At 33.3% G+C, this 57,750-nt stretch overlaps 3 protein-coding genes across 6 annotated transcripts; 2 read left to right on the forward strand and 1 right to left on the reverse strand.

Moving 5' to 3' along the window:
• Nucleotides 1–14,336: 14,336 nt before the first annotated feature.
• On the forward strand, nt 14,337–21,843 carry LOC107875647 (protein SUPPRESSOR OF K(+) TRANSPORT GROWTH DEFECT 1). Its single transcript, XM_016722437.2, has 8 exons — nt 14,337–15,075; nt 17,668–17,773; nt 18,394–18,592; nt 18,726–18,794; nt 18,870–18,944; nt 19,056–19,154; nt 19,322–19,477; nt 21,479–21,843. Exons 1-8 carry the CDS (start codon nt 14,601–14,603, stop codon nt 21,602–21,604), a joined length of 1,305 nt encoding a protein of 434 aa, XP_016577923.1. The 5' UTR covers nt 14,337–14,600; the 3' UTR covers nt 21,605–21,843.
• Nucleotides 21,844–33,030: 11,187 nt separating this feature from the next.
• Nucleotides 33,031–39,957, forward strand: LOC107875646 (fatty acyl-CoA reductase 3). 3 transcript variants are annotated; one of them, XM_016722435.2, is made up of 10 exons: nt 33,031–33,449; nt 33,542–33,645; nt 36,921–37,123; nt 37,315–37,415; nt 37,754–37,946; nt 38,251–38,412; nt 38,543–38,624; nt 38,699–38,968; nt 39,358–39,485; nt 39,617–39,957. In XM_016722435.2, exons 1-10 carry the CDS (start codon nt 33,371–33,373, stop codon nt 39,768–39,770), a joined length of 1,476 nt encoding a protein of 491 aa, XP_016577921.1. In that variant the 5' UTR covers nt 33,031–33,370; the 3' UTR covers nt 39,771–39,957. The 3 variants fall into 3 exon arrangements, with proteins under 3 accessions (XP_016577921.1, XP_016577922.1, XP_047270012.1); XM_016722436.2 differs by having other exon boundaries at nt 39,358–39,509; nt 39,617–39,847; XM_047414056.1 differs by lacking the exons at nt 33,031–33,449; nt 33,542–33,645 and adding an exon at nt 34,040–34,225.
• On the reverse strand, nt 38,591–46,768 carry LOC107875645 (proteinaceous RNase P 2). 2 transcript variants are annotated; one of them, XR_001675851.2, is made up of 8 exons: nt 46,153–46,757; nt 44,802–45,194; nt 44,570–44,671; nt 44,289–44,461; nt 43,829–43,949; nt 41,410–41,478; nt 40,366–40,709; nt 38,591–39,034 (listed from the first exon to the last, which is right to left on the reverse strand). XR_001675851.2 is itself a non-coding variant. In XM_016722434.2 (7 exons), the coding sequence occupies exons 1-7, from the start codon at nt 46,648–46,650 to the stop codon at nt 40,419–40,421; spliced, it is 1,647 nt and encodes a 548-aa protein (XP_016577920.1). In that variant the 5' UTR covers nt 46,651–46,768; the 3' UTR covers nt 40,170–40,418. The 2 variants fall into 2 exon arrangements, 1 of the variants encoding a protein (XP_016577920.1); XM_016722434.2 differs by lacking the exon at nt 38,591–39,034 and having other exon boundaries at nt 40,170–40,709; nt 46,153–46,768.
• Between the last annotated feature and the right edge of the window lie 10,982 nt (nt 46,769–57,750).

The following is a 57,750-nucleotide window of genomic DNA, read 5'->3' on the forward strand; positions in this document are numbered from 1 at the left end:
AATTGGAACATAACTAATACAATTTAAGCAATGGTGTCCGATGGAGTTTATTACATCTTTCTATTACTGCTTTCTCTTCTTTCTCTTACTTTTGTGTGTATGTGCATCGTTATTGTGTGCATGAATAATACATTTTAACTTTTTTTTTTTTTTCTTTTTCATACATGCATGCATGAGTCTTAAGTTATAGTTTACAATACAATTACACACATAAAAATATTATGATAAATAAATGCATAATCATGTTCAAAGCCTCACGTTTAAATAATTGAATTTACATGCTAAATAATACATGAAGATATTTAAATAATTTCATTCATATTTTGATTCACGATAAAACTTATAAAATAATAGTACAAGATGGGATAAAAACCTGAATAATAATCAAGTATTGAAATAAGAATGTCGTCACCAGAAACTCGATCATGACCAAACTCTATCTTCAACCTTCAATCTTCAAGAATACTATCTTCTCTCTTTTTCTCCCTTTTTTTTTTCTTTTTTTTTCTTAGCTTTTCTTCTTCTTTTGTTTCTGTTTTCAACCCTTTTTTTTAAGTGTTTTTCTTTTCCATTTTTGTCTTCTATCCGTGTCTTTTTTTTTTTTCAAATCTTCTCTTGGTTTTTCCATGTGTGTCCCCCCTAAGTATAGTATTGTGTGTAATATATAGGGTGTAGGGGGGGTGAAAAGTTGAGGGAGTTGGAGGAAAATTAGGGGGTGGTTGGGGTAGGTTAGAATAGGATAAGATTTGTTTTTTAAATAATAATAATAACAAAAAATAATAAATAAATAAAATAATAATAATAATAACTAATTAATTTTTACATTTAATAAAATACAATAAAATTTTAAAAATAGCCAAAATAAATATAATTAAGATAGTACTAAAACTACTAACTTATTTATTTTAAAAGAAACATATTTTATTTTTAAATTTTTGTATTATTATTATTTTTTAAATTAGAATAAAATAAAATAATATCCTAAAATTAACTTCATTTAGATATTTACCTTTTAACGAAAAATTTATTAAAATAAAATAAGAATTAAATAATATTATATCAAATATAAATATTTAATATTGAAAAATATATATATTAAACTCGGGAGGGTCAAAATCACGTGTCTACATTTTGCCCCTCTTTGTTTGAAATCTCAAAGAGTTTTCATACAAAGAAGTAGACAAAGAGATTACTTTTGATCCTCCGAATATTCTAAAAGTAAAGATAAAATAAAATAAAAGATGTGACCGGGTCCTGGTTTTGGACCGCCTACATATCCCGTGTTTTAAGAGAATCAGGTCACATGTAGTTCAGAGGTAAGAAGTGAGAGAAAAATATAAAGGTCGAGTGAGATTCCGTTGAGTTTCCGATTAACGACTTTTTCTTTTTACATTCAAACAAAAATAGAAAAAGAAGATACAAATAAAAAATCCTATCTATACAACTTTCTAGAATCTTGGCTTGAATCTTCATGACTTCTCAAGTGACGAGATAGTCATCATATTCTTCAGACTTTCTTCTGCTTTAGACTTGAGAATCTTCACCCTATTCTTCAGGCGGGCTCCTGAGCTTGCAACTGATTATATTCACCCTGTTCTTTAGGCGGGCTCCTGAACTTCCTTTTCTTCACCTTGTTTTTCAGGCGGGTTCCTGGACTTTCTTTTCTTTATTTTTCAACTATTTTCCTGAACTCAAAATAAAAAGTGAAACAGAAAAAATAATATCCCGTTCTTCAGGAGAGTCCTGAGCAAAAAATAAATTTTCATTATTTAGGAGGGTCCTGTCCCATTCTTCAGGAGGGTCTTGAAGAAAAAGTAAATTTCCATTCTTCAGGAGGGTCCTGTCCTATTCTTCTGTAGGGCCCTGAACAAAAAATAAATTCCTAATAAACACGAACAAAATTTTTGCCCCAGTTAGTACTAGAAATTTTTGCGAGTGTCATCAGATCACAACTTTTAAAAAGTACAGTAAAAAGGGTGAATCAAGGCCCTGCTAAAGAAATGCATTTTTTCAAAGTAAAACTGATGACCGAAATTAGAAAATGCATCTCCTAACACATGAAAATTAAATTACCCAGACAAAAAAGTGCGTCTCGTAGGGGTTAAATGAAATGACTCAACTAGAAAGTGCGTCTTCTAGGAGTGAAGGTTCAAGTAAGGAAGTGCGTTACCTAATAAATGAAACTTGAATTATCCAGACTAGGAAGTGCGTCTCCTAGGGTTCAATGGAAGAACTCGACTAGACAGTGCGTCTTCTAGGAGTAATGGTTCAAGCTAGGAAGTACGTTGCCTAACACATGAAAACTGACATACCCTGACTAGTAAATGCGTCTTCTAGGAGTCAAATGAAATGACTTGACTAGAAAGTGCGTCTTCTAGGAGTGAATGTTTAAGTTAGGAAGTGTGTTACCTAACAAATGAAAACTAACTTATTCAAGCTAGGATGTGCGTCTCCTAGGGGTTGAATGAAATGACTCGACTAGAAAGTGCGTCTTCTAGGAGTAATGTTCAAGTTAGGAAGTGCGTTACCTAACAAATGAAAACTGACTTATTCAGACTAGGAAGTGCGTCTCCTAGGGGTTAAATAAAATGACTCGACTAGAAAGTGCGTCTTCTAGGAGTGAATTTTCAAGTTAGGAAGTACGCTACCTAACAAATGAAAACTGACTTATTCAGACTAGGAAATGTGTCTCCTAAGGATTAAATGAAATGACTCGACTAGAAAGTGTGTCTTCTAGGAATTATGGTTCAAGTTAGGAAGTGCATCACCTAACACATGAAAAATAACTTACCCAAACAAGGAAATGCATCTCCTAGGGGTATAGGATGATGAGTTTTCACTATGATTGTGATTACTAAATATGTGTAGCAATATTGCCTCTTGCATTTGTAAAATGAGGAATTGCATCTTTTGATATTTAGGCTTTGAAGCCCTTGATTTGAAGGTAACATGTTTTTGTTTCATATAAAAAAACTTTTTAATCTAAAAACACGATGGTTGATTTGTAGCATTTGGCCATTAAGGCAATCTCTTGCACTTGTCATACTCAGCTCCATTGCAAAACATTGATAGGTATTGTTGACTTGCTGTAGTATTGACCCCAAATTCTAACTACTAAAACCTTTTGACTCAAATCATATTTCTCTTGCATGATAACTCTAGGTAACTTCAAATTCACCTCTTATACTTTTGTGAGTCCAAAAATTGTCGGGTGATAAGCATTCTTGAATATCTTAGTTTATTTTGAAACATGTTAACTTGGTGCAGAAGCCCTTTGTCATGCTTTGCACAACTGAAGGAGTTGGTAGCAAGTTTAGAAGTTCTTTCTCACTTGAAAGATGACGATATTGATTTTTCATTTGACGACAGAGACACAAAATCAAAAAAGAAAAATAATAACAAAAAGAAAAGAAAAATATATAGATATCTTTTTTTTTTCAAAAAATAAAAGAAAGAAAAACTTCTCTGAGTGTGGCAGCAGATTCCAGTGATTTTGACATGCATTTTGAATTAAACAACCTGATCTACCCAAACTAATCATTTTCAAATTTTACCCACTTACTGAATATAAAATGAAGTCATTCTTGAACATGCTCCCTTTATATCACAATCCTCCTTCGGCTAGTGACACCTCGATGGGTTGTTGCCAACGAGCTGATCTCATTTTCATCATCATTTTTTTTCAGCTCGCTGTCGCCTTATGGTGCCCAAAGGATTTTCACCAATAAGATTCTTTTTTTTTAAAGAAAATAACACTCAATATGAAATATCATGCACCTATAACATGTTTAGCGTTGACATTCTCAAAGATTGATCTGAAGGTTTTTCTTTGGTTATAGCTTGGCTTTTAGAATGAGATAGAAAGAAAGGTCGGCATGGAGCTCAAAATTTACACAACATTAGATAAAATAAACAACTTTTGGAATCGACTCTTTTAAGGAAATAAACTTTTGCCCCAGTTTTATTTCATTCTGGGTAACTTGAATTTTCTTTTGGTTGGACTGAAGCCTAGACTAGGGCTGCCTACGTATCTTGTCATAGCAAGAATCAGGTCAAACGTAGTTCAGACAAGTCATTTTTTTTAAAATGAACCTGGGCTCTCATTTTTTCTTTTGTTTGATTCTTCTCTTTTTGGGATTTTTTTTTCAAGTCCATTTCTTTTCTTGTCATTTTTTTTATTGACTCCATTTTCTTTTTGACACGTTTTTGTTTTGACTTCATTTTTTCTTGATATTTTTCTGACTCCATTTTTCTTGATACTTTTCTGACTTTATTTTTCTTGACACCTTTTATTTTTTTCCAAACTCTATTTTAATTCCAAAAGAGGGGTATGAAATAAAATAAAACTAAAGCTCAAAAGGGGTAACAAAGGATGACACAACATTTGGATATCAAAATGAAATGTCTTCGTCATATCAATCCTTAAAAATGCAAGCACTTAACATGCAATCTGTGAGTGAACATAAAGATCATGTATATTTTTTCAATATTGACCTTGACTGAATACGTATGTCACTACTTCTCAAGCACTTGTCAAACAGAAAGGTCCAATTATATTCACATTCCTCCCATTAAAGGACTCATGCGTTTTTAAGCTAACTTTCGTTTGCTTCTCCTGACAATGGAGACTACATATCTTCTGATCGCTCTCATTTAAAGTGTTTGAGATTGACCTTCTCATTGATGACCAAGTCATTTTTTATTCACAAATTGATTGTTTCTATCCATTCAAGTAAGGCTTTAACTCAATCAACAAACATCTCAACATTTTACTTATTTTCTTACCTGATTTTTTCTTTCAACCCTATCTTCCTGGTCAAGTGTTTCAGGATTAAATTAGGTTTTAAGATCTGGTGAAAATTTATCATTCATATCGTATCATTAGAATCACCATAAAAGAATTGTATGAAGAAAAAGAAAGACAAATAAACAATATTTAAAAAAGTAAAAATAGAAATAAAGTGATGCATATTTTGTTGACAGAAAGACAAAAGAGTTTGAACAAAGATGATAAGAAATAAGACAAGATAAATCCCGAACTACAACCCTAAAATAATTCGGATAGCAAAAAAAAAAAAAACAGACTACCAAAAATCCCTCATCGTGAGGAGTGAAGATTGACTTCTAAATTGCCGAACTTAATATTTTAGCCACTAATTTGCACGTTGGCCTTAATGGAGTCTCCACCCTCATTGCGACACCATCTATTATTTTTTCCAACAATTCTAAAGCTATCGCCATTAAAGTCTCTCCAAAATAAATCTTCAACAGTTTCTCTTTTCCCTTACTCCTCATAATTGATTTCAAAACCCTTTTAGATGAGTCAAAGGATGACCATGACCCTCGTACAAGTCCAACTTTGGTGTTTTGGAGGTTAGAGGCAAGTGAACATTGAAACATGTAAAAATCCTTGTGAGAATTCTCTTTCTCTCTATCAACATTTGGATGTTTCTCATATTTTACTCCAAATTTCTCACTTTTCAGGTCAGTTCTTCTTACTCCTCATTTATGACAGTCCACACCACCTCATATCAGACCCTATACCATATTTGTGTGTCATCTTGCTTGTTTTTTGAACCTGGTGTTGTATTGGTGAGATGTCAATTTAGCCACAAGCCAACCACCTTAACACTATTTTGATTTTGGAGAAAATTAATGTGTCAGAGTTCAAAATTTTTCTTTTTAAGACCACCGAATCCATGAAGAACTGCCTATGTATCTCATTAAGATGAGAATCAGGTGTGCGTAGTTCTTGAAAATTATGTCGTACAAAACTCAGCCTCAAGACCCCTAAAGGTTCAGGGCTATTAAGATTCATATTTTTTTTTTTGCAAAAACTTAGCCTCATGATCCCTAAAGATTCAGGGATATTAAGATTTATATATATTTTTTATTTTGTAAAACTTAGCCTCATGATCCCTAAAGATTCTGGGCTATTAAGATATATATATATATATATATATATATATATATATAAATTGAACTTGAGAATAAAAAATAATAATAATTATGAAAGTAATCATATTTTTAAAATATTCCCCAATAAATCTATGAATAATTTTTCAAAAGATAGGGTCGTACCCCGAAAAAGGGCTTCCTACGTATCTCAATTAAGAGTGAGAATCAGCCCCTCGTAGTTCATGAAAATCGTAAAACTATTTTATTATAAATTTAAAATTTTTCTTTATTTTTAAAATAAAATTTTTGTTTTGAAAAATAATTCACTAGATTTGAGGATAATATAATCTCTTGCATTTTAAAGTTGCCTAAAGTTGGTCAATAAACAAACAGTCTTTCAAACAAATGTCAAAGAGCACGCAAGATGCACGTGTTGGTCTTTATAAAGTAGGTCACCTGTCCTAGACAGACCCGATCCCTGTGTCAAGTCCCGCTAAGTCATGCAGATGATGCAAATAAAGTGGTACCTAATAAGGATAACAAGATTCTGAGTTTTTAGTTTTTCTAAGTTTAAACCTAATAGGGATAGGTGTCTAGACTGACTTATTCGAGCGGACGCTCGATCCGGGGAGGGACAACTTAGTCGGTAGCAGGACAACACCGTCTTCGTTGTCGATCCGAACCCCGCCTAACATGTGTGACTATATCCTTCACCAGGTGCCTTGACACTCCGGCTATCTCAAAAAGAAGGTAGGATGCATATACTGCATTCCCTCTATCCTATTTCAGAGACTCAGAGAGGGTACACGAGAGAAGACAATATATAATACAGTTCAAATAATATCAAAGCGGTAAATAAGCGACAAGTAGCACATAAGACCAATAAACACAATATCAACAATAATTAAAGCAAGTATAAGTCAATATAAAAAGCTCGAATTCTTATTAATCCTCAGCAGAGTTGCCAGAGATGTAACACCCCTTTTTTCGCTCGAGGAGCCGAGTCGAAGGATTTTTCCAATTAAAGTGATGGTATTGAATAAGGATTATTTTATTAACAGAGTCGCCATTTGGAATTGAGTTATGGTATTCCAAGTTACCTTATTGAATCTCTAATCAAAAGGGAATGACTCTTTGTTATGGTCTACGAAAATAGAAGATTGGGTAAAGAATTCTGTTGATCGAGGGGAAGGTGTTAGGCACCTCTCGAGTCCCGTGGTTCTAGCACGGCCGTTTTCATTGACTATTACCTAACATAAACTATTTTGAATAAATTATGTTTTAAAGCCTTGATTCGCTCGTTTTTAATATATTAAAATTTATCTATTATCTTATATTAAATAAATCGTGAAAAATTAGATTTAGAAAAATATTTGTCAAAGTGCATTTATTGTATCCTTGAATTTTTAAAAAATCTCATAAAGATATGTATGCCGCATTCTTAATTGAGACGGATATATTAAACAATCCTAAAACTCATTTATCATTAAAGGCAATGGTTTATCTCTTCCAAACTCAAAACCAAATTTCTTATTCATTTTTATTCTTATTTGTTCTTTTTTTTTTTAAATCGCAACGAATTTGAATTAATCCGCAACTCTCCTCACTCCCTCACAAATGGATTTTTCCTCTTTTTTTATTGTCGGTTATTGCCTCACAATTTTTATCTACTTAAATTCTTTAAGTAATTCCTACTGTTGACAAATACTACGGTACAGTGGACTAGCAGAAAAAAAAAATACCCCATAAATTAACAAACTAAATAAATAAACTAGAACCTAACAAAATACAAGTAAAAACCTTCATTTCGTGAAATAATCAATGGATAAATGTAGCAATAAGCTATTATTATTTTTATTTCTTTCTTTAAAAAAAAAATATAGAAGAGTGAATAATAATAAAATTTAAACACTTGACAAATAAATTATCTTTAATTTACTCTTCAACAAGTTATCATAGCGATAAAACATAAGCTAATGTTTTTCCACGTTCCAAGTATTATATTTAAAAATCCTAAAAGCATTTAAAATAAAAAAAAATGGATTGGGTTATAAAGAATACTTTATTTACTAGCCTCTTTTGGCTGTACTATCATTATTATCTAATTTTTAGAAAGAAACTAGTCATAAAAGAACTTAAGTATTTTTTATACCTTAGTGATATTAATACCTTTCTATCTGACTTCGTGTAATAACTTTCTAATCAAAATGCTGGGCATATAAATTCAAGTACACAAATATTCAAAGAAGAATAAAATATAGGTATTACTAAACAAAGCAAACATTTAAAATATAAACTTTAAAACTGCAGTAGCAAAATGAAAAGAAAGAAAAAAAAATGAATTGGAACATAACTAATACAATTTAAGCAATGGTGTCCGATGGAGTCTATTACATCTTTCTATTACTGCTTTCTCTTCTTTCCCTTACTTTTGTGTGTGTATGTGTATCGTTATTGTGTCCATGAATAATACATTTTAACTCTTTTTTTTTCTTTTTCATACATGCATGCATGAGTCTTAAGTTATAGTTTATAATACAATTACACATAAAAATATTATGATAAATAAATGCATAATCATGTCCAAAACCTCACGTTTAAATAATTAAATTTACATGTTAAATAATACATGAAGACATTTAAATAATTTCATTCATGTTTTGATTCATGATAAAACTTATAAAACAATAGTACAAGATGGGATAAAAACCTGTATAATAATCAAGTATTGAAATAAGAACGTCGTCATCAGAAACTCAATGACCAAACTCGATCTTCAACCTTCAATATTCAAGAATACTATCTTCTCTCTTTTTCTCCCTTTTTTTTTTTTTTTTTTTTTTCCTTTTTTTACTTTCTTTTCTTAGTTTTTCTTCTTCTTTTGTTTCTGTTTTCAACCCTTTTTTTTTTAAAGTGTTTTTCTTTTCCATTTTTGTCTTCTATCCGTGTCCTCTTTTTTCAAATCTTCTCTTGGTTTTTCCGTGTGTGTCCCCCCTAAGTATAGTATTGTGTGTAATATATAGGGTGTAAGGGGTTGAGAAGTTGACGGAGTTGGAGGAAAATTAGGGGGTGGTTGGGGTAGGTTAGGATATGATAAGATTTTTTTTAAAATAATAATAATAACAAAAAATAATAAATAAATAAATAAAATAATAATAATAACAACAATAATAAAAAATAATAATAATAATATAATAATAACTAGTTAATTTTTATATTTAATAAAATACAATAAAAGTTTAAAAATAGCCAAAAATAAATATAATTAAGATAGTACTAAAACTACTAACTTATTTATTTTATACTAAACATATTTTATTTTTTAATTTTTCTATTATTATTATTTTTAAATTAGAATAAAATAAAATAATATCCTAAAATTATCTTCATTTATATATTTACCTTTTAACAAAAAATTTATTAAAATAAAATAAGAATTTAAATAATATTATATCAAATATAAATATTTAATATTGAAAAATATATATATTAAACTCGGGAGGGTCAAAATCACGTGTCTACAATTAGTGATCACAAAACTTCAGTTTTGATGAAAATAATTCTTGTCTGAGCGAAATTTTTTACCCTAAAGAATGACTTGAATGAATCAAAGAAGATATATATACACACACGTTGAATGACGTTATATTGACAAAAATAGTGAAGAAGTTGAAGGTTGGAAAATTAAGCATCCACCAATCTAGATATACAGTCGAATTAAATTAGATGAGCATCAATCATATTTTCCCAAGAAATAAACTGATTTTTCCAATAAGTAAACGATTTATTCGGTAGTTTAACATATACCTCAATATTTATAGAAGTATTTTTTTAATAGAGTCCTATTTTAGTAGTATTTTTCTATCCTATTTAGGAGTATTTTTCTAATTGATCACTACAAAGAAAAATATTAATTGACTCTTCTTCCATATATATTTTAGGAGTCCCATATATTTTAGGATTTTAGTTAATATAATAAAAATAATTAATTAATAAATTGAAGAAAATAGTGAAAAGACAGTTTTGTCAATTTATGTTGGCATGACAAGTAATATTGTGTTTAAATTAACAAAAGGGAGAGATGATATAACGACAAAAACTTGAAAATAAAATTGTTGAAACTATGCTGAGACGAAAAACAATGAAAGATTGCAACTGCTTATAACGATGAACTATGAAAAATCTCAAGAGTTTATATGGAAGGACAGAATGTACAAACTAAAGATGACACAAATTTGGATGTGTAGGATAAAAAATTGGTTTTTTGGTTGAAAGAAACCAAGTAGGAAGCAAAAAAAAAATTGATAAGAATTTAACTGTAGGAAAATTGAGAGTGTTTTTTGGTTGAAGAAAGCAAGTAGGAATTAAATGAGATTTTTAAAAATTGCATGTTTAACAAAGTAGGAAAAAAAAAGTGAATTTTAATTAAGTAGAGAAAAAAACAGCTAAATTTGGTTGTTTTAAAATATCGGATGTTTAACAAAGTAGGAAAAAAATGGATTTTAATTAAGTAGAGAAAAAAACTATTTTAAAAATTAGAATGTTTAACAAAGTAGGGAAAAAAAGTTTGTTTTAATTAAGTAGAGAAAAAACGAAATTTGGTAAAAGAAAAATTTGGTTGTTTTAACAATGTAGGGGGAAAAAACGTGGGTTTTAATTAAGTAGGGAAAAAAGCTAAATTTGATTAGAATTTAATTGTTGCAGAAATTTTGTATATTTATTTTGAAGAATTTAATTGTAGGGAAAAGGGTAAAAGACGATTTTATCTGAAGCAGGGCAAAAAACTCAATTCACTTTTCTAAAGGCCTTCACACTTTTAATATATTATATATTATATATAGATTATAGATATAAATATAGATTATCGATATAGATTATAGATATAGATATATTTTTTAAAATGTATTTCACAATTTTTATTATTATTTCAAGTGAAGTTGAAATTATGGAGTTTGAGGCCTCAAAATTTTTGGGTTTAAAGCAAACTTTACTAGCTTTACCATTAAGGCACCTTGGCTAAACCTAAACCTATTTGAATTAGGATTAAAATCAAGCTATAAATACGTAAGTGTCTAATTAGTTTTTCTTCCCATAATTATAACTCGTCATTCTTAGTGACTGCAAAATATAATGGCTCCACAATATGTTCATCCAATTTATTCTCAAATAGGATATTTTCCGGTTCCGAGATATGTGGATTACCCGGTTCAATTCACAAAAAGTCCTGCGATCATCAAAAAAAAACCAATTTTGATTAGCTGGAATTTTCCTCCCGAGGGATGTATTAAGATTAACACCGATGGTAGTTTCATGCCTAATTCGGGATTAGCAGGGTTTGGAGGAGTTGTACGAGATGATAAGGGGAATTGGCTTGGTGGGTTCTACGGAAGACTTAGCTTGAAAGCGAATTCAAGCCTTAACGCGGAGTTATGGGCTATTCATGGTGGTTTAACTGTAGCGAAGAATTACAGTCTGAAGAAAGTCATTATTGAAACAGACTCAAGTGCTGCTATAATGTTGCTAACAGCTGTTGGGGCTGAAGAAAGTCACCTTGACGACCGTGCCGTCATGGAAGAATGCAGGAGTCTCATATCCGAACTTGGCGTTACTCTAATTCATACTTTGAGAGAAGGAAACAGTTGTGCCGATCACCTGGCGAAATTGGGAAGGATGCAGATAGAAGACTTCGTCTTAATACATCGTCCATCCTATTATTTGCAACAATTGCTTCTTGCAGATATGAATCACGTAGCATATGCTAGGTATCCCAAACATGTAAACTAACAAGGAATAGAATACATATATATTGTGAAGTTTGTAAAGATAAAAAATAACAAATATTGCACTGAAAGTTTTTTAAAAGATTTCTGAAAATCGTGCTAGCTAGTGATCTTTAATTCTTTATCCCGATTTGCAATATTATAACTATTGTTTAAACGTTCAATAATAATTTAATGTCTATTGGACTAAGCTACTAGTTCAGTGTGTCAAAATTTACTCGAACTTTGTACTCATGAGAGGAGAAATTTGTTTTTCTATAAAATGTTCATAGTTCTTGTAGATAAGATTACTAAAATTTTATTAAGCATTGTTTTGACATCTCCATATTTTAGTTAAGGTTTAGATAATCGGAATTATGAACTTAATATTGGGTCTAACTTAACCTCAAAAGGTGGGGATTTTGAGGTTAGTATAGTCCAATAACATACAAAGAGACCAAATAATTATAAAGATGTAAATGATTCACTCAACAATAATGATTTGGTTACACATGTCCGAACCCTATATCAAGGAAACTAATTTTAATATTTAATTAGAAAAGAATAGAGAAACAGACTCATCGATTAAAGGTTTTATATATACATGATTTTTTGACATAGAACATGCCTAAAACGAATTGGATTTTACCAAAAAAAGAGAAAAAGTAAAAGAATCGGATAAGGTTATCCTGTGAACTTTGATTTCTAAAATCAATAACTTACATAAGTACTTTTAATAAAAATACTATCTGCCCACATGTATTAAACCAAGTAAACAGGTTGCGGATGTTGCAGCAAACATACAAGTTTGATTAAATTCAATAGCTTCTTCAAACAGCATATAAACTCATACCATTTAAAACTCCAGAACCCTAAAGCATTTCAAGATCCTTACGTGCATGATTTTTTGTGTCAAACACCTTTCATAACAAGAAGAAAACAGATTATTAATATCTAAGACATGATTACTTATTTCTACAAATCGTTATATTAACTTTTTGCAGTAAAAAAATTATCAATGGACTAATCGTTTTCCGAACACATGGGAAGACAGAGAGAATGGCGATCATCGGATTGAATTAATTGACAGCTTAGAATAATGCACTTAAAAAGGGCGAGCCACCAAACATGTTCTTCCTCAACGAGCTCCAAATCTCAATTCACTTTTCTTTTTTTGGCCCATGATGGGGCCTGTACATCGGATTTAGAGAATTACTATTTAAATGAAAATTGATATGAAAAATTGTTATCAGAAAATTATAGGGTTGAGATTGAGAGGTATGGGTCGATTGGATCCAAGAAAGCTCGAACAGTCTTTCCATATCAATCATTCATTAGAAATCGGTGATGAAAAAAATCAACTCTTGAAATCTCATTTGCACTTCTTGTTTTCAACATGTGAATCTATCAAATTTTATCAACTATTAACCTGTAATTTATTTTGACGATGAATTCCACGATAAAGTATTAGTCAAGATTATTGTTTCATTCCACCAACAGATGCATGCAATATATGTATAATTATGAGGAAATTTCTTAAATAGCAAACAAGAGCCCTAAGTTTTTCATAACAGCACGTTGCTGATTACATTATATCTCAGAACAATTAACCTCTTTCCTTTATCTTTTCCTAATTTTCTTTCTCTCTTTTCTATTTGTCTCTCTTTCTCCCTTTTATTCGTTTTTTCTGTGTGTTATATTTTTATATTTGAAAAAGGGTCTAAAATGATCTTCATCTATTGAAGGTAGTATAAAAATGTCATTCACCCATCTCTAGGCTCTATAATGCCCTTTGGGATCCAAAATATTTTTCACATCTACCTTTGGATTCCAAATGCCCTTGTATTTAACAACCCGAGTATTGAATAAAAAAAGGTTTCATTAGTGACGTGTCAATTTTTAATTTATTAAAAACAATTAAAAACCCCACCCAAAATTAGCTAATAGATCCATCCAGATTATCTTGAAGTTCTAGTAAGCTTCGGCAAACTTAATAACTCTTTTGAAATTGACCTATTTAGGTAATTTTTTCTCATTCTAATCCTACTAAGAGATTGGCACTCACTGGCGTCCACATACTTGGAGGAAAATTTCTAATTAATTTATTGATACTTGTATTATGAATCTTTTAACTTATGAGGTAAATTTTCAGTTAATTTATTAATACATTGACTAAAAAATATGCCAAACAACCTATTAATAATACACAAGACTAATGCATGCATTATTTTTGTAATACACTCTACCAAACGACCCCTAATATATTATTATGTGTTATCTGAGTCTAGAGTTTCTATCCTCTCTAAATAGAAATAATGTGTATATATACTCTACACTCTTCAAATCTTGTTTATAAGAATATACTAAATTTGTTATTTTCGTTGGAAAAAAGGAGCTTAATTACACTAATCTAAAATAGTAAAAGGTCTCAACAGTAAACATAAAAAAATTAGAGACGCTTTCTCACAATAATAGAACTTTGTAATTTCACGGAAATGCAACCCTACGTGTATATCATGCTGCTTCTTTTACTAACCTTTCCCAAATTCAACATTTCAAACTCCCACCTGTATGTACATTGTTTTGTTTTTGTAAGATGGGGGACTAATTATGCTATTCTAGAATAGTAAGTGGTCTCAACCGTATACATAGAAAACCACAAGAACTTCATCACAATAAAAAGAAGTTTGTAATATCGCTGAAACGCAGACCCTACGTGAATCTCACGCTGCTTCTTTCACTAACCCTTTCCCAAATTCAACATTTCAAAGTTCAAACTCACAATTTCCATCCCTTCAAATCCTCCAAATCCACCCTCTAAACTTCACAAATTTACACACACAACCTGCAAAAAAGAAGTTCAATCTTTCCAATGATCAATTAGTTTTTTTTTTTTTTTTTTTTTTTTGTATATTGAATTATTTTTCTACATGATCGAAGAAGATGTATAGCAATTTCAAGGAGCAAGCAATCGAATACGTGCGACAAGCAGTACAAGAAGATAACGCTGGTAATTATGCTAAAGCATTTCCCCTTTACATGAACGCTTTAGAGTACTTCAAAACTCATTTGAAGTACGAGAAAAACCCTAAGATTAAGGAGGCGATTACTCAGAAATTTACCGAGTATTTGCGTCGGGCCGAGGAGATCCGGGCTGTATTGGATGAGGGTGGAACCGGGCCGGGCCCAAATGGAGGTGATGCAGCTGTGGCCACCCGGCCCAAAACGAAGACGAAGCCCAAAGATGGGGAAGATGGGGAGGATCCTGAACAGTCCAAGTTGAGAGCTGGGCTTAATTCGGCGATTGTTAGGGAAAAGCCGAATATTAAGTGGAATGATGTTGCTGGGTTGGAAAGTGCTAAGCAAGCTTTGCAGGAAGCTGTGATTTTGCCTGTTAAGTTTCCTCAGTTCTTTACGGGTGCGTATTTGCTTTCGTTGCGTATATTTGTATGGTTAAATGATTGGTATAGGTGATTGTACTTTGTAAAAATTGATTATTTAAGGGGTCGTGCTTGATAGCTGATTTGGAGATGAGTTATGTAGGTATTAACTTCTGCGTAAGTAATAACACGTTTGGTAGCTGGTTATGAGGTCAGTTATTCATGTATAAATTAATATGGTGTTTGATTTGCAATTTAGAAACCTGCATAGCTAATATATGTATATGTTATGAGGGAATTTTATGTATTATGTTATGTAGGATAGAAGGTGGAATTAGTAATACATGAATAACTAAACCTTGCAGGATTAATCAATTTCTGGATAAAATAATACGTTGATTTCTTCATAACTAATACTTGCACAACTCTAACCAGCTACCCAACGCCCCCCACCCACCCCACCCCCACCCACCAAGTGCTCCTGATCAATGATCAATCAACTATACATCAATCCCAGACTAGTTGGGCTTAGGCTGTGGGAATATTTTATATGTGCCTAGCTCATTTCAAGATTTGATGTCTAGACTCTAGAGGATTTTACATATTATGATATTCTTATGCTAACTATGTACATACTGCCATGCCATATTTACATAGACGGAGCTAAGTAGATTTAATTTTAAGGGTCTTTTTTGTTCTTTGGATAAATAAGGTAAAATTCCATCAAGATGGTGAGTATATGTGAAAGCTGTAGTATTTACATCAAAAGCAAAGGCAAAGAAAAGGTATTATTCCATTTTCCTTGTAGCGTTTCAAAAAAGACGTCTTTTTCGCCTCGTTGACATGATGTTATCTGCACCATAAGGAAACATCCGTTTACAGTTAAGTTTGATCTTCAAGATTGAGTCTGTGCAATTTAGTCTTCCAATCAGCTAATCATTTTCACATCTTTCAAGGACACCTGCCATATTCCATCTTATTTTGTGTTTGGTTCCCAAAGGAAGAACTAAGTAAGTAGTGGATAAGGATCCAGTTCTATAGCTCAGAACACCAGAAAACCTGAATATTTGGTACCTCATTAATTTGGTCAATCATGCTTTCATCCAGTTCATATAGAAACTAGAAACAACTTCAATCACATTCAAAATCAGTTTTAACTGTCTAAGCTGTTCTATATTTGTATCACATAACATATCATCTGGATATAGCAAGTGTGAGGTGTCCATATTATCTTGCATAGTCATTGACAGCAGATATCCCTTCATCCATTTTTTCCTGCAATACTGATCATTATGCTTGGAATAAAGAGAAAAGGAGACATGAAATCTCTTTGCCTTCATCGTATTTGAGCAGTGAAACAATTCATTTATAAGGATCGAGTTATTACCAATTTTTCTGTTACCTGCTTTAGTCTCTCTAGGTAAAAGTTGTAAATCAAGCTTATGGGATACCCTAGAATCTTTATCTCCAAGGTTCCATTTTTTCTTTGGAATTGATTCTATACTGGTAGCATTGAAGTTCCCTTTAGATATGTCCTTGTTAGAGAAATGTTCAGGTCTTTCATTTTCTTCCTTTAAAATTTCCAAAGCCTTGATAGAACCCTATACAATATGCGTAGGAATTGCACTCAGTTTAATATCTAAACTACCTCCATGCTCCAGCTCCTTGAATGGTCTTTATAACCTGTTATTATCCTCTCCGTCAGTGATTTTAGGATTATTACCCATACTAAATGCAGGCCTCCGTTCCTGTATTTTGAGTTAGTTTTTTTTCCCCCTTTCAGTAATGTTTGTAATAAGTCCAGTTTTCCATCTCGATGTCCTTTGGGCCTTTCTTTAACAACCTTCTCAGAAAAAAAAAGGTGTGGGGGGGGGGAGGGGGGGTTCTCTTTTAATGCTATGAATGACCTCTTGCTAATCTATATGCTTATAGAGAATAATTTGTATTTCTTTCACTTTAATTTACCATGCATCTAGATTTTTGTCTCGAATTTCCTTAGTCTAACAGTGCCTGTCTGTTAAATTAGCAAATTGACCTTTTTTAATTAATCCCCTTCACTTTCTAGCATGATCTGACTGTTGGCTCTATAGTTTTAAGGCTATATAGAATTTTTCCAGAAGATTCAGAGCACAGGACATAGCAAGGTGGTTAGACACATTGAGTTAATGTGTTTGGACTCCCTATTCTCATGCTGAATTATAGGTTTTATAGTGGGTTCCCTAGTTCTTCTCTTATGAGATGAAAAGTTCCTTGTTATTCCTGAAGCTTGAGGAAGGAAACATATAAAGCTTTGGGGAACATTCTGACTTGCTTTGGGCATGGAAACCTGTACTAGGTATCATGTTTGTACATGTAGTAGTACTGCTGGTAAAGCTCAGTGAAATTTTTTGTTTGTAGTAACTCTCAGATTTTATGTTACTGTTCCCTCAAGAGCCCCTCGTCATCATACCAAAAAAGTAGAAAGTAGGAACAAAAAGGTCAAGAAATATTTTTGATTTATTTTTTTTCCTTCTAAGTAGACTAGAAGATGTTAAGTAGCTGCGCAAATTTTTCCATCATCACCTACCTTTACTACTTTCTTGAGCGCTTTTGCTCATCATCACCTAAGTGTTTTCTTGCCTTTCTTATAGGCAAGAGGAGACCATGGAGAGCTTTTCTTTTATATGGTCCTCCCGGGACAGGAAAATCTTACTTGGCCAAAGCTGTTGCTACTGAAGCGGAATCCACTTTTTTCAGGTATTATCCTCTGGTTTGCAATTATTCTTATTATTTATTCTCCTTTTCTCTGCACGCTTGAGCTTAATTATCCAGACATTGCTTTTCTCATATGCACAGGTTATAGTTATCCTTCAAGTTGTTAACATCATATTCCTCTGTCACATGGTCAAATTTAAGAAAAATTTCCTTCGCAGGCCTAAAAAAGTTGAGAAGATAGCAAAAGCAAAGAATCGGAGCTTTTAAACGATGCTTGTGGGTTTTTTTTTCTTTTTTGTGTGTGTTGTGGGTGTGGGGGGCGGGGGGCGGGGGGGGGATGGACTGGACCTGAACTTAAGCTGTTTTATTTCCTAAATAATTTAAGACATGTACATTGTCTTTAAATGTCGGCAGTATCGAATGCAAATAAGCCGCCTCTCTGCCTTCACAAGATAGGGAGTTAAGGTCTGGGTACGCAATAGCCTCCGCAAACCCCACTGTGGGATTTCACTGGATATGTGGGTGTTGATGAAATGACTATATACATGAACAACTTGCATGAATTGAGTTGCGTATCTGTTTTTGTCAGTTATTTTCTTATTTTTCTGTTTCAAGAACTTAGGCTGTAAAGTTGGCAAGTGCCAACTGCTGTTTTTATGCAGTGTTTCATCATCGGACCTCGTTTCCAAGTGGATGGGTGAAAGTGAAAAGCTAGTTTCGAACCTATTTCAGATGGCTCGCGAAAGTGCCCCATCCATTATATTCGTTGATGAAATTGATTCCTTGTGTGGACAGAGAGGGGAAGGAAATGAAAGTGAAGCTTCTAGACGTATTAAAACAGAACTGCTTGTGCAGATGCAGGTACTTGTTGCACTGTAGGAAAGTAGTGATTGCTTGATCTTTATTAACCCCTTCCGGCAACCAGTAGGAAACAAGAAATGACGGTCGGTTTTGTTAAATAAATATATTTGACCTTTCTAGTTTGTAACTTCAGGGCGTTGGACACAATGATGATAAAGTTCTTGTTCTTGCGGCAACAAATACACCCTACGCCCTAGATCAGGTAAAGATGAGCCGCGGTATAATGTAACAGATTGTATTGTAATGGTGTTTTGTTTACAGAAATCATCCTCTGCAGGCTATACGGCGAAGATTTGATAAGCGCATCTACATTCCTCTGCCAGATGCAAAGGCACGACAACACATGTTCAAAGTGAGTCCAATTGTTATTTTCGTGGATGAGTAAATTTAAGAAAATGTAATCTAATTCTAGTTTAATACCAGCGTGAATTTTTATTCTCTTTTGGCTTTTTAAACTTTGCAGGTGCATTTAGGGGATACCCCCCATAACTTAAGTGAGAGGGACTTTGAAGTCTTGGGCCATAAAACAGAAGGTTTTTCTGGTTCAGATGTTTCCGTCTGCGTAAGTCTAATTGGGTTTATTGACTTGTGCCTTACATGTAACTTAATGATTTGTTCCTTGCAAACAAATCCTTCCCACTACCACATCTCAGAGTCCCTCAACTACACAAGTAGAGCTATTCCTCTGGTTCTTCTTCTATAACAACTGCACTTTCTCTTCTCGAACAGGTCAAGGATGTGCTCTTTGAACCTGTACGCAAAACACAAGATGCTATGTTCTTCACCCACACATCAGATGATACATGGATGCCGTGCGGACCGAAACATCCGGGTGCTGTGCAGACAACTATGCAGGAGCTTGCTACTAAAGGACTTGCATCCAAGGTATTTAGATAAATTCGGTAGTTCACTGGTGTCAATAATATTTCATTAGTTGATTAATCTTTTTGCTTCTTTTCATTAAACTTTTAACTGGAATATGCCCGCAACTGATTGATAATCACTCTAAATTGTTTTTCATCAATTACTTTTGAGCCGAGGTTCTATCTGAAATAGCCTTTACTTTCACAAGGTATGTACACACTACTCTCCCCAAACCCCACTTGTGGGATTACACTAGCTATGTAGGTGTTTATTTACTTTTGGAAGATGCGAGCTATATAGTAATTATAACTTAATGTGATTGGACTTGTGAATCTGATGAAGAGCTATATAGTAATTATAACTTAATGTGATTGGATTCGTGCATCTGATGAAGCACTATGATCCCTCTGTATAAGAATAAGGGTGGCATTCAGAGTTGCAACAACTATCGGGGTATTAGGTTATTGAGTCATACGATGAAGATTTGGGAGAGAGTGGTCGAGTGGAGGTTGAGGAGGTTAGTGTCTATTTCGGAGAACCAATTTGGATTTATGCCCGGGCGCTCTACGATAGAGGCAATTCACCTACTGCGGAGACTGTTGGAATAGTACAGGGAAAGGAAGAAGGACTTGCACATGGTGTTTATCGACTTGGAGAAGGCATATGACAAAAAGTACCTAGGGAAGTCCTTTGGAGATGTTTGGAGGTGAGTAGGTCCCGGTGGCGTATATCAGAGCAATTAAGGACATGTATGTTGGAGCTAAGACCCAGGTGAGGACGGCGGGAGGAGATTCAGAGCATTTCCGGTCTTGACAGGATTGCATCAGGGACCTACTCTTAGCCTGTTTATGTTTGCTTTGGTTATGGAGGTGTTGACGCGGCGTATCCAAGGAGAGGTGCCCTGGTGTATGCTTTTTGCGGATGATGTGGTTTTGATTGACGAGACCCGGGGAGGTATGAATGATAAATTAGGGGTGTGGAGATAGACCCTTGAGTCTAAAGGGTTCAGATTGAGTAGGAGCAAGACCGAATATTTGGAATGTAAGTTTAATGACTCGAGGGAGCAAGACGAGGTGGTAGTAAGGTTGGATTCTCAGGTGGTGTGTAAGAGAGATAGTTTCAAGTACCTCGTGTCCATGATTCAGGGGAATGGTGAGATTGACGAGGATGTCTCTCACCGGATTGGGGCGGGATGGATGAAGTGAAAGCTCGCCTCGGAGTGTTGTGTGATAAGAAGGTGCCGCCCAAGCTTAAAGGCAAATTTTACAGGGTGGCAGTCCGCTCGGTCATGTTGTATGGAGTGGAGTGTTGGCCAGTCAAGAACTCTCGTATTCAAAAATTGAAGGTGGCGGAAATGCGGATATTATGTTGGATGTGTGGTCTTACTAGGGAGATAGGGTTCAGAATGAGACTATCCGGGAGAGGGTTGGAGTGGCTTCGATGGAGGACCAGATGCGGGAGGTCCGTTTGAGATGGTTCGGACACGTGATGAGGAGGGGCACAAATGCACCAGTTCGTAGGTGTGAGAGGCTTGCTTTGGATGATTTCAACCGGGCAGGGGTAGGCCAAAGAAATATTGGAGAGAGGTGATTAGGCGGGACATGGAGCAGTTACAACTTATTGAGGACATGACCCTAGATAGGAAGAGCTGGAGGACGCGTATTAGGATAGAAGGCTAGTGACTATTAGGGTAGGTAGGGTAGGGCATTACCTGTTTGGTGTATTACTCTTGTTAGGCTACCTTGTTGCATGCTGTATTACGAGTGCCTACTATTCTTTGTTTACTTTCCATTGTAGGGGCGTTTTTATGTCTTGCCATCTTGTTTCATGCATTTTGTACGGTTGTGATTACTTATCTTATCTTGAGCCGGGGGTCTATTAGAAACATCCTTGCTACTTCTCCGGAGGTAGTGGTATGGACTGCGTACATCTTACCCTCCCCAGACCTCACTATGTGGGAAGACATTGGGTTTGTTGTTGTTGTTGTTGTAATTAACTGCTTACTGATTAATGCCTTTGCAGATCATCCCCCCTCCCATTTCTAAAACAGACTTTGATAAAGTGCTTGCTCGTCAACGACCAACAGTAAGTAAGTCAGACCTTGATGTGCATGAAAGATTCACCAAGGAGTTTGGAGAAGAAGGTTGAAGAAAAACTGATGACCATGGTCACGGCCATTCATGCAGTTGCCATGAGTTGTATTTACTTGTGTTTTGCCAGAAAAACACGCTAATCTGTTCAAGTGTCATTTTTAAAATTGGAAAGTTGACGTTGTTTACCCTTTCGTTCTGGGTGTGTCAGTTTTACATTTCATCTAGTTATCATTTTCCGTTGTGCAAATCTTATCGCAATCAATTGAGTAACTACAAGAACCAATGTTTATGTGATTTCCTCTCATCTTTATGTTCATAGTTATTTTGCAAAATCTGAACCTGCCTTTTTCTTGATGAATGTCATTGGACTTGGGATCCAGCTTTTCATACGGTTGATTCATCAAAGGTGATCTTAGCTGGATGAGCTTTATATGCAAAAAAAATTCCAAGTACAACCTGCATTTACCTGCGTGCTTTTATGTTTGACTTATCGACGATCAATGAACATCGAAGAAAGTGATGGAGAAGTGCCTTTTTGCGTCTATCGATCCTAAATCTTTACATTAGATGGGAGTACAAGTACGTCTAAGAAAAAACCTAGTGTTTCTGTGTTGGGTGAACGTGTAGCAGTAAAAGCACACACGTTTTTTAGTACATTGTATAGTTGTTATTAAGCTCTTTTATGATTAAATGAATAGGTCACCATCAGACAGCCATGAGATGAAAGAAATCATTTTCTGAAATGAATTCAAACCCTTACATTTTATATAATAAATAAATGAAAAAGAGGCTTCGGTCGGCACACACTTAAATTCAAGTGAAACGATGGGTTTTTCCGTAAAAGTACTTGTTTTAGTTTCTTAACGACACATATTGTAACTTAGTCCGCTCCCCTCTCATATTTGCAGAATTTTAGGAGCTCGAGTCTAGGAGAGAAGGACCATACAAATTTAAGCCTTTAAAATCTTGTACCTGATTGATGTATATGCTTTGTATTTTCAACTGGTGTTGCTCTACTATAAACAACCAAAAAATTTACTAAATATTATTTGCACACAGACACATAAGAAACTCTTTTTCCCTTACTAAAGGGTCTATCTGCCATTATACCTACCTCTTTTTTTCTTTTTTGGTTTTTGTTGCTCAATGGAAAATCAAGTTGCAAGGCTTGTAATTCAAGTGGATTTTCAGCTGTTTTCATTTGAGATGCTCGGGTCAATTTTCAAGGTTAATTGTAGCCGTTGAAACTCAAGAATAATGGGCAACACCTATATTTTTCTCCACTTGAATACTAGGCTTTCTCCACTTGATGCTTGGTCTCGAATATGTGACTTCACTAATTCCTCAACCCTTGTTAGTTGAGCTAAACGAAAAATTTGAATTGAAAATTCTTAACCTCTTTTTTAAATTGAAGTGTCGTATTTTGGATCCCACATATATGATCGATGATGTTTTCAGTTATCCTCGAGCATGACTCAACCAATCAACATATTGATCGATGGTAAAAGTGCTAAAACTCTAAAGCAAGTCCCACTGGTCTTTAATTTAGATGTTGAATTGCACTCAATGCCATAAAAAGTCCTAATACAATACAATTAAGACAAAATAAATGGCAATCGACCTAATCAATAGACAACAAGTAACCTCGTTTTGTTGAAGATCCAATAATGTGCATGTGCGGATCTATTGCTTACTATACGGGTTCGGAAGAATTTAGTAGCTTTAATTAAAAACAAATAGTTTTTGTTTTAAATTTTTCTTTGGTTTAAATAGGCGAACTACCGAATCTTAAAAAGTTCATCTAATATATATAATATAAATATAAATTTATAAATTTTAAATCCTGAATTCACGCTCCGAATATAAATATTAATTAGCGTATTTAAGATACAGAGCAGCACAACAAATGTAGATTGACATATAATAATTTTGGTGGTTTATTTGGCAACTGTCCAACCCACCGAATTATCAACGAATACATCTTACCTAATACTTATAAATATTCTAAATGCCCACTACATACATTACATCAATCTTCTTCTTAACTTAATTGCTTGATTGAGTTTGACATCAATTTATTGATGACTAATTCTAAAACTAATTGTCCTTGTCAATTGAGCTTCCAAAAATCATATATTGTCGATATAAAACCTAGTGAACTATCTGATATTTTTTTATGTTGAAGCGCATTATTTTGAAATTTAAAAATTACTCATTAATAATATGTAATTAGCATCCAAACTCTGAAACTTTTAGTGTTAAACTATTGAAATTAAATTAGTTCTATCATTTTGAGTAGTAAATAACAAGGTATTCCAACAATCTTGAATAGTAAGTTGCAAGGTATTAGACAACTTTCCTAGCTCTCGTATTATTATTATTGATCGTACTTAATCCTTGTGTGTAGTTTTTGAGCCCCATTCCGATTAAATTGTTTCGCTCGTGTGATCTAAATCTTTTTACCTTTTGTTAACTTTGTTTTCCACTACTATAAAATAATGAAATACACCCCAATTCTTTTCTTCATTTTCTGAGCGTCCGGAATTTTTTTGTTAAAGTCCTATGAAATGTGCATGCCATGCATGAGATTATGTTCTAACTTCGACTTGTCACTCTTATATGACATTAGTACAACCATATTGATCTGATATCCAAGAGAGACCGGATAATGGAATGGTTATAAATTTTTTAAAAAGTAGTAACCAACTGAATTGTACTTATTGCCACTCTCCCAAAAAGCTGAGAGTTTTCTTTATTAGGAAAATTATCTAAAACTGTATGCAACTAGAGTCATTCAACTTGGTCCAAATTGAGTAATCAACTTTTTTTCTTTTTTTCTTTCATTTCTTTCTATGATCATGGCACGACACGAGAATCCCTTACAAAGGGTCATGGAGAATTAAATTCCATCTTTGGACTTATAACTAACCTAGGAACACAACGTCATTATACCTAGTCTAATTTAGTGTATAGAAAAGTAGTAGGCAGTAAGTATTGACAATGTATGTAGTACTCCTACACTGAACGTGGGGGCTTAATATTAATACTAGTCACGTTTTCCCCTTCATATGATGGACCAGCTTCACCAACTTGGTACTATACTAATTACTACGTCCAGAGGGGATGCAGCATGCATTGTGGTCAAGGGCAGAGATAGGAGACCCCGTGCGAGTTTGATCGAATTCAATAGTTTTAGTTCATATTTACGTAGAGTCAGGAGTTCAACTAAGCGGATTCAATAGTTGAAGAAAATCTAGTCGAAGGGGGTTCAACACCTACTATAGATTACATAAAAATAATTTTAATCATGTATAAATCATATATTTTTTTGTCGAAGAGGCCGGGGTTCGAATGAACTTCCTACCAAAGGGCTTGCTCCGTCCCTGAATTTTACATTAGTTTGTCTCAATTTATGTGATGTTCTTTGCTTTTGAGATTCAAACTTTTAAATCTGAGCATGTATTTACGTATGAAACTATGTAAAAGGTATATTAAGCCAAATTAATAGTTTAAAATGTTTAAAAAGGCATATGAAAGAATTATATTACCGTCAAATTGGGAAGAGGTGATGATATTGCATGTGTATTTAGAAATCACGTAACAGGTATAAGAATAAAATTTAGTACACAATTACTAACACATGATATCATTATTCTACGATTTAAAACTCATAAATTTAAATCTCATTTTGCTTCTACATGTGATACTGAATTTATCTGAATCTAGTAGTCTCGACACTACGCATAAACTCATATATAAAATATAAAATATTACTAAAATTAGAACAAAGAATTATTTGATCAGTAAAGCATACTTCAAGATTTAAATTTTGTAAATTTGCATTTTCAAACCTTTAAAGTTTATGAGCCATTAAATTTAAATCTTCGAGTCTATTCGGACTAATTCTTACTACCATCACTTATTTGTAATCTCCCTTTCGCCTTAAAGCTATGTACACATGGAGACATTTAATTTTGTAATTTCCCCGGATGTATACAGAGACACAAGTCTATAATATATATTTTTCCGTATTAATTTGTTTGTCTGATTTATTTAATTCATTTTTTTTAAAAAAGTCTTTTGTAATAATTTTTTAATTTTAATTTTTTCCATATGACATGTTTTAGATAATAAAATTAAAAGATATTTTAATATATTTAAGGTATTTTTAATTTAATATCACAAAATTTTAAAAATAAATTATTTTATTTCTTTAACTTGATGTCAAATCAAAATCATATGAAAAAGTTGTAATAAAGTTTTTCTTCTTTTGTTTTCCCCCCTTAGAAGCTGTTATTCCAATAATTCGTGAGTAACATGTAGTTTGGAATTCATTATATCCAGTTTGGAGTTCACACTGGTCTACATATGTATTTTCAGTATAAGGTTTAACATCAATAGCCCATTAAATTCGTCAATAAATTTTATTTAAATATTTTAATTTTAACTTATTTAATTTTAAAATCTGAACATATGATAAAATATTTTTATTATATACTTTTGATTTAAATTTTGTAAAAAAAAATTTATGCGTGTTTTCAAAAAGTATAATTTTGATATTCTCATGTCAAGATACTATCAATTAGTTTTTTTTTTTTTTCATTCGGTGTCCAGTTCCCGTATTGGAGCCTGACTAATTCGGATTCGCGCTGCGTAGGGTCCATTCGGGGGAAGCGCTCCCTACCAAGGATTTTTCCATACCCAGGGCTCGAACCTGAGACCTCTGATTAAGGGAGGAGCAACCCTATCCATTGCACCACATCCTTTGGTGGTTACTATCTGTTAGTTAAATTCATACGATTTATGTGGTGAACTTTTCTATTTTGGTTTTACACTCATTTTGTGGGACTACATTGAATATAACAATATGTTATTGTTGTTTTCCTTTTGAAAAAATCACATAAGTATACAATTTAAGAGTCAATATTACAAAAACTATCACTAATTTTTTTGTTTACAAAATATAATTTTTATTTACAAAATCTACCAACTATTTACTTTTCATTTTTTTTCTGTAAAAAATCCAATTAAAAACACTGCTATTTAAGTGATTTTTTTCATATAATCAACTCACAATCAAACTCACATATAAAACCCTAATTTATTTTTTTTCTGCTTTTATTTATCTCTAGACTCACATATGAAACTATTCCTCCACCAACAAAACCTCCACCTGGTCGACCAAAGATGAAAAAGGTGGACACTTTTGACATAGTCAAACGTCAAATGCAGTGTAGCAAGTGTAAGGGCCTAGTCCACAATAAGAAGACATACGGGTTAGATTAAATCTTTCGACGTACAGTTGCGATGAGTTTTGAGGATTGTCAATGACATCGACAGGAAAAGAATATTAATGATTTTATGGTGTATAAATTGTATAAAAATTGGTGTATCAATAGTTCTATGATATCTGAAATAGTTAAAAATTGATGTATCAATAATAACAATTTTATAGTGTTTGGGCTATCTATAAATTGATGTATCAATAATAATATATTTTTTTTCTTGTCCTTCAGGACTGGCTCACTGGTTTGGAGGGTGGTAACCCACCAAAGCTACCAGGGATCGATTCCCTCTCAATGCCTTTGAGCCATGATCCTGTCGCACGCACGGAGTTTACCTAGTGCGGTTTACATCTCCTGATGTAATGTATAGAAATAGGCATATCAACAATTTTATGGTGATATAAAAATTCTTTTTGCTTTGTCATACAAAAATTAAAATAAATAAAACCTACAGATGGCATAGGAGTGGAGCGAGCGTAAACGAGGAGGACTGCAAGTCCTCTAACAAAGGATGCTGTTGTTGCAGCAGAGCCATTAACAAAAGAAGACCTTGTAGGATACCTCGCTTCTGGATGCAAATTTCCGATGGATGTTTTGGATTTTTTCTGAATGTTTGGTACTAATGATTGTTTTTCTGTTCTTCTACTTCTACGTTGTTGGAAAGGAAGAGGTCAACTAGATTGAATCTTTCGATAATTTTGAGGAGTTTCGAGAATTTTGATGACACCGGTAATTGAAGGTTATCAATGATTTTATGGTGCATGAATTGTATAAAAATTGGTGTATCATGGTGTATGAATGTATATAAATTGGTGTATGAATTGTGTAGAAATTGGTGTATCACCAGCTTTATGGTATCTGAATTATATAGAAATTGGTGTATCAACAACTTTATGGTGTCTGAATTATATAAAAATTGGTGTATCAATAATTTTATGATTTTTAAAATAGTTAGAAATTGATATATTAATAATTTTATGGTGTCTGAATTATATAAAGATTGACATATCATCAATTTTATTTTAAGGTGTTTTAGAAATTTGTGTATCAATAATTTTAAAGTGTTTGAACTCTTTAGAAATAGGTGTATCAATAATAATAATTTTATAGTGCCTGAAATATATAAAAGTTGGTGTATCAATAATTTTATGGTGTCTAAAATGTATAAAAATTGATCTAGTGTTTGATTGATATAAAAATAAGTGTATTAGTAATTTTTTGGTGTATTAATAAATTTATGGTGTGTGAAATTTGTATAAGATAGTTTGAATCAATAGGAGAATTTACTATCATTAATGATATTTTTTCTTAGAAGTATTAAAAATTAATGTTCATTGAATTAAATAAATTAAATTTTAAAACATAAAAAATATCAAATAAATGTGTGGTTTTTTCGATTATCTTATTTACTATTTTTTTTTTATAAAAAACTTAATTGAAAATTAACGTAGGAGAATTTATAAGATGAAATATCAATCATTAAATTGTCTCCTTAAATCATGCTATTTTAATTTTTTTTTTTTTTTTTACCTTTGATAGATTTTGTTATGTTTTGTAAATTAAAAACTAATGGTAATTTTTTGTAATATTGATTATTACATTGTATAATTATGTTATTTGCCCCTTTTCTTTTTATATATCTCAAGAAGATTTTCTTCTTTTTATATTTAAAATTAATTTGTGTCTTATAGAAATCTCATTTTACTTTTAATGGGATAATTTATGCATAGCCTAACAAAATATCAGTCTGGTTTTAAATCATCAAAAATATTTTTTTACATTTCTTATTTAGTAAAACAATATTATCACATAAATAAAAACACATATATGGAGAACTACGTATTACTCTCCTGTTCTCATTTAGATTTCTTGACAAAGTATTAAACATCCGATCCGTTAAAAAAATATTAATAAGAGTAATTTGACTTATTTATTTCTTATTAATTATTTAATTTATATATATTAACGTGCCGTTTAACTCTAGAATAATTACTGATAAGACAAAACAGAAATAATATAGGACCAGAAAAATAATAGTGCAAAGGTATGGGCGCACCATACTGACTTACAAGTAATTAAATTAGGGCAACTACCACAATACCCCTCAAAGTAAATATAAGTCAGAAGAGATTTTATTACTTGTCTAGCGAGAGGGAATTTTAGTTGATTGATTATTTGAACTTTCACAATATTAGTGGAGGTTTGATTTTTCTTTTTCCCTATTCCTAATTTTAAAAGAAAAAAAAAATACTTGCATCCTTCACGGAAAGTTGCGGGTATATGCAGGTTTGAATTAACAAAAAAACTAAAATTTAGTATTGTTCTCGTGAATAGACCTAAAATTATATATGTTCTTACTTAAATTTTATGATTTAAAACTACATGCATAAAACTAAAAATAAATAATTTTATAGTGGCTTTTTTAATATCTCTATTCATTTGAATAAAAATATGATATTTGATCATTACTTGTACACGTTATATTTTTTGACAATTTTTTAGTGAAAATTGATATAATAGAAATTGTTATTATTTCCTAGTTGTAAATTTAAAAATATTATAATTTTCAATGGAGTTACAAATTTTTCAAAAAAAAGAGAAATAAAAACATAGGGCGGTGCGGTTATCCACGGGTATGAATGTGAGGCGAGTTTATGCGGGTTTAAATGTAATGCAGTGCGGTGCGGTACAGTTTTAAAACTTACAGATTTAATAAAAATCCACACCACACCCACACCACATCGCACCATTGCCATCCCTAACGGAAACCCCACTTTTCTAAATCAAAATAAACATTCAATTGCCAAAATTAATTGCTACGTAACATTTGATATAATTACATTTTTTAAGGGGCATTGTTAGGCCAGTAATAATTATTATTGAACTATTTATATAAGTGTCATCAGCAGGAGTCCTTCCTGCTTCCACATGCTTCAGCTGCTTCAATATAATCCGTGATTTTACTATACTATCACTAATTAGTTATTAAATATAAATTATTTAAATATTAAAAAATTAATATTATTTAATATAAAATTACTATTATATATAAGTGCCATCAGCAGGCATCTCTCGGTTGTCCTCCCTGCTTCCACCTGCTTCAATTCGTGATTTTACTATATCACCATTAATTAATTATTATAAATTATTTAAATATTAAAAAATAATATTATTTAATAAAAAATTAAATAATCATTATATTAAAAAATTAATCTTATTTAATAAAAAAAGTAAATAACCATTTATGATATTCCTGTTTCAGCTGCTTCAACCCATAATTTTACTATATCACCCTTAATTAATTATTATAAATTATTTACACATTCAAAAATTAATAATATTTAATATAAAAAATAAATAATCAATTATTACATGTCTACTTCAGTTGCTTCAACTTGTGATTTTGTTATATCACCCCTAATTAATTATTATAAATCATTAACATATTAAAAAATTATTAATATACAATAAAATAAATAAATATTTATGACATGTTTGTTCCAGCTGTTTCTACCCGTAATTTTAGTATATCATCTCAGAAAATTAATAATATTTAGTAAGAAAAATAAAAATAGACATTTATGACATGTTTGTTTTAGCTGCTTAAACCGCTATTTTACTATATCACCCTAATTAATTATTATAAGTCGTTTAAGTACTAAAAAATAATAATATATAATAAGAAAAATAAAATATGCATAAAATGATAAATTAACTCTTGATGTTTTATATTAACTTGACGTTTTATATGAGGCCCACTTAAATTTTTTCACAAGTATTTTTTTAATAGAAATTTTGTTACATCACTTGTAATTAATTATTATGAGTCATTTAAGACACCAGACCCCTCGAGGTGGGAATCTACTGGGTTTGTTGTTGTTGTTGTTGTTGAGTCATTTAAGGCATGTCTGCTTTGCCACTTCAATCGTAATATTTGGTTGACTCTCAAAATTATATCAGTGTCACTTAAATATAAATAAAAGAAAAAGTATTATAAAATCACAATAATTAAAAATTTAAATTATTTTAAAAAATATATTTGATAATCAACGCACCAAAAATTTGGACAAGGAGAGAGTATTATAAATTATAATAGCTAGCAGCTTAAAATATCTAAAAAAATATATATTAAAAATATAATTTATTATCTAAATTTTATTTATGTCAGATAAATTCAGACCAAATGAATACGTAAAAAAAATACTATAATTCACAATAATTAACAACTTAAAAAAAATTAAAGATATAAAATATTTGACGGACTCTCAAAATTATACCAGTGTCGCTTAAATTGGAATGGAAGAAAAAATATTATAAAACACAATAATTAAAAACTTAAATTATTTTTAATATATAATTGACTATAAATACCATAAAAGTTTGGATAAGGAGAGTGACATATATTAATTGCAAATTACATGAAAAATATTATAAATTATAATAGTTAATAGTTTAAAGTGTCTAAAAATAATAATTTGTTATATATTTTAAAAGACTACGTAAAAATATTGTAAATCACAATAATTAACAACTTAAAAAATTTAAAAGATGTACAACTTAAATTATTTAACGACATATAAAAAATTTTAATTGATTCGTTGAATACTATCACACTCACATATATTGGGACAGAGTGAGTAACATATATTATTTGAAAAATAGTAGAAAGTACTATAAATTACAATAATTAAAAAATCAAAATGTGTAGAAACTTTATATAAAAAATTTAGTTGGCTCTCTAAATTTTATCAACGCATATAAATTGAAATAGAAACAACAAAATATATTATCTGAAAATTATGTAAAAGGATTATAAATAATAATAATTAACAATTTAAAATATTTAAAAACAACACCACAATTTAAAAATTACATTAAAAATTTTATTGACTCTCCAAATTTCATTGGTGTCGCATAAATTGAAATAACAAAAGTAATACATATTATCTACAAAATTATAAAGTACTATACATTACAATAATTAATAATTTAAAATATTTAAAAATCATTCAAGTTAAGACAAAAAGATAATATATATGCATCTAGTTTAACCATACGTGTGAAAAACTTAAAATATACTTGTCATTTGAGCAAATTAAACTTGAAAGAGAATGTAAGAATTCATAATCAACAGATGTTATATAGAGATAACAGTCTGCCGTTTATTTTTACTTATCCACTTTAGTTTTGCATGCTTCATAAAAAACAATCATTAATATGAGTATGTTACCGTATTAGTTGATGTTTAGTACTTTCTTTGTATTAAAATAATTGTCTTCTTTCTAAAAATATTTATTTCAATTTAGTTGGCCCCGTAGTGAAATCAAGAGATTTTTATTGTATTCTTTCAATACTACTCCTATCATTATATACTTAAATTTATATTTTCAAAACATATTTTATAAGACTAATTTGGTAAAATAAACCCCTAATAGGGGGTGCCAAGTCAACAATGATCAACCATTTTGAAACGAAGGAGTACGAAGTTTTGGAAAATCATCTGAAAAATAAGTAACTAATGCTAAGAATAAAATATAAGAAAAATAAATATTTTTTCTTAATATGTTAAAAAAACAAATAAAAATAAATTCTATTTTTGAAATAATTTGACAAGTAAAAATGACTACTTCCACCAACACTATGTTTTCATTAAAACTTAAAAGGAGCAAAAAGAAACAATGACTAAAGCAAGTTGTGAAAGCACATTGAACTATTTCTAAAGAATTACAGTATCAGGTGATCTTGACTTGCTATTGCAGGTTACTTAATTTTTTCTTTTTTTAATTTTTATGTAAATAATTGGATAACCTGTAATAGCAGGTCAAGTTAGTTGATAGTATTGAATTTTTTATGTATTGACGATGCATAAAACTTAAACTCATTTCTAAATAGCTACACAAATATAACCTATTTGTACAAACAAGCACCATCTAATTTCATATAACATCTTACCCAAAAATAACAGAATTGGCTACACCCTAATATTTATTCATTTTAAAAATTTTCTATACGGTAGGTTAGACTAACGTAGAAGTTTGGGTATGAATTAATTTGAGACTAAAGTTTATTTGTGGATTTTATAAATTGAACAAGTAAAAATTGAGATCTATTTTAGCATAGTAAAGTTGACAAGTTTGACCCAAAAAATAGAAAGAAGCACGGTGGGAAAAGCTATAAATAGGCACAACAAATTAGACAGAATCCATAAAAGTTGGATCAGTTTCCCCTCCACCATACCTTAATATTATATCACCCAAAAGAAAAAGGAAAAAAAAATAAAAACTTTTAGTAGCATTAGTTTTTCCAATCTACCAAAGAAATTTATCAACAACTTTAATTTCGTGCACTCCAACCAATTTGTGTCATCTACACTATGAGTATTTGTGTGCCCCTAGAAGTGCTACACTACATAAAATAAATGCACCCTATTTCTAAATTTGCTCTGTTGTGATTTCTCCTGGCTACTTCTATTTCTATACTAATCGAAAAAATATTTCTTGTCTTTCTCTCCTATAGTACTTGATATATATACAATAATGGAGTTAGCAAGTGTTCTCAAGTTTCTTGAGAATAGATCAATTCTTGTTACTGGTGCTACTGGCTTTATTGCAAAAAGTACTTAAATATTCTCTTCATCTTCTTGTGATTCCATCTCTTAATCTTAATTAATGGGGTGTTTAAAATTTTCTAATTCTTTCTTTTTGCAGTTTTTGTGGAGAAGATACTCAGAGTACAACCAAATGTGAAGAAGCTATATTTGCTTTTAAGAGCTCAAGATAACAATGCAGCCTTGCAGCGTTTCAACACTGAGGTACACACTAATACGTAGTTCGTTTGAATTCATGAAAAAAAAAATTTCATCTCCTTTATTTTCAAGTTTATATGAAAAAAATAAATAAATGAAAGGTCGTTATCCAGATATATACCTGATGATTTAGAAAATGGACATTGAACTTAATTCAACCCAAAAAAATATTCTTCATGAGATGATAATTACCAAACACCATGTAAAGGAGAAGGGGACCATCACGAGTAGATCCAGAATTTGTAAAAGGATAAGATGTTGAAGAGGTGGATTCACCATCTAAATTTTTACATACTGAGCTTTTAAATTTTTACGATTGAGCTCATTAATTATAGCTATCCTTTTGAATTATAAGTTTAAAATTATTTTTTTTTGAAGTTTTTTTTTTTTCATGTATTTATCTACACATTGTGTTGAAAATGTTGAGGTTACCACCAAAGGATGTGGTGCAGTGGATGGGGCTGCTCCTTCCTTAATCAGATTTCTCGGATTCGAGCTTTGGGTATAGAAAAATCCTTGATAGGAAGCGTTTCCACCCGAATGAGCCCTACGCGGCGCGAATCCGAATTACTCGCACAATGTTGAGGTTTGAACTGATTGACTAAATGGGATCTTCTCTACTAATAAACCAAAAGGAACTAGTTTATTTTTAGCTCTGCAAAATGAAATACGTTCAGATTGTTGAAAAGTTTTCACAAAATCTTTTATCATTCTGTTTTCCAACATGAAATTACTTTTTAAGTTAGAAGTTCATCGTTGGTGAAAACCTAAAACGTTGGAATTGGAAACTATTGTAGTAGTATTATTGGTAGGCATTTATTCATATACGGAACTTCATCAAATTATGTTAATTTACTCATCCCTCCGTCCCATTTTAATTGTCCCAAATTTTCTAATTTGATTTCTCATTTTACTTGTCATTTTTCACAAATCAAGAAGAGATAATTTTTTTCTCCATGTTTTACCCTTTGCATTAATTACTTTTTCTTCAGATTAAAATGTAAACATCATTCAATAGAGATACTATGATAAATTAATCATGTTATTAATTATTTTTCTTAATCAATGTGCCAAGTTAATTTGTCCTTGGGACAGGTAAAAATGGGACCGAGGGAGTATATAGTGAAGTGTTTTTAGTGGGGCAAAAATACTTGCTATTAATCATGTTTAGATGTCAAAATGTGGATATAAACACTTGCCATATTGTATCTATTACATTGACATAAATATCAATACAAATAAATTTGTCAGTACAAACATATCATGTATTTGAATTGTATTTGAATTTAGCGTTTATATTACTTAATTATAATTAATTAATATATATTTACTTAATTATGATAAAAAATATTAATTTAATATATAAATGAGTGTGTATGTTCTTACTTCTACCTTATTATATTTAGGGAGGGAGCAAGAGAGAAAAGTAAAGAATCAAATGAGACACGAGTTATAAGTTGAAAAGTGAGTTGCAAATGATTGTTGAAAGTGTGGCGGTAACAAGGCAGGGGCGGACCTACATTATTTCCCGGAGTGCTCCGTCATCTAATAAATTCGACGTGAAATAGAAATAATTATATAGAAAATATAGAAAAATAGATATAAAAGCACCTGCTAAAATACAAAGTCGATTGGATGCATTGATATGTAGATTGATCTTAAACTTCTTTATTAGAAGGGGCATCTTGGGTTCGAACCTCACTAAGGCAATTTTTTACTTTTTTCAGTTTTTTATTTTTTTAAGCACTCACAATCCTTAAATTCTAGATCTGCCACTGCGTATTGTAATATATACTCACACACACTATCATTTTTCTAATTTTACTAGGTTATCAATAGAAGCGGAGCCAGCCCTCTTTAGGGGTTCATCCGAACCCCCTTCGACGAAAAAATATATTATTTATACATGATTAAAGTTATTTTTTATGTGGTTATAGTAGGTGTTGAATCTCCTTTGACTTAGTTTTTTTTTAATATTGACCCCCCTTACTTAAAATCCTGGCTCCGCCTTTGATTATCAACCAATACCTCCCATAAGGTTCACTTATAAGTTACTTCCTCCGTTTTAAAAAGAATGACATACTTTGACTTGATACAAAGTTTAAGAAAATAAAGAATGACTTTTGAATCTTGTGGCCTTAAATTAAAGTTGTGTCAAATATATCAAAATGTCCTTTAATCTTGTGATTCTAAATATGTCATGTGAAAAATTGAAATTAAAGTATTGACAAAAAAGAAAAGAGGTCTTTTTTTTTTAAATTGACTAAAAAAAAAGTAGGTCATTTTATTTAAAACGGAGGAAATATACAATTTCCTTGTAAGTTATTCAATGGTGAATATTTTTGACAATGTCAGTACATTCAAATTTGAACTTAAAAGAAAAAACTCTGTTTAATAAGAAGAAACACCCTTGTTACTTAAAAAAAAAAGAATCTACTCCCTCCGTCCCAAATTACCCATCCCCAAATTAAGATGACACATTGATTAAGAAAAATAATTAATAACATGCCTAGTTTATCATAGTACCCCTATTAAATGATGTTTACATTTTAATTTGAATAAAAAGTAATTAATGCAAAAGGTAAAACATGAAAAAAAAAATTATCTTGTCTTGATTAATGAAAAAAGACAAGTAAAATAGAATATCAAATTAAGAAATTTAGGACGGATAATTTGGGACGGAGGGAGTATCGTTTTTGGTTGAATTTACTGATCTTATTTATTTGTTGTTGTCTTTTCAGCAAATAAATATACTCGTACATTTAATTACATGAGTGCCCTAATAGGATGGGCACTCATTCAATTACATTTAATATACTCGTACACATTTGGTCAATTTCCAAAAAAATGGCACAAATTACCCTTAGCATGGGTTGGTTGCCCCTACCAACTGAAGTACTGCCTAGTGTTTATACAATCCCTTACCTTAAGAGAATGGTATTATACGAAAATATATGCTTATTCCCCATAAATTTCTTTTTTATTATGAAAGACCTAAGTTTATAAAGGCCAGTACAAAATAAGGACATAAGTATCAATACCCCGTCAATATCTTTTCTTGAGAGCCCATTTCACTAATTAATGAACAAACCCCTTATATTTTCATTACTTAGAAATACAATTAAAAGCAGATGAAAAAAGGTAAGTCCACTAGTACATGGAAGCACAATTACTAAAGCAGATGCTACAGTAACATGCATCTCTAGTATTTATAATAATTTGGAAATTGTATTTTTGTACAACTACATAAATGTAAGTCAATTCCATCTTTTAATTAACAGGCTGTGGAAAAGGACTTGTTCAAGATTCTAAGGGAAAAACATGGGGCAAATCTGAATACTTTTATCGCACAAAGGACCACAATTATACGTGGTGATATCACATTTGAGAACTTGGGGGTCAAAGACACTAATTTGGTGGAAGAAATGTGGAGGGAAGTAGAAGTTGTTGTTAACTTAGCTGCAACTACTAATTTTGATGAAAGGTATGTACCACCAAGTCCTTTTAATAACTGTTTATAATAAGTGAAATTATTAAATAAGACGGATAACTTGTTATAATTGATTAAATAGTAACGATAGGGTAAAGAAATGTACAAAGTTAAATCCACTTTCAAGATATATGTGAATTGATCAGTGTATAATTTTGTTTTACAAATTTTCAATTTTTTTTTAGATATGATGTATCCTTGGGGCTCAATACATTTGGAGCTATAAACGTACTCAACTTTGCCAAAAAGTGTAGTAAATTAAAGGTCCTTCTACACGTATCGACTGGTTAGTACCTTCCACCTCATTTTTTATTTAGTCCCCGTATCTTCAAAGTGTTATTTTACTATTGATTGTCTCGATTGTTTTATTTTGAGTCGGGGGTCTATTGGAAACATCTCTTTCTCACATCTGAGGTAGTGGTATGGACTGCGTACACTTTACCCTCCTCAAACCCCAGTTGGTGGGAATATATTGGATATGTTGTTGTTGTTGTCGATCTTCGAATTATGAGTTTATTTTAAACCAAATAATGAAAATGTGTAATTATGAAAGCTAGAGATTAATATAATTACTCTACTTTGATGGTTGATTTCATAAATGACATTATTTTTGTATTTGCTTAGCATATGTATCAGGGGAAAAGACAGGGCTGATATTGGAAACACCCTATAAGTTGGGTGAGACCTTGAATGGTACATCAGGACTAGATATTCATACAGAGAAGAAAGTGATTGAGGAAACATTGAAGCAGCTCAAATTTGAGGGTTCATCTGAAGAAACTATTACATCAACCATGAAGGAGCTTGGCCTTGCAAGGTATTATTCCCTCACTGTAAATTTACTCGCACCCGATGTTTAAATTGATTCAATAAATACATGACATATGTCTTCACCTATCATTGGATAAGCTTTATCGTACTCTTCTCCTTTGGTCCCCTTCCCCCAAATAACAAACACAGAGAGGATCTAGAGGTCTAGTTAAATATATATATAATCTACCACATATTTCGCGGTGAACCTAGTAACTTTTGCAACATTAATATGAAATTGTTGTAGAAATTTATAAGCTTCAAATCTCGAATTTTCACTAACGTATAGAGATGACCTTTGATTTATGAAGATCAAGAAAGTTTGGATGGCCCAATCCCTATGTATTCACGAAGGCATTAGCAGAGATGTTGTTGGGAGAGTTGAAAGAAGATGTGCCTCTTGTCATCTTTCGTCCTACCATCGTTACTAGTACTTTCCAAGAACCCTTCCCTGGTTGGGTTGAAGGCATAAGGTATACATATATATTGATAAAAGAAAGAAAAATACTCAGCTGCTATCTTTTTCTTTTTTTTTTCTTGTTACATCAAAATGGTTGCTCAAAAATACTATATGATTAAGTCTTGTTCATTTGGGGCATGCAGAACCGTTGATAGTTTGGCAGTTGGATACGGTAAAGGAAAAATAACATGTTTCGTCGGCAACCCTGATTCCATTATTGACGTAGTAAGTAAATGCTTACACAAGTAACGATGTCTCAATATCAATATGCTCGAATAACAGAATTTAACTATGTGCAGATTCCAGCAGATATGGTGGTGAATGCGATGATAGTAACAATGGTAGCTCAGGCAGGCCAAAGAGGGAGTCAAATGATATACCATGTTGGAACGTCAGTGTCACATCCAATAGAGTTTACATGGCTTCAGGAGTATGCATTCCATCACTTCAGCAATCATCCATATATCGACAAGCAAGGGAAACCAGTCATTGTTGGCAAAGTTAATGTCCTGAGCAGCATGGATAGCTTTCGCAGATACATGGCTCTTCGTTACTTGCTTCCTTTAAAGGTTTGTTCACCTTCACTTGTTCCCACAACAAACATGTATGCTCTTTCTCAATTACAACAGCGTACACTGTGTCATACCAAAAGTACAGTTTGAGAAGAGTAGGATGTACACAAACCTTACCCTACCAAGCTAGGGTAGAGAGGTTGTTTCCGATAGACCCTTGGCTTAAAAGAGAAGTTAGGGAAGCAGGGTTGCAAGAAAATATGACAGCGAAATATCAAAATACAAGACAAATGAAACAACTGACAATAATACACATTGAAGAATAAGAAATTACGAGAATACTAAAAGATACCGCTACTAATCGGGAGAGGAGAGGAGGCTACCATATTATGTTGCTACAGGGAAATTCTTCTATTATGTGATTAACAAGAAGTGGTGTTCTACAGGGATTAGAAGTAGTTAACACACTACTCTGCCAATTCTTTCAAGCCAAATATTTGGAGCTTGACCGGAAAATCAAATTTGTGATGCGGTTGATAGATCTTTATGCGCCCTATTTATTCTTCGAAGGAATGTAAGTAAAATACATCTCTATAAGGTCTAATTTATTACGCTGCTTAGTATATACAAGTTAAACTCGTCTTTATGTATTGTAATCAATCCCTCTCACGGTGTATACAATAATCTTGGAATTTTCTTTGACAGATATGATGACATGAACACAGAAAAGTTACGTAGGGCAGCGAAGGAGTCTGGTATTGAAATAGACATGTTCAATTTCAATCCCAAGAGCATCGACTGGGAAGACTATTTTCTGAACATTCACATTCCTGCGATATCTAAATATGTAATTAAGTGAAAAAAAAAAAAAAAACTGTATTTCCTATTAAAATAATTTATATTTCTACGTGGATTGTTATCCTTTGTTGCTTATCATTTTCAACTTATCCATTTTAAATTGTTGTATCCTCAGGGACACATTAAAGAATTGATCATCCTATAGAAGACTATGCATTTCAATTGAAAGCACATCTATTTATACGAAATTCTTTTCCACTGTCTTCTCCTTTATTACAAGTAATTCACATATTTTAATGTCTAAATCATTCTTAAACATGCGTCCGCAAACTCTTCAGACAAAACATCCTCCTTGCATTCAAGAACGGACGACTAACCTCGACATGGAAAAACTTGGGATGCCAACACAAATTTGCAGAAACTAAAGAACCGAATTGTAACAGGTAAAGGAAAAAAGATAGGTGATGAAGACATGTATCGCTGTCTGGCAATTATATTGCGAATGTTTCAACTTTGACATCTCAACTAAATTAATGAACGATAAATCTTAATATGATCGTTTGAGGAACACAGACAACAGTAAATCTCTTTCAGTTCATAAATTTAGAAAGGAAAACAAAAATTAGCTCCGCAAGGAAACAGTTGAGCGCCATAACCTGGTAATGCATGCAGTTGGGCAAGGTTCTGAAAAGGTATCACCTTCAAATTTTCAAGATTGTAGACTGGTGTCAGATGGAGATGGAGATGGGGACCTCTCTTTCCTCTTACCAGCCAAACCGGAACATCCATTTAAGCCGCCATTCTGATTTGTAAAACTATCTGAATGGCAAGGGGCTGCAATTTGATCGAGTTCACTAACTCGAGAAGCTTCTACTACGCTTGCATGTAGTTTATTGTCGGATTCACATGAAGCTTGTCTGGTGATGCAGAGCCAAGTCCTTGAAGACTCCTCAACGACCTCACCCGCCAGAGGCACATGCCACGACCCTTTCCCGGATTCCTGAGATATATGTATAATAATATGAGATGTAAATATCCAAAGACTACAATACTAGCAGATTATCACATTAGCTGAAAACTCAAACTATAGATAGACATGTCACTGGGAATTAATCAATAGGCCATAATAGATCCTTTTCTATATATAAGTTCATAATAGATCATTTTTCGTTTACTAGTCCAAACAATTTAAAGTTATGTCGCATAAATTTGTAAAGGGATATCCACTATGCAATAAGATGCAAGTTGAGGAAAAATATAGAAGTCCCAAGAATTGACAGAAGTATTGATACGTTTAAGTGAGGTAGCAATAGTAAGACAACCTTAATTATTTCAACTCACTAATCCACAACAAAGAAACTTGTCACTTTTTTATATTTGGTAAAAAGACAAAAAGAACTGTATAGCTTCCTCTACGCAACACGGCCCTTTCAAACCACTTGATCAAGCTTCAATCACGTTGTAGTCTGGATCATATGCAGTGAAAGCCTATATCTATACGCTATAGATATTTCTCTTAGATTACCATCTGACCTCAAGATCGGACGAAACTCAGCACACTCAATTTGTTCCCCCCCCAACTCCCCAAATACCAAGAAAATGCATATAGACATTAACCGAAAAATCGGAGACACGAAAAGAAGACATAATCGAGATGCTGAACACAGTTTAGAAGGGAATGAGAGCAAGATAGAGTTTACCTGAATGACAACAGAATATGTGGGTGGCATCAAAAGTTTAATCTCCCCTTTAACAAAAGTGTACTTGACCTACAAATTACCAAGATACATCAACTTGTCAAAATTATTCCTTTTTTCCAAGAGACATCACCTAATAAATTACCCAGCTGAAACGCCATACAACAATTTACCACTAACTATATGCATTATAAGAGGAGAGCACATAAAAAGCCTACAGACAAATTATGAGAGAAAGAGAGCCTAGAGACAATCTCACCTAAAAGGTAAAGACTAAATAAATGAATGAGTGCCCGAAACAATTTTTGAAGACTTTATGACATAGATAAGACCTTATCTAATATTCATTCATTCGTTGAATAAATGGATAAAATAGTTCTGAAAAATATTCCTGTTTCAGCCACTAAAGTGTACTTTCGACGAGTTGAGAACCAAAGTATGCCACCAAACTAAAAAAATTACTAAAATATGTCATATATTTAAAATAGAACCAAAATATGCTTAACTCACAATATTTGTGAGTTATACACAAAAATTTTAATGGCAACCAACAAACATCGTCAACTTTTTTCATAAAGTGTATAACTCACAAAAATTGCGAGTTATCAATTTTATTTTAACATAACTCACAATTTTTGTGAGTTATCAGTTTTATTTTAAGATAACTCACAAAAATTGTGAGTTATGTGTTAAACAATAAAGCACTTTCCCAATCTTCACCTTTACGCGATTGAGATTCAAAGAACCCTACCCCAATTTCAACTGGTCCCCCCTTTATCCATCGATTGTGCTTCAAAACCATACAAAGTCGATGATTCTCCACTGGTCCCCCCTTTTCCAACACAAATTGTTGATTATTAATCATTCAACAGGTATTTTTCAATGTTTTTATTTATTTTTTAATACTCAACTGAGGTATTACGTTCAATTGAAAAATGATATATATGAATCTTGAAGTGATATGAGTTTAAATTTGATGTGGGGTTGCGGCTTTCCTTTATGTTATATTGGATTGTGTGGCGTGTGCAGTCTTATTTATATGTGATTAACATCTTGTGTGCAATCTTTGTTTTGTTGAAATGTGCCGTGTGGGGCCATTTTATATTTTTGTTATTGTTGTGGAATTATTGATTGTAATCGGTGAGTATCTTTAGTTATTGCCGAGTCTTTAATAAGGCGTTGGCATCAGCTCCCTGCATGGTTAAAGCATTGTATATAGATGTTTACATGGATCATGTTCTGCTTTAAGGACAAATCTACATCTATCTTCTTTTTTCTATGTGTGTGTGTCTGCAGTTGTTACAATCATGGCATGGTTTTCGCAAAAAAGATTTATTTGCAATCATGGAGAACGACTAATAGTCCTCGTCAACAAGTGGATTCAACAGTCCCGAAAAAGGAAAACCGCAACCCCACATCAAATCTAAACTCATATCATTTCAAGATTCATAATATATCATTTTTCAATTAAACGTAATGCCTCAGTTGAACATTAAAAAATAAATAAAAACATTGAAAAATACCTGTTGAATGATTAATAATCAACAATTTGTGTTGGAAAGGGGGGGGGGGGGCAGTGGAGAATCGTCGACTTTGTATGGTTTTGAAGCACAATCGATGGACAAAGGGGGGGACCAGTTGAAATTGGGGTAGGGTTCTTTGAATCTTTTGAATCTCAATCGGGACCAGTTGAAATTGGGGTAGGGTTCTTTGAATCTTTTGAATCTCAATCGCGTAAAGGTGAAGATTGGGAAAGTGCTTTATTGTTTAACACAACTCACAATTTTTATGAGTTATGTTAAAATAAAATGAATAACTCACAATTTTTGTGAGTTATACACTTTCCAAAAAAAGTTGACGATGTTTGTTGGCTGCCGTTAAAATTTTTGTGCATAACTCACAAAAATTGTGAGTTAAGCATATTTTGGTGCTATTTTAAATATATGACATATTTTGGTAATTTTTTTAGTTTGGTGGCATACTTTGGTTCTCAACTCACGTTCGACACTACAGTTCAATAATTATCGAAAAAACTGTGAAGTTCATTTCTAGCATTTATCCACCTCTCAGCTAAAAAGGTAACCAAGTATGTGGAGACATTTTCACCTAAAGTTAAAAGTTTGGTCACTCCAACAGAAAAAGAGGAATAACCCAGTGAAAAGAAAACAAATAAAAAAAACTACTTCATGACAATTCAGAAGATTAAAACACCAAGACACCAAACAAGTTGCTTAAGACTGCTACAGATGGCATGATATGCTAAAGCTCTTCACTTTAGGCACCAGAGGAAGAACTGATGGAGTTCAATTATAGGAAAAATATGAAAACAAAAGTTACAATAAGTATATTTCAAGAATGCATCCAAAACATGACTGTAAAGAATGAAATTAATATCTGAAATAATTTCATTAAGCAATTGAACCTGATGTCTTTCTTTCCATCTGGCGAAAAAGCTGCTACCCAGGAGCTCAAAGATGTGATCTCTCATTTCATCATTTGTCACGAGCAAACACTTATGTTTCACTGCTGCATAAAGCCAATACCTATGTCATATTGCACGATGTCAGATAGTATAGATTTACTGAGAAAGCTGGAAATAATATTCAAATCATATGACCAGTCGAACGGACAAGAATAGAGGCATTTTATCACTTCACAAGTTAAAAATTAAATGTTTCAAATTCTCACTGGAGCTACAAGAAAAGCAAGATAAATGATGACTACAACAGTTCTCAAAAATGTAAAAGGTGAAGTGTTAAAGGTAAAATAAATCAATGTGATATAACATTTCTGTATTCAATTTTCCTTTGATCATTAGAATACTTTAAAAACAATCCTAATGAAAAGGAGAAAGAGAAGTTCAAACAGTCTTCAGCTCATACCAGTCATCATTGGATCCAAAAGGTGTTCCGTAAAGTATCTTTTCATTTATCCACTCTTCAAGCAACTCTCTATAGCCAGCATTCTCAAGAAGTGCATGAACACGCTTATTGTGTAATATAACCAGTGGCCACTTGTTGCTCCTGCTATGCAATTCTTTCACAGCAGTAACAAGCTGCTCTATTGCAATATAGGATGGAACATGAGTCAAATAGCTGTTTTAACAACATTAAGTGGAAAAAACAAATGAAAGGCAATAAATAGCAAACTTAATATTATCAACCTGTGGAATACTAAATCCACCCTCAGCAAAGTTCTGCTGATAGAGCCCAACATTTGCTGCGTCCACTACAGCATCATAATCTGAATGCTTTTCCAACCAGTCCTACACCATTCTAGGAGAAGTTAGGCAAGAAACTCAGAAATACTTGAGAGACACAGCATATATGTCACGTTTGAATAGAATAATTGTGGAAAACCACATCCGAAGAAAAAAATAAAGATAACTTTCTCACCTGAAATTCTTTGAAATTGGAATGGACTTCCCTTTCCATAGCCAAAGAAGCAACTGACTCCGCAAATCTTTCTGTCTCTGCTCTGTCAATATCAACACAAACCAACTGTTCCCCACAAGTTAGACACCTCCCATCTGGAGCTATTTGGGACCTCTGTGCAAGCCATTTACCCTTCCCAAGCCATCCAAGACCATGCCATCCCCCCCCATTTTGTAAAATTGCTTCTTTCACCTGATCCATATCCCAATTGGGTAACCCCACCTTAGTTGCCATTTCCCCTCCAAACCAACTCTGTATGATTTCTGCTGCCGACTCACTTATGCTCCTGATTGACGTTCTCAGTTTATGTAAATACTGATAAACCTTCTCTTCCTTATCTTTCTCCACACTCACCTATACTTAAAAGCAAAGTCAACAATTATGCCTCAATTCCAAATAGTTGGGGTCATCACTATGAATCCTATATAATTATTCCACTCTATTTAGCTATTTCATTCCTAGACTGAATAATTTGAAGGTTAAAATTCAAAGATTAAACAAAAATCTGCACATTACATCTTGTTGACCTATCGATCAGTATATAAGTTCATCCTTCTCTTCAGGCAGAGTACAACCTACCGACGCCCCCAAACCAACCACATCCAGAAGTGAAACCCAAGTACCTAACCCAGAGATATTTAATAGATAGCAAACCAACAGAACAAAGTTTGGACAAATGCGAAGCACTTGCAAAACTAGTTCAGATTAGCTATATGAATCATGTTTAACCATTGTGCTCTAGCCTCTATTTGGATTTTGGGTTCATTAATTTGAATATTCAATATGTTGAAAAAAAGTGTACAAACATAAAATAAAAATCCACACATTACAGCTCATTGAACATTGATCAATTTCCAAATTGGTCTTTCCCGCAAACAAATTACATGGCGCATTTTAATTTGAGAAGTAAAACAACTTTCCCTCCTACAGAACCGCAACCTAATCAAGAGACATTTACAGATAGCAAAACTAATAGAAGCAAAAGTGCTGGCAACTCAAATCACTGAAAAAAAGACTACATCTTGAATCACAATTTACAATCAAAATTACTGATATGCTCTAAGTTATGAGTGAAGGGTCAAAAACGCACCTAAAGTATCCAATTTTTCGAGTTCCAAACCTGAACTATCACTCGTGTGAGTTTCTACCTCACCATCTATTTATCAAAACACATCTCAACTATCAATTGTTTACTTTTTTCCTAGCTGAAATACCACCATAGTTCAAATCGGAAACTCGAAAAAACAGGATACTTTAGGTGTTGTGTTAATTAACAATAACTGGGACAATGCAAAGCCAAAAAAGAAATCACCTTTAACAACCCAATAAGCTCAGCTTCCTCAAGCTGCAACCCAATAAACCTCATATGCTCCTCCACTTCATACGCCTTATCAGCCTCACCCATTTCACAAAAACAAAACAAACCCGGACCATAAGTCCTCAACTTCCCATTCTTCCCCACTCCTTTAGCTAACTCAAACGCTTTATCACCATCACCACTCGCCGCCGCCAACCTAGCAACCGCCGTAACAGTAGCTTCATTAGGACTCACATTACATAAACCCATTTGTTCAAATACTCGAAACCCAAATTCAATTGCAGCGGTTTTAGTTAACGGGTTCGAAACGGCGTTGGAGCAAATGTAGAGAAATGAGTTGAAATGGTTATTGGTAAAACGGATTGTTGAAAGAGATGATTCGTATAAGGAGATTGCGGTTGAAAGGTCTTTGGTTTTCGAGCAATTGTCTAGGGTTAAACGGAATTGGATTTCTGGGGTTAGGGTTTTCTTCTTCTTTTTGGGTTTTTCCATTTTTCCGGCTGTACACGGTGGCGAACGGCGGGGGAAATAGTAGACTTGGGTTTGGGGTTTTGGAATGATGCGAGGGTTTAAGGGTATCAATTTTAATTGCTTTTTAATTTGTGATCAATAAACAACTATTAAGATATTGATTAATTGATTATTATTTAATTAATTATTGATTATTGTTGGTTCGATTCTTGAGTTAATTCTTAAGATCTCCCACAAAAACCATTTCAACTCATTTCAATAACATTTCATTCTTTAGATTTGAATAACATTTTGTTCACTTTTTACTAACATTTGATTCAACTTCTTACTAGGATACTTTATATATTATAGATAAAATTATAATCTAATAAATACTATCGGATTATTAATTCACCTCTTAATAAAAATGGTCAATGAAAAATTAAATAATAACCCAATAATTTTAAATAGTAAATCAATAATTAAATCATTAAATTAATAATTCGAATCATTAATTCAATAACTCAATTATAAGTTTGAGTTTTCGGTTCAATAGTTAATTTGCACAATCCTAATCCTAAGGTCAATTAATTTTGTAATTCTTAATAAATCTATTTTTTTATGTTTTTTAAAAAAGGCTCTACCAAAAATCTCTCATGCGGTATTTTTCAGAAATCTTTTATTAAAATAATATACAATCAAAATTAAATACTAAGAAATACAAAAAATTAAACACGCAAAAAAATTATAATGCTAACTAACAAATGACACAACGCTAATAACCTACAATATATAACAAGAGTCATCAACCCAACGCAAACACATCGAAATGACTAAGAGGTCGTTTAGTAGAGTGTATTGAAAACTTAATGCATGTATTAGTTTAATATGTATTAATAGTATTTTGTTTGATATATCCTATTACCCTATGTATAACTAACGCTTACATTAGTTATACACTTTATTATGTATTGAGATGTGTATTATTAATACCTCAAAATCCGTGACATTTGTAATACAATGGATCTAATGCACACATTAACATGCTTAAAGACACTATTATCCCTCAAAAAATTTTTTTCCATACTTTTCAACATATATATTGAGGGTATTATGTAAAAAAAATAGAAATTATCATGTTATTTTTAATACGAAACTCTGCATAACAAAAATACAAGCATAACTAATGCAAGCATAGACCATAGCTAAAACAAGCATTGCTAATACAAACATTACTAATACACCATATTTTACATTATTCTTATACAATCTACTAAACGAACCCTTATCAACTGGTTGATCGATTATTTTTCAATTACTAATACTTCCTTCATCCATTTTAATTGTCATTATAATTCAAACAAATATTATGGGAAAATATTATGAGATGTGGACATTGAGTGATGGGGTTGTGGATCGTGGGCTACGTGGGATTGGAGCGAAAATGAAGTGGATTGAAAAGTAGGAGATTACAATTAATCTGAAATGTCACTTGTAAACTTGTTTTCACTTTCTTTATTTCTATTAAGGAAGTTATTTTTTATTATTTTTATGAAATTAAACTTTTTAAAAAAATTATTTCTCAAATATTTTAATCAACTGAATATGAAAAAGATCAAACAAAAGAGTTACAGAGGAGGAAACACTTGGTTTCCTTCTTAGTTTCTCCTTTCAGCTGTATCCTCCCGTGCTCAAGAGATGGATCTGGATCTCCCAAACTATCCACCACTTCTACCTTCAACCTACGCAGAGAAACTCAGGTGTGAGGATCATTTCCCAAAGTTGAATGACCAAGTGGTTAACTTACCACTGTCAGATGAAATCACCCCAACTCACACCGCAAATAACTTTATCCCAATAACTACTGCGGATAAATCAAGATTGTATTCTCCTTGGCGAAATTCCTTAATAATCAAGGTGGTAGGTCGAAAATTGGGTCATCAACTTTTAAAGAGCAAACTTCAGAATCTGTGGAAATCATCGGAGGAACTGCCTTTAATGATTTTAGGACATGACTATTTCCTCATTAAATTCACCCAAGAACAAAACTTGCTCCATGCCCTTCACGATGGTCCTTGGTTCGTTTATAATAGCTTTGTTTCCGTACAAAATGGGAACCTAAATTTGTTGCTTCTTAAGCTCATGTTGCTTACAGTGCCATTTGGGTATGCCTCCCCGAGCTCCCAACAGAGTTTTATGATATGGAAATTCTTCAACGGATTGGTGGTAAAATTGGCACACTATTGAAGATGGATACCTTTACAACGACTAATTCACATGGTAGATATGCTCGCTTGTGAGTACAAGTGCCTTTGGACCAGCCGTTACTCCATCATCTGTATATTGGAACTCACAAGCAAGTGATCTTCTATGAGGCCTCAATGCTGCTTTGCACAGCTTGTGGCCGTCTAGGCCACACCTCCCACTATCCCTATAAAATTCCACCACAATCGGATGTTTCAACTGCTGCATAGATTGCTCGACATGAAGAATCATCAACCAAAAATTCCCCAACCGCACTTGGAAAAAATTGCATGGACGAAGAAGGTTGGCACCTGGTAAAATTCCCCACCAAGGGTAAATTTAATAAGCGTTTTGCAGATACAGTTAATACCAATCAAAACTCTCTTTCACAGCATCATAAATTACCTACGGGTAAGAAAAGCTAAGTAAGTATCTTAACTGCCACATCAGCAGGAATCCCAGGTAAGTTCCATAATCCCTCTTTACCCAATCATTCTTCAGTCCCCAAATTATACAAAAATTCTAATAATAAAATTATACAGCTTGTGGCCGACTTCCAATAATATAGAATCAACTTATGATAAGGATAACTTTGCTATTAATTCCCTTTCAAATAAATTTGCTCCTACCCTTTTTTTCTCAACTTCTACGTGTGGGACCCTCACCAGCCCACCTTCTTCCAACGTGGAAAACATGCAACAGGTCCCCTCTTTTTCCCCTAATACTACGTATTCTGATAACATAGTGCATGAGAATGCTAATCCTCATAATCATTACTCTTCATGTGCTTCAACTGACTTGTTCAATTCAGCTTCCTTACCTCTCACAATTTGTGTTGAGACACTTTCTCTAAATTCTAACACCCACGTTGAGCACACAACTCTCACTCCTTTTATAAATTATGAACCACCATCAAAATTGTCCCTTCACAGACCTTCATATCCATCACAGTCCCTCTAACCTGATCCAACCTCTTAAACAAATACTAGTTATTAAAATGGAGCAGGAGAACAATCTAGTCCCTCATTTGGTTTATGCGATTACGAACCCCACTCAGCTTAATCCACCCCAATCTTGGCTGGAGGTGGTATTGACGGGGTAAGCATTAACATTTACTATGCAAGTGAATGGACGGGACTGCTTGGTGATGATACAAAATCCTTGGGACCTAGCTCATATCATCACGGATGGGATTACTCTTGAAATAGAAATGTTCGACAATACCACTCAACAGAATTTGGCTCTCCCATTTTATCCCCAGTTACATTAGGAGGAGGGACTTATCCCTTGGATCCAACCCCACGTAACAGTGGTACAGATGGAGCCCGAGAGTCACCGGCACCCCTCCTCCTCAATCACCACGTCAAACTCAGGTGAGGAGCGACGGGGATGGATTAGCAACCACTATGGAATACTTAGCTATGGGTACGGAGGGGATGGAACCCGCGATTACGACTTAGCTATGGGTACGGAAGGGATGGAACCCGCGATTACCTTCTTAGGTCAGGTACAGGTCTTCCTCCTCAAAGAACTGTTTGAAAAAAAACCGTAAACTATCCTCAAAATATGTTCAAATGCTCGATCCATGTGAGGCCGATATTAAATCCAGACGTGGGGAAATATTCCATTATCCTGAGTCCCTCTCTGAGGGACACAGAACTTGCTAGTTCATCCCATGGTCTCTCTTTTAAATTTTATTACCCGATGAATTTTCTTATTTGGAATTATCGAGGATCTTCCTCTATGGATTTTAGGCTTAATTTTAGAGAGTTTCTTAAAATGCATAAAACTGCGTTAGTTGTTTTGTTGGAAACTCATAGGGAGAACCATCAGTCAATGCCATATGAATTTCATTTCTCAAATGTTGTAGCAGTCACAGCTGGGGGGAAGGCAGAAGGTATTGCCATTCTTTGGCATGCGGACCTCTTGAATGTTACTAATGTGGCTCTTACGCCTCAGGAAATTCATTGCATGATTCAGGCACTACCCTCCCCTGATAAATGATTGTTTACGGCTATCTACACTTTCGATAATGCCTCGGATAGGCTAGTGCTTTAGGATAACCTTAAAAATATTGTTGACTCTGTATCGGGACCCTGGCTTATTTGTGGGGACTTTAATTAAATTAGTAAAGCCTCTGAAAAATTCGATAGATTAGAGGCCAACTGGAATAGGGTTAATCGGTTCACTGATGATTTGGGTTATTATCGGATGCTTGACTTGGGTTTCTCTAGTAGCAAATATACGTGGTTAAATTTGCGTAGGAACAATAGGACTATTCTTGAGCGAATTGATAAATTTACAGCAAATTTTCACTGGTTAGAATTATTTCCTGAATTTTCGCTCAGACATCTCCGACGCATCATTCTGAACACTGCCCTCTTCTGCTAACTTTAACTCCTCCAGTTTCGGTTCTCGAAAAACTGTTTAGACTTGAAACTATCTGGACTTCTCACCCCGATTTTCAGCGGATTATTGCTAGCTCTTGGGATCATATGAATAATTTCCTTGTCCCCTCAATCTCGTATTTTCAAGAACAAGCATCTATTTGGAATAGAGAGGTGTTCGATAATATTTTCCATAAAAAAAAGATGGATCCTTGCACGTCTTGCAAGAATTCAAGCTTCCCCAAACTATACTACCTGCTCATTATTGCATAATTTAGAGACCTCTCTTAGCTCAGAATTCAAGAACCTGCTTTATACGGAACATGAATTCTGGAGGTTGAAGTCTCAGATCCATTGGCTCAATGAGGGGGATGCGAATACTAAATTCTTCCACATCTCCACTACTGGGAAAAGGTGAAAAAACAAAATCGTGTCTCTGCGGGACACAGCGAGAAACTGGATTACTGGCAGATAAGACATTGAAAAGCATGTTACTTCCTTCTATATGAACTTCTATACCTCAGATCTAGTTTGCTCGCATAGGCATTATCAGCAAACACCTTCACGGGTAGTCCCCCCTGAAGATGCAGAATGCTTGTTGAGACCCCTAATGCACTAAGAAGTCGTAGATGCGTCTCTTCGTTTAAACCCTACAAATCCCATGGAACTGATGACATCCACCCTTTCTTCTACCAAAAATACTGGTATATTGTTGGTAACTCTCTGATGGACTTTTGTACTAGTGTCTTCACAACTTGAACTATTCCGTTGACAATCAATGAAACTTTTATTTGTCTTATTCCTAAGATTTTACATCCTTCAACCATTAACCAATATAGACCCATCAGTCTCTGCACCACCACGTATAAAATCCTCACCAAGATTATTGTGAACTGTATGAATCCGCTCTTGCACGACCTTATTGGGCCTACTCAATCTAGCTTCCTTACAAATCGTAGGGCTTCAGATAACGCGGTTCTAGTTCAGGAGATCCTTCACTTTTTAAAAACTACTAAAGGCAGACAAAACTTTATTCTTGCTAAGATTGACCTGAAAAAAAATTCGATCGGCTTGAGTGGTCCTTCATACACGACACCCTTCTTTATTTTAACTTTCCCAGAAAATTTGTGGACCTTATCATGTCCTGCATCACATCTTTATCGATCACTATCCTTCTTAACGGATCTGCTACGCCTTTTTTCCCCTTCCAGAGGCATCCAGCAGGGAGATCCCCTTTCCCCTTACATTTTTATTTTATGTATGGAGCGTCTTTCTCAACGTATTGAGTTTGCCGTTGACTATGGCTTGTGGAATCCGATTAAAATATTTGCCCGAGCTCCTCCCTTGTCCCACTTGTTATTTGCGGATAATATTATTCTTTGTGCAAAGGTCGACTCTACCTCCTGTATTAAAATTTCACATATCTTTGAGTATTTCCATGCCATCTCAGGTCAGAAGATTAGCATTATCAAGTCCAAATTCTTCTTTTCCAAAAACACTCCTCCCTGTGCAAAGAAAATGGCTAAAATTGTTTTGGATATACAGGAAAGACATACATTTGAAAAATACTTAGGCTACCCTATCTTTACTCAGTGCCCTTCTAAGCATGATTTTCAGTACCTTTTAGACAATTTCAAAACTCGACTTGCGAGTTGGAAAGCCCCTTTTCTTACAACTGTCGGGAGAACGACTCTTATTTGACCAACCCTAAACAGTCTCCCTAATCATGCTGTGTACCTGAGTAAAATTCCTACTTACGTTAAAAACAAATGGAGGCTTATCAGCGGAACTTCCTCTGGGGCACCACTCCTGAACGCAAAAAGATTCACCTCTTGAAGTAGGTCTTGGTGTCAAAGCCTAAAGGTATTGGGGATCTAGGGATTCAGCAACTTGAAATAAAAAATTTGGCATTGTTAGCATCTTCGGCCTGGCGTGATTTCCACTCAAACTCTTTATGGGCTCATGTTTTACGGAATAAATAGCTAGGACGACAATCCGGATTCTCCCCAAAGTTGGAAGGCTTTAACCCTGGGTTGGGCTCAATGTCAAATAGGCCTCCAATGGCAACCTGGAAATGGAGAGCATATCAATTTATTTACAGATGCTTGGATAACGTATAATACGCCTCTCCAAAATCTGATCCACGGACCGCTTCTTTAGCATGAACTTACATCTAAAGTGTCCCAATATAGAGTAGCTAATAGTTGGTCCTTCTCCCAGCTATCCTTTGACCTTCCTGATAGTATTATTTATCTCATAAATGTTGTCCATTTTCCTTGCTACTACCCCTCAGTGGTAGATAAAATCAAATGGGGATTAACAGACTCCAAAAATTTTACTGTGAATTCCTGCTATAACAGTATCTTCTCCTCAATCTATCCCAATGCGGGCACTTTCAACTTCTCTTGGATATGGAAATTGGATGTTCCGCCTAAAATCAAGCATTTCCTTTGGCTCATTAATCATAATAGACTCCCAACAGCTTCTTATCTGCATCACATTCATTGTATCCCTTCCCCTAATTGCAGACTTTGTAACTTCACAATGGAAGAAACCATTGCCCACCTCTTTATTTACTGCAAATCCATTGAACCACTGTGGATTCAGTTGGGCATCATAGACCAAATTCGAGAACTCAGGCAGACGATGCCAGAGAACCAACATCCGTTGTTGTGGCTCCTGCAACTACTTCACCTTGTGTCCCCTTCCCAATAAGCAATGCAGTATATTCCTAGTAAAGTGTTGCTACCCTACTGCCTTTGGGCAAACTAGTTAGCATGAAATAGATGTATTTTCCACGACACCCCTTTTGAAATCTCTGTTGATAATGTGATGCTGTTAGCTATAAATACTAATTTTTAGCGGGCAAACAAGGAACAGTTAAGCAAACCATACCCGTGTACATCAAATGGAAGCTCCCTGCACTTTCTTTTGTTATGCTTAATACTGATGCAACCTTTACTTCCAAGTTGGAAATGGCTTCCATAGCGGGTGTCTTTCGAAACTTAAATAGGGATTGGTTACTAGGATTCACTATCAGGATCTTTGGCCCAAGCCCTCTAGAAGTTGAACTTCAGGCTTTACTTTTGGGTTTGAGCATTGCAATTCAATATCGTTATATGGCATTGCAAATAAATGTAGACTGTGTTCAAATTGTTTATGTTATATAAAATCTATCGTCTAATGATTTACCTTTATTGTATTATTGCATGTGCCTGATGCGTAATCTTGGTGACCTGTTACTAGAGCACGGGTATAGGGAACAAAATAAGTTGGATCATGCACTGGTACGGACGAATGTAGCTACTACTAAGAAACTATTTTGGGAGCATCCTGCATCCGTAGAGGATATTTTGATCACTGATAAAAATAGAGGCTTGAGTTGTTGTAGGGTTAGGATACACATGCCTGGCCTACTTGCGTTTAATAATACTAATCATAGTTATCAGGCTGTGAATACTAGAAATACGTGTACTACTGTCAGTGCTTGTACAGTGGCTAGCCCACAGATAATCTCCCTATAATATGTTAAGAACTTATATCTCTCTATATATAGTATGTCCTGTTTACCAAAAAAAAAAGAAAGAAAAAGACTGAAAATAAAAAATGCTTTCCTACACACCCTTACTCTTATTAATTTTGTAATCTATATTTGGCTATAAAAGGAAATCGATATTGTCACACCCCTTTTTTAACTCCAAAAATGATTCGATTTTAAGTTTCGAAAGTGTTTTTATTATCAAAGTGACAAAAGATGAAAATTTATTTTGAAAAAAGATTATATATATTTTTTATTCAGAGTAGCCACTTGGCATAAATCTGGTGTGCCAAGTCAACTTTGGAAAATCCTTTTCAAAACAATGTGACTCTTTTAAAATTGGTTTGCGAACAGTGATTCCTATTAAGGAATTCTGTTGACTGAGGGGAAGGTGTTAGGCACCTCGCAATCCTGTGGTTCTACCACGATCGCTTGGTGGAACGTATCGGCTAACTTGAACACTATAAATATATAAGCCACACAAAACACAAATAAAACGATCGATCAAACAAATAAATCCAAAACAATATCCAGTCCAAATTATATAGTCCCCAAAAATAAAAAAAGTACGAAAATGTAAATCCTATTCTAAACTGGTCCTAGACTAATGCTCTACCCGATGCCTCGGGCCTTCATCACGAACGTCCTCCAAGTACAAGATACTTCAGGGCATTCCCCGGTGATTAAGAACATAAAACCATGGGGCATTCCCTAGCCAAATGAATACAATTCGATAAACTAGAAAGCATTCAACACATAACTCCACATTCAAACATCCAACGAAACACTTATAACTAAATTTTGCCTACCCGAACCTATGATTGCCTAATCTGTCCTAACACATCATGAATCCATCATCATGAATCCATCCAATTTTAATAATATTCATGCTTATTCCAAATTAAACAAGAAATAACAATAAAACCAACATTGATCTAAAATCATTCTTTTCATCAATTTCTCGATCCCGCCCCCAACTTCCTTTCTTATATCAAATTTTCACAACTAACAATCACCGTTTCAATAATCCATACTCACTTTTAACAATGAATTCAAGCAATAAAACAATATCAAAGAAATCAGACTATCATAATCAACCAACGTGTAATCACAGTCAATGTAACCAATCAAAATGAAGAAGAGAATGGGTTAAAGAAATGGACCTTTCAATATTGATTTTTGTTGATAATACAAATTAAAGAAGACCCGGATTTAAAATCCCCAATAGAAAACCTCAATAGCAACACAATCCAACTCGGTATCACAAAAATTGAAGCTCTAAACTGGTTGCGATAAATAGATTGAGACAAAATGGAATCCCAAGACTCAAAACAGTAGCGAAATCGATGAACCCAAAACCTCAAAATCTAACAATGACCTAAAGAACAATCCGAATCTACTCTCCATTGAGCTGCGAAGGAAAAACTGATGGGTAAAATATCGAACTTCCAGTGATTGTGTCGATTTCCATCTAAATCTAATCGGAACTTGAAGAAAAACGATGAGGTCTCAGGATTTTGAGACTGACCCGAGCAGAAAATGACCTGTACACTTCTGGTGAAAGGTTCATAGGAAAAAAAACTCGAGAAGAAATGATAAATCTCGTGCAAGCTTCACTGTTTATCACCGGAATTCGTCAACTTCCCCCCATTTCTTTTTATTTCGCCCTCCCTCTGTGCTTGTGCTTGTGATTTTCTTGTGGAATGTGATGTGTGTGTATTGCTATAAAATGAAGAAAGCAAGAAGAAAAAATAGCGTTTCTATGGCCTATCCCAAGAAGAAAATCTTTCCCCTCCTTTAGTGTGTATATCTTCTTCCCTTTGTATAGATGAGTGTGGATGGTATATGAAGTTTCCTGGAAGTTCCCTCGTAGGCCTCTTTGAGATTCTATTATCCAGGTCCTTTTCCTTTGCTTTATGGACAAGAAATAAAAGGGGGTCACGTGGGTGGGGCTGGGATAGGGGTATAAAAGGGTGACTAGGAGGTGGGGTAGGGGTAGGTTGTTAGGATTAGGTGTAGAGTTGGTTAGGATAGGGTGAAAATGGTCTATTCTTGATTGGTTGGGCTATTACTTGATTAGGAATTTTTTAATTTTATTATTTGGGATAAGAATGAATAAAAATAAATAAATAAATAAATAAACATGATGAGATGGCTATTTCTTTTGTTTTTCTTGTGGGAAAATTACCACGCAGATAGGATACGTGGTAAGATGGGTAAATGGTGAAAGATAAGTTGTGAAGGGACAAAATTATGTGTCTACATCATGCCCCCTTTGCATGTAAACACAAAGTATTTTCAGACAAAGAAGTAGACGACGAGACAGAATTTTGTCCCCACCATTATTCAAAAGAAACAAAATAGAAGGAAGGAGGGTAGCCGACTCTTGACTTTGGACATCCTACCTACCCAAATGACGAGGGAATTAAGTAACAAGCATCTCAAAGGGTTGGAAGAGAAATGGACTATACCAAGTTGGAGAGTCGAGTGAGGTTCCATCGAGATTTCGGTCCGCGATTCTGTAATTACATTAGAAATGAAAAATTACAGGCTAAAAAATATATGAAGTTGCAAAAATCCTATCTATGCAGCTTCGTTTGGACTCCTGACTTAAGTTTCATCACCCTGTTCTTCAGGTGGCCATTTCTTCAGCTTATTGCTTGGCTTTCAATTGCTTCACCTTGTTGCTTGACTTTCATTTATTTACCCTGCTCTTCAGGAGGGATCTTGACTTTCGGTTTCATCAACTTCCAATTTCATCACCCTGTTATTCAAGCGGACACCTGACTTACAGCTTCATCACCCTGTTCTTCAGGCGGGTTCCTGAAATCAAAAATAAAAACTAGAACGAGAATTATCCCAAACAAAGATTATGATACGTAAAGATTTCATTTTTGAAAGTAACGTCCCTTTTTCCAAAAGGGTTCTGAACAGAAAGTAAAATCTCATTTTTCAGGAGGGTCCTGAACAGAA

This window comes from Capsicum annuum, chromosome 6, assembly GCF_002878395.1.
Source record: "Capsicum annuum cultivar UCD-10X-F1 chromosome 6, UCD10Xv1.1, whole genome shotgun sequence".
Taxonomy (NCBI): Eukaryota; Viridiplantae; Streptophyta; class Magnoliopsida; order Solanales; family Solanaceae; genus Capsicum; species Capsicum annuum.

Excerpts from the sequence above, each read along its gene's own strand:
- LOC107875647 (XM_016722437.2), top strand. The coding sequence starts at position 14,601 with ATGTATAGCAATTTCAAGGAGCAAGCAATCGAATACGTGCGACAAGCA. Across the intron at positions 18,593-18,725 it reads AACTGCTTGTGCAGATGCAG|GGCGTTGGACACAATGATGA; the intron begins GTACTTGTTGCA and ends TTGTAACTTCAG. Across the intron at positions 19,155-19,321 it reads GTTCAGATGTTTCCGTCTGC|GTCAAGGATGTGCTCTTTGA; the intron begins GTAAGTCTAATT and ends CTTCTCGAACAG.
- LOC107875645 (XM_016722434.2), bottom strand. The coding sequence starts at position 46,650 with ATGGAAAAACCCAAAAAGAAGAAGAAAACCCTAACCCCAGAAATCCAA. Across the intron at positions 45,195-46,152 it reads AGCTTATTGGGTTGTTAAAG|GTGAGTGTGGAGAAAGATAA; the intron begins GTGATTTCTTTT and ends TTTTAAGTATAG. Across the intron at positions 41,479-43,828 it reads GATGGAAAGAAAGACATCAG|GTCAAGTACACTTTTGTTAA; the intron begins GTTCAATTGCTT and ends GGTAATTTGTAG.
- LOC107875646 (XM_016722435.2), top strand. The coding sequence starts at position 33,371 with ATGGAGTTAGCAAGTGTTCTCAAGTTTCTTGAGAATAGATCAATTCTT. Across the intron at positions 37,416-37,753 it reads CCTTCTACACGTATCGACTG|CATATGTATCAGGGGAAAAG; the intron begins GTTAGTACCTTC and ends GTATTTGCTTAG. Across the intron at positions 38,969-39,357 it reads GTTACTTGCTTCCTTTAAAG|GGATTAGAAGTAGTTAACAC; the intron begins GTTTGTTCACCT and ends GGTGTTCTACAG.